Below are 72,089 nucleotides of genomic sequence, written 5' to 3' on the forward strand. Positions count from 1 at the left end.
CCAAATAGCTTCCCAAAAACATGCAATACAGCTACCTTGCAGGCCGCCAATGTACGCCAATGGCAAAAATGCACCTCAGAAACAGGGACTAAATCCCCTTTCCCCTCAACCTACGACCAAACTGCTTTTTGACACAAAATTAGACCTTCCCAGAAGTACTCCCAGACCCGTAAACCCACCCCAAAAATATAGAACACCCCCAAATAGCCCCAAAAAACATGTAATACTTCTACCATGCAGTCCGCCAATGTAAGCCAATAGAAAAAATGCACCTCAGAAACAGGGCCTAATTCCCCTTTCTCCTCAACCTACGACCAAACTGCTTTTTGACCCCAAATTAGTCCTTTCCAGAAGTGCTCCCAGACCCCTGAACCCACTCCCATAAAACTAGAACACCCCCAAATAGCGTCCCAAAAACATGCAATACAGCTACCTTGCAGGCCGCCAATGTAATCCAGTGGCAAAAATGCACCTCAGAAACAGGGACTAATTCCCCTTTCCCCTCAACCTATGACCAAACTGCTTTTTGACACAAAATCAGACCTTCCCAGCAGTGCTCCCAGACCCCTAAACCCACTCCCATAAATCTAGAACACCCCCAAATAGCGTCCCAAAAACATGCAATACAGCTACCTTGCAGGCCACCAATGTAATCCAATGGCAAAAATGCACCTCAGAAACATGGCCTAGCTCCCTTTTCTTCTCAACCTACGACCAAACTGATTTTTGACACAAAATTAGACCTTCCCAGAAGTGCTCCCAGACCCGTAAACCCACCCCAAAAATATAGAACACCCCCAAATAGCCCCAAAAAACACGCAATACAGCTACCTTGCAGGCCGTCAATGTAAGCCAATGGCAAAAATGCACCTCAGAAACAGGGCCTAATTCCCCTTTCCCCTCAACTTACCACCAAACTGCTTTTTGACACAAAATTAGACTTTCCCAGCAGTGCTCCCAGACCCCTAAACCCACTCCCATAAATCTAGAACACCCACAAATAGCGTCCCAAAAACATGCAATACAGCTACCTTGCAGGCCGCCAATTTAATCCAATGGCAAAAATGCACAGCTAAAACAGGGCCTAATTCCCCTTTCACCTCAACCTACGACCACACTGCTTTTTGACACAAAATTAGACCTTCCCAGCAGTGCTCCCAGACCCCTAAACCCACTCCCAAATATCGAAAATACCCCCAAATAGCTTCCCAAAAACATGCAATACAGCTACCTTGCAGGAAGCCAATGTACGCCAATGGCAAAAATGCACCTCAGAAACAGGGCCTAATTCCCCTTTCCACACAACCTACGACCAAACTGCTTTTTGACACAAAATTAGACCTTCCCAGCAGTGCTCCCAGACCCCTAAACCCACTCCCCATAAATCTAGAACACCCCCAAATAGCATCCCAAAAACATGCAATACAGCTACCTTGCAGGCTACCAATGTAATCCAATGGCAAAAATGCACCTCAGAAACATGGCCTAATTCCCTTTTCTTCTCAACCTACGACCAAACTGATTTTTGACACAAAATTAGACCTTCCCAGAAGTGCTCCCAGACCCGTAAACCCACCCCAAAAATATAGAACACCCCCAAATAGCCCAAAAAAACATGTAATACTTCTACCATGCAGGCCGCCAATGTAAGCCAATAGAAAAAATGCACCTCAGAAACAGGGCCTAATTTCCCTTTCTCCTCAACCTACGACCAAACTGCTTTTTGACCCCAAATTAGTCCTTCCCAGAAGTGCTCCCAGACCCCTAAACCCACTCCCATAAATCTAGAACACCCCCAAATAGCGTCCCAAAAACATGCAATACAGCTACCTTGCAGGCCGCCAATGTAATCCAGTGGCAAAAATGCACCTCAGAAACAGGGACTAATTCCCATTTCCCCTCAACCTACGACCAAACTGCTTTTTGACACAAAATCAGACCTTCCCAGCAGTGCTCCCAGACCCCTAAACCCACTCCCATAAATCTAGAACATCCCCAAATAGCGTCCCAAAAACATGCAATACAGCTACCTTGCAGGCCGCCAATATAATCCTGTGGCAAAAATGCACCTCAGAAACAGGGACTAATTCCCCTTTCCCCTCAACCTACGACAAAACTGCTTTCTGACACAAAATTAGACCTTCCCAGCAGTGCTCCCAGACCCCTAACCCCACTCCCAAATATCTAGAAACCCCCCACATAGCTTCCCCAAAACATGCAATACAGCTACCTTGCAGGCCGCCAGTGTAAGCCAATTGCAAAAATGCACCTTAGGAACAGGGCCTAATTCTCCTTTCCCCCAACCTACGACCAGACTGCTTTTTGACACAAAATTAGACATTCCCAGCAGTGCTCCCAGACCCCTAAACCCACTCCCAAAAATCTAGAACAGCCCCAAATTGCTTCCCAAAAACATGCAATACAGCTACCTTGCAGCTAGCCAATGTAAGCCAATGGCAAAAATGCACCTCAGAAACAAGGCCTAATTCCCCTTTCCACTCAACCTACGACCAAACTGCTTTTTGACACAAAATTAGACCTTCCCAGCAGTGCTCCCAGACCCCTAAACCCACTCAAATAAATCTAGAACACCCCCAAACAGCGTCCCAAAAACGTGCAACAGCTACCTTGCAGGCCACCAATGTAATCCAATGGCATAAAAGCACCTCAGAAACAGGGCCTAATTCCCCTTTCCACTCAACCTACGACCAAACTGCTTTTTGACACACAATAAGACCTTCCCAGAAGAGCTCCCATACCACTAAACCCACCCCAAAAATATAGAACACCCCCAAATAGCCCCAAAAACACGCAATACTGCTACCATGCAGGCCGCCAATGTAAGCCAACAGAAAAAATGGACCTCAGAAACAGGGCCTAATTCCCCTTTCTCCTCAACCTACGACCAAACTGCTTTTTGACATAAAATTAGACCTTCCCAGCAGTGCTCCCAGATGCCTAAACAGACACCCAAATATCTAGAACACCCCCAAGTAGCTTCCCATAAACATGCTATACAGCTACCTTGCAGGCCGCCAATGTACGCCAATGGCAAAAATGCACCTCAGAAACAGGGCCTAATTCCCCTTTCCACTCAACCTACGGTCAATCTGTTTTCTGACACAAAATTAGACCTTCCCAGCAGTGCTCCCAGACCCCTAAACCCACTCCCATAAATCTAGAACACCCCCAAATAGCGTCCCAAAAACATGCAATACAGCTACCTTGCAGGCCACTAAATGTAATCCAATGGCAAAAATGCACCTCAGAAACAGGGCCTAATTCCCCTTTCCACTCAACCTACAACCAAACTGCTTTCTGACACAAAATTAGACCTTCCCAGCAGTGCTCCCAGACCCATAAACCCACTCCCAAAAATCTATAACACCCCCAAATATATTGCCAAAAACATGCAATACTGCTACCTTGCAGGCCGTTAATGTAAGCCAATGGCAAAAATGCACCTCAGAAACAGGGCCTAATTCCCCTTTCCCCTCAACCTATGACCAAACTGCTTTTTGACACAAAATTAGACCTTCCCAGCAGTGCTCCCAGACCCCTAAACCCACTCCCAAAAATCTAGAACAACCCCAAATAGCTTCTCAAATCCATGCAATACAGCTACCTTGCAGGCCGCCAATGTAAGCCAATGTCAAAAATGCACCTCAGAAACAGGGCCTAATTCCCCTTTCCACTCAACCTACGGTCAAACTGCTTTTTGACACAAAATTAGACCTTCCCAGCAGTGCTCCCAGACCCATAAACCCATACCAAAAATCTATAACACCCCCAAATATCTTGCCAAAAACATGCAATACTGCTACCTTGCAGGCCGTCAATGTAAGCCAATGGCAAAAATGCACCTCAGAAACTGGGCCTAATTCCCCTTTCCCCTCAACCTACGACCAAACTGCTTTTTGACACAAAATTAGACCTTCCCAGCAGTGCTCCCAGACCCCTAAACCCACTCCCAAAAATCTAGAACAACCCCAAATAGCTTCCCAAAAACATGGAATACAGCTACCTTGCAGGCCGCCAATGTAAGCCAATGTCAAAAATGCACCTCAGAAACAGGGCCTAATTGCCCTTTCCTCTCAACCTACGACCACTGCTTTTTGACACAAAATTAGACCTTCCCAGTAGTGCTCCCAGACCCTAAACCCACTCAAATAAATCTAGAACACCCCCAAATAGCGTCCCAAAAACGTGCAACAGCTACCTTGCAGGCCACCAATGTAATCCAATGGCAAAAATGTACCTTAGAAACAGGGCCTAATTCCCCTTTCCCCTCAACCTACGACCAAACTGCTTTTTGACACAAAATAAGACCTTCCCAGAAGTGCTCCCAGACCACTAAACCCACCCCAAAAATATAGAACACCCCCAAATAGCCCCAAAAACACGCAATACTGCTACCATGCAGGCCGCCAATGTAAGCCAATAGAAAAAATGGACCTCAGAAACAGGGCCTAATTCCCCTTTCTCCTCAACCTACGACCAAACTGCTTTTTGACATAAAATTAGACCTTCCCAGCAGTGCTCCCTGATGCCTAAACTCACTCCCATAAATCTAGAACACCCCCAAATAGCGTCCCAAAAACATGCAATACAGCTACCTTGCAGGCCACTAAATGTAATCCAATGGCAAAAATGCACCTCAGAAACAGGGCCTAATTCCCCTTTCCCCTCAACCTACAACCAATCTGCTTTTTGACACAAAATTAGACCTTCCCAGAAGTGCGCCCAGACCCCTAAACCCACTCCCATAAATCTAGAACACCCCCAAATAGCTTCCCAAAAACATGCAATACAGCTACCTTGCAGGCCGCCAATTTACGCCAATGGCAAAAAGGCACCTCAGAAACAGGCCTAATTCCCCTTTCCCCTCAACCTACGACCAAACTGCTTTTTGACACAAAGTTAGACCTTCCCAGCAGTGCTTCAAGACCCCTAAACCCACTCCCAAAAATCTAGAACACCCCCAAATAGCTTCCCAAAAACATGCAATACAGCTACCTTGCAAGCCGCCAATGTAAGTCAATGTCAAAATGCACCTCAGAAACAGGGCCTAATTCCCCTTTCCACTCAACCTACGGTCAAACTGTTTTTTGACACAAAATTAGACCTTCCCAGCAGTGCTCCCAGACCCCTAAACCCACTCCCATAAATCTAGAACACCCCCAAATAGCGTCCCAAAAACATGCAATACAGCTACCTTGCAGGCCGCCAATGTAAGCCAATGTCAAAAAAGCACCTCAGAAACAGGGCCTAATTCCCTTTTCCCATCAACCTACGACCAAACTGCTTTTTGACACAAAATTAGGCCTTCACAGCAGTGCTCCAAGACCCCTAAACCGACTCCCAAAAATCTAGAACACTCCCAAATAGCTTCCCAAAAACATGCAATACAGCTACCTTGCAGGAAGCCAATGTAAGACAAAGTCACAAATACACCTCAGAAACAGGGCCTAATTCTCCTTTCCCCTCAACCTACGACCAAACTGCTTTTTGACACAAAAGTAGACCTTTCCAGAAGTGCTCCCAGACCCCTATACCCACTCCCATAAATCTAGAACACCCCCAAATAGCGTCCCAAAAACATGCAATACAGCTACCTTGCAGGCAGCCAATATAATCCAGTGGCAAAAATGCACCTCAGAAACAGGGACTAATTCCCTTTTCCCCTCAACCTACGACAAAACTGCTTTCTGACACAAAGTTAGACCTTCCCAGCAGTGCTCCCAGACCCCTAAACCCACTCCCAAAAATCCAGAAAACCCCCAAATAGCTTCCCAAAAACATGCAATACAGCTACCTTGCAGGCCGCCAATGTAAGCCAATTGCAAAAATGCACCTTATAAACAGGGCCTAATTCTCCTTTCCCCCAACCTACGACCAGACTGCTTTTTGCCACAAAATTAGACATTCCCAGCAGTGCTCCCAGACCCCTAAACCCACTCCCAAAAATCTAGAACACCCCCAAATAGCTTCCCAAAAACATACAATACAGCTACCTTGCAGGCCGCCAATGTAATCCAATGGCAAAAATGCACCGCAGAAACAAGGCCTAATTCCCCTTTCCCCTCAACCTACGACCAAACTGCTTTTTGACACAAAATTAGACCTTCCCAGCACTGCTCCCAGACCCCTAAACCCACTCCCAAATATCAAAAACACCCCCAAATAGCTTCTCAAAAAGATGCAATACAGCTACCTTGCAGGCCGCCAATGTAAGCCAATTGCAAAAATGCACCTTAGAAACAGGGCCTAATTCCCCTTTCCCCTCAACCTACGACCAAACTGCTCTTTTGCACAAAATTAGACATTCCCAGCAGTGCTCCCAGACCCCTAAACCCACTCCCATAAATCTAGAACACCCCCAAATAGCTTCCCAAAAACATGCAATACAGCTACCTTGCAGGCCGCCAATGTAATCCAATAACAAAAATTCACCTCAGAAACAGGGACTACTTCCCCTTTCCCCCTAACCTACGACAAACTGCTTTTTGACACAAAATTAGACCTTCCCAGCAGTGCTCCCAGACCCCTAAACCCACTCCCATGAATCTAGAACACCCCCAAATAGCGTCCCAAAAACATGCAATACATCTACCTTGCAGGCCACTAAATGTAATCCAATGGCAAAAATGCACCTCAGAAACAGGGCCTAATTCCCCTTTCCCCTCAACCTACAACCAAACTGCTTTCTGACACAAGATTAGACCTTCCCAGCAGTGCTCCCAGACCCATAAACCCACTCCCAAAAATCTATAACACCCCCAAATATCTTGCCAAAAACATGCAATACAGCTACCTTGCAGGCCGTCAATGTAAGCCAATGGCAAAAATGCACCTCAGAAACAGGGCCTAATTCCCCTTTCCCCTCAACCTACGACCAAACTGCTTTTTGACACAAAATTAGACCTTCCCAGCAGTGCTCCCAGACCCCTAAACCCACTCCCATAAATCTAGAGCACCCACAAATAGCTTCCCAAAAACATGCAATACAGCTACCTTGCAGTCCGCCAATGTAATCCAATGGCAAAAATGCATAGCAGAAACAGGGCCTAATTACCCTTTCCCCTCAACCTACGACCACACTGCTTTTTGACACAAAATTAGACCTACCCAGCAGTGCTCCCAGACCCCTAAACTCACTCCCACAAATCTAGAAAACCCCCAAATAGCTTCCCAAAAACATGCAATACAGCTACCTTGCAGGCTGCCAATGAAAGCCAAAGGCAAAAATGCACCTCAGAAACAGGTCCTAATACCCCTTTCCCCTCAACCTACGACCAAACTGCTTTTTGACACAAAATTAGACCTTCCCAGTAGTGTTCCCAGTCCCTTAAATCCACTCCTAAAAATCTAGAACACCCCCAAATAGCCCCCCAAAAACACGCAATACTGCTACCATGCAGGACACCAATGTAAGCCAATGGCAAAAATGCACCTCAGAAACAGGGCCTAATTCCTCATTCTCCTCAACCTACGACCAAACTGCTTTTTGACACAAAATTAGACCTTCCCAGTAGTGTTCCCAGTCCCTTAAATCCACTCCTAAAAATCTAGAACACCCCCAAATAGCCCCCCAAAAACACGCAATACTGCTACCATGCAGGACAACAATGTAAGCGAATGGCAAAAATACACCTCAGAAACAGGGCCTAATTCCTCATTCTCCTCAACCTACGACCAAACTGCTTTTTGACACAAAATTAGACCTTCCCAGCAGTGCTCCCAGACCCCTAAACCCACTCCCAAAAATCAAGAACCCCCTAAATAGCTTCCCAAAAACATGCAATACAGCTACCTTGCAGGACACCAATGTAAGCCAATGGCAAAAAATGCACCTCAGAAACAGGGCCTAATTCCCCTTTCCCTTCACACTACGACCATACTGCTTTTTGACACAAAATTAGATCTACCCAGCAGTGCTCCCAGACCCCTAAACCCACTCCCACAAATCTAGAACACCCCCAAATAGCTTCCCAAAAACACGCAATACTGCTACCATGCAGGCCGCCAATGTAAGCCAATAGAAAAAATGGACCTCAGAAACAGGGCCTAATTCCCCTTTCCCCTCAAACTACGACCAAACTGCTTTTTGACATAAAATTAGACCTTCCCAGCAGTGCTCCCAGACCCCTAAACCCACTCCCAAAAATCAAGAACCCCCAAAATAGCTTCCCAAAAACATGCAATACAGCTACCTTGCAGGCCGCCAATGTAAGCCAATGGCAAAAAATGCACCTCAGAAACAGGGCCTAATTCCCCTTTCCCCTCACACTACGACCATACTGCTTTTTGACACAAAATTAGATCTACCCAGCAGTGCTCCCAGACCCCTAAACCCACTCCCACAAATCTAGAACACCCCCAAATAGCTTCCCAAAAACATGCAATACAGCTACCTTGCAGGCCGCCAATTAAAGCCAATGGCAAAAATGCACCTCAGAAACAGGGCCTAATTCCCCTTTCCCCTCAACCTACGACCAAACTGCTTTTTGACACAAAATTAGACCTTCCCAGCGGTACTTCCAGACCCCTAAACCCACTCCAACAAAACTAGAACACCCCCAAATAGCTTCCCAAAAACATGCAATACTGCTACCTTGCAGGCCGCCAATGTAATCCAATAACAAAAATTCACCTCAGAAACAGGGACTACTTCCCCTTTCCCCTCAACCTATGACAAAACTGCTTTCTGACACAAAATTAGACCTTCCCAGCAGTGCTCCCAGACCCCTAAACCCACTCCCAAAAATCCAGAAAACCCCCAAATAGCTTCCCAAAAACATGCAATACAGCTACCTTGCAGGCCGCCAATGTAAGCCAATTGCAAAAATGCACCTTATAAACAGGGCCTAATTCTCCTTTCCCCCAACCTACGACCAGACTGCTTTTTGCCACAAAATTAGACATTCCCAGCAGTGCTCCCAGACCCCTAAACCCACTCCCAAAAATCTAGAACACCCCCAAATAGCTTCCCAAAAACATACAATACAGCTACCTTGCAGGCCGCCAATGTAATCCAATGGCAAAAATGCACCGCAGAAACAAGGCCTAAATCCCCTTTCCCCTCAACCTACGACCAAACTGCTTTTTGACACAAAATTAGACCTTCCCAGCACTGCTCCCAGACCCCTAAACCCACTCCCAAATATCAAAAACACCCCCAAATAGCTTCTCAAAAACATGCAATACAGCTACCTTGCAGGCCGCCAATGTAAGCCAATTGCAAAAATGCACCTTAGAAACAGGGCCTAATTCCCCTTTCCCCTCAACCTACGACCAAACTGCTCTTTTGCACAAAATTAGACATTCCCAGCAGTGCTCCCAGACCCCTAAACCCACTCCCAAAAATCAAGAACCCCCAAAATAGCTTCCCAAAAACATGCAATACAGCTACCTTGCAGGCCGCCAATGTAAGCCAATGGCAAAAAATGCACCTCAGAAACAGGGCCTAATTCCCCTTTCCCCTCACACTACGACCATACTGCTTTTTGACACAAAATTAGATCTACCCAGCAGTGCTCCCAGACCCCTAAACCCACTCCCACAAATCTAGAACACCCCCAAATAGCTTCCCAAAAACATGCAATACAGCTACCTTGCAGGCCGCCAATTAAAGCCAATGGCAAAAATGCACCTCAGAAACAGGGCCTAATTCCCCTTTCCCCTCAACCTACGACCAAACTGCTTTTTGACACAAAATTAGACCTTCCCAGCGGTACTTCCAGACCGCTAAACCCACTCCAACAAAACTAGAACACCCCCAAATAGCTTCCCAAAAACATGCAATACTGCTACCTTGCAGGCCGCCAATGTAATCCAATAACAAAAATTCACCTCAGAAACAGGGACTACTTCCCCTTTCCCCTCAACCTATGACAAAACTGCTTTCTGACACAAAATTAGACCTTCCCAGCAGTGCTCCCAGACCCCTAAACCCACTCCCAAAAATCCAGAAAACCCCCAAATAGCTTCCCAAAAACATGCAATACAGCTACCTTGCAGGCCGCCAATGTAAGCCAATTGCAAAAATGCACCTTATAAACAGGGCCTAAATCTCCTTTCCCCCAACCTACGACCAGACTGCTTTTTGCCACAAAATTAGACATTCCCAGCAGTGCTCCCAGACCCCTAAACCCACTCCCAAAAATCTAGAACACCCCCAAATAGCTTCCCAAAAACATACAATACAGCTACCTTGCAGGCCGCCAATGTAATCCAATGGCAAAAATGCACCGCAGAAACAAGGCCTAATTCCCCTTTCCCCTCAACCTACGACCAAACTGCTTTTTGACACAAAATTAGACCTTCCCAGCACTGCTCCCAGACCCCTAAACCCACTCCCAAATATCAAAAACACCCCCAAATAGCTTCTCAAAAACATGCAATACTGGTACCATGCATGACGCCAATGTTAGTCAATGGCAAAATGCACCTCAGAAACAGGGCCTATTTCCCCTTTCTCCTCAACCTACGACCAAACTGCTTTTTGACACAAAATTAGACCTTCCCAGCAGTACTCCCAGACCCCTAAATCCACTCCCAAAAATCTAGAACACCCCCAAATTGCTATCCAGAAACATGCAATACAGCTACCTTGCAGGCCGCCAATGTAAGCCAATGGTAAAAATGCACCTCAGAAATAGGGCCTAATTCCCCTTTCCCTTCACACTACGACCATACTGCTTTTTGACACAAAATTAGATCTACCCAGCAGTGCTCCCAGACCCCTAAACCCACTCCCACAAATCTAGAACACCCCCAAATAGCTTCCCAAAAACACGCAATACTGCTACCATGCAGGCCGCCAATGTAAGCCAATAGAAAAAATGGACCTCAGAAACAGGGCCTAATTCCCCTTTCCCCTCAAACTACGACCAAACTGCTTTTTGACATAAAATTAGACCTTCCCAGCAGTGCTCCCAGACCCCTAAACCCACTCCCAAAAATCAAGAACCCCCAAAATAGCTTCCCAAAAACATGCAATACAGCTACCTTGCAGGCCGCCAATGTAAGCCAATGGCAAAAAATGCACCTCAGAAACAGGGCCTAATTCCCCTTTCCCCTCACACTACGACCATACTGCTTTTTGACACAAAATTAGATCTACCCAGCAGTGCTCCCAGACCCCTAAACCCACTCCCACAAATCTAGAACACCCCCAAATAGCTTCCCAAAAACATGCAATACAGCTACCTTGCAGGCCGCCAATTAAAGCCAATGGCAAAAATGCACCTCAGAAACAGGGCCTAATTCCCCTTTCCCCTCAACCTACGACCAAACTGCTTTTTGACACAAAATTAGACCTTCCCAGCGGTACTTCCAGACCCCTAAACCCACTCCAACAAAACTAGAACACCCCCAAATAGTTTCCCAAAAACATGCAATACTGCTACCTTGCAGGCCGCCAATGTAATCCAATAACAAAAATTCACCTCAGAAACAGGGACTACTTCCCCTTTCCCCTCAACCTATGACAAAACTGCTTTCTGACACAAAATTAGACCTTCCCAGCAGTGCTCCCAGACCCCTAAACCCACTCCCAAAAATCCAGAAAACCCCCAAATAGCTTCCCAAAAACATGCAATACAGCTACCTTGCAGGCCGCCAATGTAAGCCAATTGCAAAAATGCACCTTATAAACAGGGCCTAATTCTCCTTTCCCCCAACCTACGACCAGACTGCTTTTTGCCACAAAATTAGACATTCCCAGCAGTGCTCCCAGACCCCTAAACCCACTCCCAAAAATCTAGAACACCCCCAAATAGCTTCCCAAAAACATACAATACAGCTACCTTGCAGGCCGCCAATGTAATCCAATGGCAAAAATGCACCGCAGAAACAAGGCCTAATTCCCCTTTCCCCTCAACCTACGACCTAACTGCTTTTTGACACAAAATTAGACCTTCCCAGCACTGCTCCCAGACCCCTAAACCCACTCCCAAATATCAAAAACACCCCCAAATAGCTTCTCAAAAACATGCAATACAGCTACCTTGCAGGCCGCCAATGTAAGCCAATTGCAAAAATGCACCTTAGAAACAGGGCCTAATTCCCCTTTCCCCTCAACCTACGACCAAACTGCTCTTTTGCACAAAATTAAACATTCCCAGCAGTGCTCCCAGACCCCTAAACCCACTCCCATAAATCTAGAACACCCCCAAATAGCTTCCCAAAAACATGCAATACAGCTACCTTGCAGGCCGCCAATGTAATCCAATAACAAAAATTCACCTCAGAAACAGGGACTACTTCCCCTTTCCCCTCAACCTATGACAAAACTGCTTTCTGACACAAAATTAGACCTTCCCAACAGTGCTCCCAGACCCCTAAACCCACTCCCAAAAATCTAGAACACCCCCAAATAGCTTCCCAAAAACATGCAATACTGGTACCATGCATGACGCCAATGTTAGTCAATGGCAAAATGCACCTCAGAAACAGGGCCTATTTCCCCTTTCTCCTCAACCTACGACCAAACTGCTTTTTGACACAAAATTAGACCTTCCCAGCAGTACTCCCAGACCCCTAAATCCACTCCCAAAAATCTAGAACACCCCCAAATTGCTTTCCAAAAACATGCAATACAGCTACCTTGCAGGCCGCCAATGTAAGCCAATGGTAAAAATGCACCTCAGAAACAGGGCCTAATTCCCCTTTCCCCCTAACCTACGACAAACTGCTTTTTGACACAAAATTAGACCTTCCCAGCAGTGCTCCCAGACCCCTAAACCCACTCCCATGAATCTAGAACACCCCCAAATAGCGTCCCAAAAACATGCAATACAGCTACCTTGCAGGCCACTAAATGTAATCCAATGGCAAAAATGCACCTCAGAAACAGGGCCTAATTCCCCTTTCCCCTCAACCTACAACCAAACTGCTTTCTGACACAAGATTAGACCTTCCCAGCAGTGCTCCCAGACCCATAAACCCACTCCCAAAAATCTATAACACCCCCAAATATCTTGCCAAAAACATGCAATACAGCTACCTTGCAGGCCGTCAATGTAAGCCAATGGCAAAAACGCACCTCAGAAACAGGGCCTAATTCCCCTTTCCCCTCAACCTACGACCAAACTGCTTTTTGACACAAAATTAGACCTTCCCAGCAGTGCTCCCAGACCCCTAAACCCACTCCCATAAATCTAGAGCACCCACAAATAGCTTCCCAAAAACATGCAATACAGCTACTTTGCAGTCCGCCAATGTAATCCAATGGCAAAAATGCATAGCAGAAACAGGGCCTAATTACCCTTTCCCCTCAACCTACGACCACACTGCTTTTTGACACAAAATTAGACCTACCCAGCAGTGCTCCCAGACCCCTAAACTCACTCCCACAAATCTAGAAAACCCCCAAATAGCTTCCCAAAAACATGCAATACAGCTACCTTGCAGGCTGCCAATGAAAGCCAAAGGCAAAAATGCACCTCAGAAACAGGTCCTAATACCCCTTTCCCCTCGACCTACGACCAAACTGCTTTTTGACTCAAAATTAGACCTTCCCAGTAGTGTTCCCAGTCCCTTAAATCCACTCCTAAAAATCTAGAACACCCCCAAATAGCCCCCCAAAAACACGCAATACTGCTACCATGCAGGACACCAATGTAAGCCAATGGCAAAAATGCACCTCAGAAACAGGGCCTAATTCCTCATTCTCCTCAACCTACGACCAAACTGCTTTTCGACACAAAATTAGACCTTCCCAGTAGTGTTCCCAGTCCCTTAAATCCACTCCTAAAAATCTAGAACACCCCCAAATAGCCCCCCAAAAACACGCAATACTGCTACCATGCAGGACAACAATGTAAGCGAATGGCAAAAATGCACCTCAGAAACAGGGCCTAATTCCTCATTCTCCTCAACCTACGACCAAACTGCTTTTTGACACAAAATTAGACCTTCCCAGCAGTGCTCCCAGACCCCTAAACCCACTCCCAAAAATCAAGAACCCCCTAAATAGCTTCCCAAAAACATGCAATACAGCTACCTTGCAGGACACCAATGTAAGCCAATGGCAAAAAATGCACCTCAGAAACAGGGCCTAATTCCCCTTTCCCTTCACACTATGACCATACTGCTTTTTGACACAAAATTAGATCTACCCAGCAGTGCTCCCAGACCCCTAAACCCACTCCCACAAATCTAGAACACCCCCAAATAGCTTCCCAAAAACACGCAATACTGCTACCATGCAGGCCGCCAATGTAAGCCAATAGAAAAAATGGACCTCAGAAACAGGGCCTAATTCCCCTTTCCCCTCAAACTACGACCAAACTGCTTTTTGACATAAAATTAGACCTTCCCAGCAGTGCTCCCAGACCCCTAAACCCACTCCCAAAAATCAAGAACCCCCAAAATAGCTTCCCAAAAACATGCAATACAGCTACCTTGCAGGCCGCCAATGTAAGCCAATGGCAAAAAATGCACCTCAGAAACAGGGCCTAATTCCCCTTTCCCCTCACACTACGACCATACTGCTTTTTGACACAAAATTAGATCTACCCAGCAGTGCTCCCAGACCCCTAAACCCACTCCCACAAATCTAGAACACCCCCAAATAGCTTCCCAAAAACATGCAATACAGCTACCTTGCAGGCCGCCAATTAAAGCCAATGGCAAAAATGCACCTCAGAAACAGGGCCTAATTCCCCTTTCCCCTCAACCTACGACCAAACTGCTTTTTGACACAAAATTAGACCTTCCCAGCGGTACTTCCAGACCCCTAAACCCACTCCAACAAAACTAGAACACCCCCAAATAGCTTCCCAAAAACATGCAATACTGCTACCTTGCAGGCCGCCAATGTAATCCAATAACAAAAATTCACCTCAGAAACAGGGACTACTTCCCCTTTCCCCTCAACCTATGACAAAACTGCTTTCTGACACAAAATTAGACCTTCCCAGCAGTGCTCCCAGACCCCTAAACCCACTCCCAAAAATCTAGAACACCCCCAAATAGCTTCCCAAAAACATGCAATACTGGTACCATGCATGACGCCAATGTTAGTCAATGGCAAAATGCACCTCAGAAACAGGGCCTATTTCCCCTTTCTCCTCAACCTACGACCAAACTGCTTTTTGACACAAAAAATTAAACCTTCCCAGCAGTACTCCCAGACCCCTAAACCTACTCCCAAAAATCTAGAACACCCCCAAATAGCGTCCCAAAAACATGCAATACAGCTACCTTGCAGGCCACTAAATGTAATCCAATGGCAAAAATGCACCTCAGAAACAGGGCCTAACTCCCCTTTCCCCTCAACCTACAACCAAACTGCTTTCTGACACAAGATTAGACCTTCCCAGCAGTGCTCCCAGACCCATAAACCCACTCCCAAAAATCTATAACACCCCCAAATATCTTGCCAAAAACATGCAATACAGCTACCTTGCAGGCCGTCAATGTAAGCCAATGGCAAAAATGCACCTCAGAAACAGGGCCTAATTCCCCTTTCCCCTCAACCTACGACCAAACTGCTTTTTGACACAAAATTAGACCTTCCCAGCAGTGCTCCCAGACCCCTAAACCCACTCCCATAAATCTAGAGCACCCACAAATAGCTTCCCAAAAACATGCAATACAGCTACCTTGCAGTCCGCCAATGTAATCCAATGGCAAAAATGCATAGCAGAAACAGGGCCTAATTACCCTTTCCCCTCAACCTACGACCACACTGCTTTTTGACACACAATTAGACCTACCCAGCAGTGCTCCCAGACCCCTAAACTCACTCCCACAAATCTAGAAAACCCCCAAATAGCTTCCCAAAAACATGCAATACAGCTACCTTGCAGGCCGCCAATGTAAGCCAATGGTAAAAATGCACCTCAGAAACAGGGCCTAATTCCCCTTTCCCCCTAACCTACGACAAACTGCTTTTTGACACAAAATTAGACCTTCCCAGCAGTGCTCCCAGACCCCTAAACCCACTCCCATGAATCTAGAACACCCCCAAATAGCGTCCCAAAAACATGCAATACAGCTACCTTGCAGGCCACTAAATGTAATCCAATGGCAAAAATGCACCTCAGAAACAGGGCCTAATTCCCCTTTCCCCTCAACCTACAACCAAACTGCTTTCTGACACAAGATTAGACCTTCCCAGCAGTGCTCCCAGACCCATAAACCCACTCCCAAAAATCTATAACACCCCCAAATATCTTGCCAAAAACATGCAATACAGCTACCTTGCAGGCCGTCAATGTAAGCCAATGGCAAAAACGCACCTCAGAAACAGGGCCTAATTCCCCTTTCCCCTCAACCTACGACCAAACTGCTTTTTGACACAAAATTAGACCTTCCCAGCAGTGCTCCCAGACCCCTAAACCCACTCCCATAAATCTAGAGCACCCACAAATAGCTTCCCAAAAACATGCAATACAGCTACTTTGCAGTCCGCCAATGTAATCCAATGGCAAAAATGCATAGCAGAAACAGGGCCTAATTACCCTTTCCCCTCAACCTACGACCACACTGCTTTTTGACACAAAATTAGACCTACCCAGCAGTGCTCCCAGACCCCTAAACTCACTCCCACAAATCTAGAAAACCCCCAAATAGCTTCCCAAAAACATGCAATACAGCTACCTTGCAGGCTGCCAATGAAAGCCAAAGGCAAAAATGCACCTCAGAAACAGGTCCTAATACCCCTTTCCCCTCAACCTACGACCAAACTGCTTTTTGACTCAAAATTAGACCTTCCCAGTAGTGTTCCCAGTCCCTTAAATCCACTCCTAAAAATCTAGAACACCCCCAAATAGCCCCCCAAAAACACGCAATACTGCTACCATGCAGGACACCAATGTAAGCCAATGGCAAAAATGCACCTCAGAAACAGGGCCTAATTCCTCATTCTCCTCAACCTACGACCAAACTGCTTTTCGACACAAAATTAGACCTTCCCAGTAGTGTTCCCAGTCCCTTAAATCCACTCCTAAAAATCTAGAACACCCCCAAATAGCCCCCCAAAAACACGCAATACTGCTACCATGCAGGACAACAATGTAAGCGAATGGCAAAAATGCACCTCAGAAACAGGGCCTAATTCCTCATTCTCCTCAACCTACGACCAAACTGCTTTTTGACACAAAATTAGACCTTCCCAGCAGTGCTCCCAGACCCCTAAACCCACTCCCAAAAATCAAGAACCCCCTAAATAGCTTCCCAAAAACATGCAATACAGCTACCTTGCAGGACACCAATGTAAGCCAATGGCAAAAAATGCACCTCAGAAACAGGGCCTAATTCCCCTTTCCCTTCACACTATGACCATACTGCTTTTTGACACAAAATTAGATCTACCCAGCAGTGCTCCCAGACCCCTAAACCCACTCCCACAAATCTAGAACACCCCCAAATAGCTTCCCAAAAACACGCAATACTGCTACCATGCAGGCCGCCAATGTAAGCCAATAGAAAAAATGGACCTCAGAAACAGGGCCTAATTCCCCTTTCCCCTCAAACTACGACCAAACTGCTTTTTGACATAAAATTAGACCTTCCCAGCAGTGCTCCCAGACCCCTAAACCCACTCCCAAAAATCAAGAACCCCCAAAATAGCTTCCCAAAAACATGCAATACAGCTACCTTGCAGGCCGCCAATGTAAGCCAATGGCAAAAAATGCACCTCAGAAACAGGGCCTAATTCCCCTTTCCCCTCACACTACGACCATACTGCTTTTTGACACAAAATTAGATCTACCCAGCAGTGCTCCCAGACCCCTAAACCCACTCCCACAAATCTAGAACACCCCCAAATAGCTTCCCAAAAACATGCAATACAGCTACCTTGCAGGCCGCCAATTAAAGCCAATGGCAAAAATGCACCTCAGAAACAGGGCCTAATTCCCCTTTCCCCTCAACCTACGACCAAACTGCTTTTTGACACAAAATTAGACCTTCCCAGCGGTACTTCCAGACCCCTAAACCCACTCCAACAAAACTAGAACACCCCCAAATAGCTTCCCAAAAACATGCAATACTGCTACCTTGCAGGCCGCCAATGTAATCCAATAACAAAAATTCACCTCAGAAACAGGGACTACTTCCCCTTTCCCCTCAACCTATGACAAAACTGCTTTCTGACACAAAATTAGACCTTCCCAGCAGTGCTCCCAGACCCCTAAACCCACTCCCAAAAATCTAGAACACCCCCAAATAGCTTCCCAAAAACATGCAATACTGGTACCATGCATGACGCCAATGTTAGTCAATGGCAAAATGCACCTCAGAAACAGGGCCTATTTCCCCTTTCTCCTCAACCTACGACCAAACTGCTTTTTGACACAAAATTAGACCTTCCCAGCAGTACTCCCAGACCCCTAAACCTACTCCCAAAAATCTAGAACACCCCCAAATAGCGTCCCAAAAACATGCAATACAGCTACCTTGCAGGCCACTAAATGTAATCCAATGGCAAAAATGCACCTCAGAAACAGGGCCTAACTCCCCTTTCCCCTCAACCTACAACCAAACTGCTTTCTGACACAAGATTAGACCTTCCCAGCAGTGCTCCCAGACCCATAAACCCACTCCCAAAAATCTATAACACCCCCAAATATCTTGCCAAAAACATGCAATACAGCTACCTTGCAGGCCGTCAATGTAAGCCAATGGCAAAAATGCACCTCAGAAACAGGGCCTAATTCCCCTTTCCCCTCAACCTACGACCAAACTGCTTTTTGACACAAAATTAGACCTTCCCAGCAGTGCTCCCAGACCCCTAAACCCACTCCCATAAATCTAGAGCACCCACAAATAGCTTCCCAAAAACATGCAATACAGCTACCTTGCAGTCCGCCAATGTAATCCAATGGCAAAAATGCATAGCAGAAACAGGGCCTAATTACCCTTTCCCCTCAACCTACGACCACACTGCTTTTTGACACACAATTAGACCTACCCAGCAGTGCTCCCAGACCCCTAAACTCACTCCCACAAATCTAGAAAACCCCCAAATAGCTTCCCAAAAACATGCAATACAGCTACCTTGCAGGCCGCCAATGTAAGCCAATGGTAAAAATGCACCTCAGAAACAGGGCCTAATTCCCCTTTCCCCCTAACCTACGACAAACTGCTTTTTGACACAAAATTAGACCTTCCCAGCAGTGCTCCCAGACCCCTAAACCCACTCCCATGAATCTAGAACACCCCCAAATAGCGTCCCAAAAACATGCAATACAGCTACCTTGCAGGCCACTAAATGTAATCCAATGGCAAAAATGCACCTCAGAAACAGGGCCTAATTCCCCTTTCCCCTCAACCTACAACCAAACTGCTTTCTGACACAAGATTAGACCTTCCCAGCAGTGCTCCCAGACCCATAAACCCACTCCCAAAAATCTATAACACCCCCAAATATCTTGCCAAAAACATGCAATACAGCTACCTTGCAGGCCGTCAATGTAAGCCAATGGCAAAAACGCACCTCAGAAACAGGGCCTAATTCCCCTTTCCCCTCAACCTACGACCAAACTGCTTTTTGACACAAAATTAGACCTTCCCAGCAGTGCTCCCAGACCCCTAAACCCACTCCCATAAATCTAGAGCACCCACAAATAGCTTCCCAAAAACATGCAATACAGCTACTTTGCAGTCCGCCAATGTAATCCAATGGCAAAAATGCATAGCAGAAACAGGGCCTAATTACCCTTTCCCCTCAACCTACGACCACACTGCTTTTTGACACAAAATTAGACCTACCCAGCAGTGCTCCCAGACCCCTAAACTCACTCCCACAAATCTAGAAAACCCCCAAATTGCTTCCCAAAAACATGCAATACAGCTACCTTGCAGGCTGCCAATGAAAGCCAAAGGCAAAAATGCACCTCAGAAACAGGTCCTAATACCCCTTTCCCCTCAACCTACGACCAAACTGCTTTTTGACTCAAAATTAGACCTTCCCAGTAGTGTTCCCAGTCCCTTAAATCCACTCCTAAAAATCTAGAACACCCCCAAATAGCCCCCCAAAAACACGCAATACTGCTACCATGCAGGACACCAATGTAAGCCAATGGCAAAAATGCACCTCAGAAACAGGGCCTAATTCCTCATTCTCCTCAACCTACGACCAAACTGCTTTTCGACACAAAATTAGACCTTCCCAGTAGTGTTCCCAGTCCCTTAAATCCACTCCTAAAAATCTAGAACACCCCCAAATAGCCCCCCAAAAACACGCAATACTGCTACCATGCAGGACAACAATGTAAGCGAATGGCAAAAATGCACCTCAGAAACAGGGCCTAATTCCTCATTCTCCTCAACCTACGACCAAACTGCTTTTTGACACAAAATTAGACCTTCCCAGCAGTGCTCCCAGACCCCTAAACCCACTCCCAAAAATCAAGAACCCCCTAAATAGCTTCCCAAAAACATGCAATACAGCTACCTTGCAGGACACCAATGTAAGCCAATGGCAAAAAATGCACCTCAGAAACAGGGCCTAATTCCCCTTTCCCTTCACACTATGACCATACTGCTTTTTGACACAAAATTAGATCTACCCAGCAGTGCTCCCAGACCCCTAAACCCACTCCCACAAATCTAGAACACCCCCAAATAGCTTCCCAAAAACACGCAATACTGCTACCATGCAGGCCGCCAATGTAAGCCAATAGAAAAAATGGACCTCAGAAACAGGGCCTAATTCCCCTTTCCCCTCAAACTACGACCAAACTGCTTTTTGACATAAAATTAGACCTTCCCAGCAGTGCTCCCAGACCCCTAAACCCACTCCCAAAAATCAAGAACCCCCAAAATAGCTTCCCAAAAACATGCAATACAGCTACCTTGCAGGCCGCCAATGTAAGCCAATGGCAAAAAATGCACCTCAGAAACAGGGCCTAATTCCCCTTTCCCCTCACACTACGACCATACTGCTTTTTGACACAAAATTAGATCTACCCAGCAGTGCTCCCAGACCCCTAAACCCACTCCCACAAATCTAGAACACCCCCAAATAGCTTCCCAAAAACATGCAATACAGCTACCTTGCAGGCCGCCAATTAAAGCCAATGGCAAAAATGCACCTCAGAAACAGGGCCTAATTCCCCTTTCCCCTCAACCTACGACCAAACTGCTTTTTGACACAAAATTAGACCTTCCCAGCGGTACTTCCAGACCCCTAAACCCACTCCAACAAAACTAGAACACCCCCAAATAGCTTCCCAAAAACATGCAATACTGCTACCTTGCAGGCCGCCAATGTAATCCAATAACAAAAATTCACCTCAGAAACAGGGACTACTTCCCCTTTCCCCTCAACCTATGACAAAACTGCTTTCTGACACAAAATTAGACCTTCCCAGCAGTGCTCCCAGACCCCTAAACCCACTCCCAAAAATCTAGAACACCCCCAAATAGCTTCCCAAAAACATGCAATACTGGTACCATGCATGACGCCAATGTTAGTCAATGGCAAAATGCACCTCAGAAACAGGGCCTATTTCCCCTTTCTCCTCAACCTACGACCAAACTGCTTTTTGACACAAAATTAGACCTTCCCAGCAGTACTACCAGACCCCTAAACCTACTCCCAAAAATCTAGAACACCCCCAAATAGCGTCCCAAAAACATGCAATACAGCTACCTTGCAGGCCACTAAATGTAATCCAATGGCAAAAATGCACCTCAGAAACAGGGCCTAACTCCCCTTTCCCCTCAACCTACAACCAAACTGCTTTCTGACACAAGATTAGACCTTCCCAGCAGTGCTCCCAGACCCATAAACCCACTCCCAAAAATCTATAACACCCCCAAATATCTTGCCAAAAACATGCAATACAGCTACCTTGCAGGCCGTCAATGTAAGCCAATGGCAAAAATGCACCTCAGAAACAGGGCCTAATTCCCCTTTCCCCTCAACCTACGACCAAACTGCTTTTTGACACAAAATTAGACCTTCCCAGCAGTGCTCCCAGACCCCTAAACCCACTCCCATAAATCTAGAGCACCCACAAATAGCTTCCCAAAAACATGCAATACAGCTACCTTGCAGTCCGCCAATGTAATCCAATGGCAAAAATGCATAGCAGAAACAGGGCCTAATTACCCTTTCCCCTCAACCTACGACCACACTGCTTTTTGACACACAATTAGACCTACCCAGCAGTGCTCCCAGACCCCTAAACTCACTCCCACAAATCTAGAAAACCCCCAAATAGCTTCCCAAAAACATGCAATACAGCTACCTTGCAGGCTGCCAATGAAAGCCAAAGGCAAAAATGCACCTCAGAAACAGGTCCTAATACCCCTTTCCCCTCAACCCATGACCAAACTGCTTTTTGACACAAAATTAGACCTTCCCAGTAGTGTTCCCAGTCCCTTAAATCCACTCCTAAAAATCTAGAACACCCCCAAATAGCCCCCCAAAAACACGCAATACTGCTACCATGCAGGACACCAATGTAAGCCAATGGCAAAAATGCACCTCAGAAACAGGGCCTAATTCCTCATTCTCCTCAACCTACGACCAAACTGCTTTTTGACACAAAATTAGACCTTCCCAGTAGTGTTCCCAGTCCCTTAAATCTACTCCTAAAAATCTAGAACACCCCCAAATATCTTGCCAAAAACATGCAATACAGCTACCTTGCAGGCCGTCAATGTAAGCCAATGGCAAAAATGCACCTCAGAAACAGGGCCTAATTCCCCTTTCCCCTCAACCTACGACCAAACTGCTTTTTGACACAAAATTAGACCTTCCCAGCAGTGCTCCCAGACCCCTAAACCCACTCCCATAAATCTAGAGCACCCACAAATAGCTTCCCAAAAACATGCAATACAGCTACCTTGCAGTCCGCCAATGTAATCCAATGGCAAAAATGCATAGCAGAAACAGGGCCTATTTACCCTTTCCCCTCAACCTACGACCACACTGCTTTTTGACACAAAATTAGACCTTCCCAGCAGTACTCCCAGACCCCTAAACCTACTCCCAAAAATCTAGAACACCCCCAAATAGCGTCCCAAAAACATGCAATACAGCTACCTTGCAGGCCACTAAATGTAATCCAATGGCAAAAATGCACCTCAGAAACAGGGCCTAATTCCCCTTTCCCCTCAACCTACAACCAAACTGCTTTCTGACACAAGATTAGACCTTCCCAGTTGTGCTCCCAGACCCATAAACCCACTCCCAAAAATCTATAACACCCCCAAATATCTTGCCAAAAACATGCAATACAGCTACCTTGCAGGCCGTCAATGTAAGCCAATGGCAAAAATGCACCACAGAAACAGGGCCTAATTCCCCTTTCCCCTCAACCTACGACCAAACTGCTTTTTGTCACAAAATTAGACCTTCCCAGCAGTGCTCCCAGACCCCTAAACCCACTCCCATAAATCTAGAGCACCCACAAATAGCTTCCCAAAAACATGCAATACAGCTACCTTTCAGTCCGCCAATGTAATCCAATGGCAAAAATGCATAGCAGAAACAGGGCCTAATTACCCTTTCCCCTCAACCTACGACCACACTGCTTTTTGACACAAAATTAGACCTACCCAGCAGTGCTCCCAGACCCCTAAACTCACTCCCACAAATCTAGAAAACCCCCAAATAGCTTCCCAAAAACATGCAATACAGCTACCTTGCAGGCTGCCAATGAAAGCCAAAGGCAAAAATGCACCTCAGAAACAGGTCCTAATACCCCTTTCCCCTCAACCTACGACCAAACTGCTTTTTGACACAAAATTAGACCTTCCCAGTAGTGTTCCCAGTCCCTTAAATCCCCTCCTAAAAATCTAGAACACCCCCAAATAGCCACCCAAAACACGCAATACTGCTACCATGCAGGACACCAATGTAAGCCAATGGCAAAAATGCACCTCAGAAACAGGGCCTAATTCCTCATTCTCCTCAACCTACGACCAAACTGCTTTTTGACACAAAATTAGACCTTCCCAGTAGTGTTCCCAGTCCCTTAAATCTACTCCTAAAAATCTAGAACACCCCCAAATAGCCCCCCAAAAACACGCAATACTGCTACCATGCAGGGCAACAATGTAAGCGAATGGCAAAAATGCACCTCAGAAACAGGGCCTAATTCCTCATTCTCCTCAACCTACGACCAAACTGCTTTTTGACACAAAATTAGACCTTCCCAGCAGTGCTCCCAGACCCCTAAACCCACTCCCAAAAATCAAGAACCCCCTAAATAGCTTCCCAAAAACATGCAATACAGCTACCTTGCAGGCCGCCAATGTAAGCCAATGGCAAAAAATGCACCTCAGAAACAGGGCCTAATTCCCCTTTCCCTTCACACTACGACCATACTGCTTTTTGACACAAAATTAGATCTACCCAGCAGTGCTCCCAGACCCCTAAACCCACTCCCACAAATCTAGAACACCCCCAAATAGCTTCCCAAAAACACGCAATATTGCTACTATGCAGGCCGCCAAAGTAAGCCAATGGCAAAATTGCACCTCAGCAACAGGGCCTAATTCCCCTTTCCCCTCAACCTACGACCAAACTGCTTTTTGACATAAAATTAGACCTTCCCAGCAGTGCTCCCAGACCCCTAAACCCACTCCCAAAAATCAAGAACCCCCAAAATAGCTTCCCAAAAACATGCAATACAGCTACCTTGCAGGCAGCCAATGTAAGCCAATGGCAAAAAATGCACCTCAGAAACAGGGCCTAATTCCCCTTTCCCCTCACACTACGACCATACTGCTTTTTGACACAAAATTAGATCTACCCAGCAGTGCTCCCAGACCCCTAAACCCACTCCCACAAATCTAGAACACCCCCAAATAGCTTCCCAAAAACATGCAATACAGCTACCTTGCAGGCCGCCAATTAAAGCCAATGGCAAAAATGCACCTCAGAAACAGGGCCTAATTCCCCTTTCCCCTCAACCTACGACCACACTGCTTTTTGACATAAAATTCGGCCTACCCAGCTGTGCTCCCAGACCCCTAAACTCACTCCCACAAATCTAGAAAACCCCCAAATAGCTTCCCAAAAACATGCAATACAGCTACCTTGCAGGCTGCCAATGAAAGCCAAAGGCAAAAATGCACCTCAGAAACAGGTCCTAATACCCCTTTCCCCTCAACCTACGACCAAACTGCTTTTTGACACAAAATTAGACCATCCCAGTAGTGTTCCCAGTCCCTTAAATCCACTCCTAAAAATCTAGAACACCCCAAATAGCCCCCCAAAAACATGCAATACTGCTACCATGCAGGACACCAATGTAAGCCAATGGCAAAAATGCACCTCAGAAACAGGGCCTGATTCCCCTTTCCCCTCAACTGAGGACCAAACTGCTTTTTGACACAAAATTCGACCTACTCAGCAGTGCTCGCAGACCCCTAACCTCACTCACCAAAAATTTGGAACACCCCCAAATAGCTTCCCAAATACATGCAATACAGCTACGTTGCAGGCCGCCAATGTAAGCCAATGGCAAAAAATGCACCTCAGAAACAGGGCCTAATTCCCCTTTCCCCTCACACTACGACCATACTGCTTTTTGACACAAAATTAGATCTACCCAGCAGTGCTCCCAGACCCCTAAACCCACTCCCACAAATCTAGAACACCCCAAATAGCTTCCCAAAAACATGCAATACAGCTACCTTGCAGGCCGCCAATTAAAGCTAATGGCAAAAATGCAACTCAGAAACAGGGCCTAATTCCCCTTTCCCCTCAACCTACGACCACACTGCTTTTTGACACAAAATTCGGCCTACCCAGCTGTGCTCCCAGACCCCTAAACTCACTCCCACAAATCTAGAAAACCCCCAAATAGCTTCCCAAAAACATGCAATACAGCTACCTTGCCTGCTGCCAATGAAAGCCAAAGGCAAAAATGCACCTCAGAAACAGGTCCTAATACCCCTTTCCCCTCAACCTACGACCAAACTGTTTTTTGACACAAAATTAGACCATCCCAGTAGTGTTCCCAGTCCCTTAAATCCACTCCTAAAAATCTAGAACACCCCAAATAGCCCCCCAAAAACATGCAATACTGCTACCATGCAGGACACCAATGTAAGCCAATGGCAAAAATGCACCTCAGAAACAGGGCCTGATTCCCCTTTCCCCTCAACTGAGGACCAAACTGCTTTTTGACACAAAATTCGACCTACTCAGCAGTGCTCCCAGACCCCTAACCTCACTCACCAAAAATTTGGAACACCCTCAAATAGCTTCCCAAATACATGCAATACAGCTACGTTGCAGGCCGCCAATGTAAGCCAATGGCAAAAATACACCTCAGAAACAGGGCCTAATTCCTCATTCTCCTCAACCTACGACCAAACTGCTTTTTGACACAAAATTAGACCTTCCCAGCAGTGCTCCCAGACCCCTAAACCCACTCCCAAAATTCAAGAACCCCCTAAATAGCTTCCCAAAAATATGCAATACAGCTACCTTGCAGGCCGCCAATGTAAGCCAAGGGCAAAAAATGCACCTCAGAAACAGGGCCTAATTCCCCTTTCCCCTCACACTACGACCATACTGCTTTTTGACACAAAATTAGATCTACCCAGCAGTGCTCCCAGACCCCTAAACCCACTCCCACAAATCTAGAACACCCCCAAATAGCTTCCCAAAAACAGGCAATATTGCTACTCTGCAGGCCGCCAAAGTAAGCCAAAGGCAAAATTGCACCTCAGCAACAGGGCCTAATTCCCCTTTCCCCTCAACCTACGACCAAACTGCTTTTTGACATAAAATTAGACCTTCCCAGCAGTGCTCCCAGACCCCTAAACCCACTCCCCAAAATCAAGAACCCCCTAAATAGCTTTCCAAAAATATGCAATACAGCTACCTTGCAGGCCGCCAATGTGAGCCAATGGCAAAAAAATGCACCTCAGAAACAGGGCCTAATTCCCCTTTCCCCTCACACTACGACCATACTGCTTTTTGACACAAAATTAGATCTACCCAGCAGTGCTCCCAGACCCCTAAACCCACTCCCACAAATCTAGAACACCCCCAAATAGCGTCCCAAAAACATGCAATACAGCTACCTTGCAGGCCACTAAATGTAATCCAATGGCAAAAATGCACCTCAGAAAAAGGGCCTAATTCCCCTTTCCCCTCAACCTACAACCAATCTGCTTTTTGACACAAAATTAGACCTTCCCAGAAGTGCGCCCAGACCCCTAAACCCACTCCCATAAATCTAGAACACCCCCAAATAGCTTCCCAAAAACATGCAATACAGCTACCTTGCAGGCCGCCAATGTACGCCAATGGCAAAAAGGCACCTCAGAAACAGGGCCTAATTCCCCTTTCCCCTCAACCTACGACCAAACTGCTTTTTGACACAAAATTAGACCTTCCCAGCAGTGCTTCAAGACCCCTAAACCCACTCCCAAAAATCTAGAACACCCCCAAATAGCTTCCCAAAAACATGCAATACAGCTACCTTGCAAGCCGCCAATGTAAGTCAATGTCAAAAATGCACCTCAGAAACAGGGCCTAATTCCCCTTTCCACTCAACCTACGGTCAAACTGTTTTTTGACACAAAATTAGACCTTCCCAGCAGTGCTCCCAGACCCCTAAACCCACTACCATAAATCTAGAACACCCCCAAATAGCGTCCCAAAAACATGCAATACAGCTACCTTGCAGGCCGCCAATGTAATCCAGTGGCAAAAATGCACCTCAGAAACAGGGACTAATTCCCCTTTCCCCTCAACCTACGACCAAATTGCTTTTTGACACAAAATTAGACCTTCCCAGCAGTGCTCCCAGACCCCTAAACCCACTCCCATGAATCTAGAACACCCCCAAATAGCGTCCCAAAAACATGCAATACAGCTACCTTGCAGGCCACTAAATGTAATCCAATGGCAAAAATGCACCTCAGAAACAGGGCCTAATTCCCCTTTCCCCTCAACCTACAACCAAACTGCTTTCTGACACAAGATTAGACCTTCCCAGCAGTGCTCCCAGACCCATAAACCCACTCCCAAAAATCTATAACACCCCCAAATATCTTGCCAAAAACATGCAATACAGCTACCTTGCAGGCCGTCAATGTAAGCCAATGGCAAAAATGCACCTCAGAAACAGGGCCTAATTCCCCTTTCCCCTCAACCTACGACCAAACTGCTTTTTGACACAAAATTAGACCTTCCCAGCAGTGCTCCCAGACCCCTAAACCCACTCCCATAAATCTAGAGCACCCACAAATAGCTTCCCAAAAACATGCAATACAGCTACCTTGTAGTCCGCCAATGTAATCCAATGGCAAAAATGCATAGCAGAAACAGGGCCTAATTACCCTTTCCCCTCAACCTACGACCACACTGCTTTTTGACACAAAATTAGACCTACCCAGCAGTGCTCCCAGACCCCTAAACTCACTCCCACAAATCTAGAAAACCCCCAAATAGCTTCCCAAAAACATGCAATACAGCTACCTTGCAGGCTGCCAATGAAAGCCAAAGGCAAAAATGCACCTCAGAAACAGGTCCTAATACCCCTTTCCCCTCAACCTACGACCAAACTGCTTTTTGACACAAAATTAGACCTTCCCAGTAGTGTTCCCAGTCCCTTAAATCCACTCCTAAAAATCTAGAACACCCCCAAATAGCCCCCCAAAAACACGCAATACTGCTACCATGCAGGACACCAATGTAAGCCAATGGCAAAAATGCACCTCAGAAACAGGGCCTAATTCCTCATTCTCCTCAACCTATGACCAAACTGCTTTTTGACACAAAATTAGACCTTCCCAGTAGTGTTCCCAGTCCCTTAAATCCACTCCTAAAAATCTAGAACACCCCCAAATAGCCCCCCAAAAACACGCAATACTGCTACCATGCAGGACAACAATGTAAGCGAATGGCAAAAATGCACCTCAGAAACAGGGCCTAATTCCTCATTCTCCTCAACCTACGACCAAACTGCTTTTTGACACAAAATTAGACCTTCCCAGCAGTGCTCCCAGACCCCTAAACCCACTCCCAAAAATCAAGAACCCCCTAAATAGCTTCCCAAAAACATGCAATACAGCTACTTTGCAGGCCGCCAATGTAAGCCAATGGCAAAAAATGCACCTCAGAAACAGGGCCTAATTCCCCTTTCCCTTCACACTACGACCATACTGCTTTTTGACACAAAATTAGATCTACCCAGCAGTGCTCCCAGACCCCTAAACCCACTCCCACAAATCTAGAACACCCCCAAATAGCTTCCCAAAAACACGCAATACTGCTACCATGCAGGCCGCCAATGTAAGCCAATAGAAAAAATGGACCTCAGAAACAGGGCCTAATTCCCCTTTCCCCTCAAACTATGACCAAACTGCTTTTTGACATAAAATTAGACCTTCCGAGCAGTGCTCCCAGACCCCTAAACCCACTCCCAAAAATCAAGAACCCCCAAAATAGCTTCCCAAAAACATGCAATACAGCTACCTTGCAGGCCGCCAATGTAAGCCAATGGCAAAAAATGCACCTCCGAAACAGGGCCTAATTCCCCTTTCCCCTCACACTACGACCATACTGCTTTTTGACACAAAATTAGATCTACCCAGCAGTGCTCCCAGACCCCTAAACCCACTCCCACAAATCTAGAACACCCCCAAATAGCTTCCCAAAAACATGCAATACAGCTACCTTGCAGGCCGCCAATTAAAGCCAATGGCAAAAATGCACCTCAGAAACAGGGCCTAATTCCCCTTTCCCCTCAACCTACGACCAAACTGCTTTTTGACACAAAATTAGACCTTCCCAGCGGTACTTCCAGACCCCTAAACCCACTCCAACAAAACTAGAACACCCCCAAATAGCTTCCCAAAAACATGCAATACTGCTACCTTGCAGGCCGCCAATGTAATCCAATAACAAAAATTCACCTCAGAAACAGGGACTACTTCCCCTTTCCCCTCAACCTATGACAAAACTGCTTTCTGACACAAAATTAGACCTTCCCAGCAGTGCTCCCAGACCCCTAAACCCACTCCCAAAAATCTAGAACACCCCCAAATAGCTCCCCAAAAACATGCAATACTGGTACCATGCATGAGGCCATTGATAGTCAATGGCAAAATGCACCTCAGAAACAGGGCCTATTTCCCCTTTCTCCTCAACCTACGACCAAACTGCTTTTTGACACAAAATTAGACCTTCCCAGCAGTACTCCCAGACCCCTAAACCTACTCCCAAAAATCTAGAACACCCCCAAATAGCGTCCCAAAAACATGCAATACAGCTACCTTGCAGGCCACTTAATGTAATCCAATGGCAAAAATGCACCTCAGAAACAGGGCCTAATTCCCCTTTCCCCTCAACCTACAACCAAACTGCTTTCTGACACAAGATTAGACCTTCCCAGCAGTGCTCCCAGACCCATAAACCCACTCCCAAAAATCTATAACACCCCCAAATATCTTGCCAAAAACATGCAATACAGCTACCTTGCAGGCCGTCAATGTAAGCCAATGGCAAAAATGCACCTCAGAAACAGGGCCTAATTCCCCTTTCCCCTCAACCTACGACCAAACTGCTTTTTGACACAAAATTAGACCTTCCCAGCAGTGCTCCCAGACCCCTAAACCCACTCCCATAAATCTAGAGCACCCACAAATAGCTTCCCAAAAACATGCAATACAGCTACCTTGCAGTCCGCCAATGTAATCCAATGGCAAAAATGCATAGCAGAAACAGGGCCTAATTACCCTTTCCCCTCAACCTACGACCACACTGCTTTTTGACATAAAATTAGACCTACCCAGCAGTGCTCCCAGACCCCTAAACTCACTCCCACAAATCTAGAAAACCCCCAAATAGCTTCCCAAAAACATGCAATACAGCTACCTTGCAGGCTGCCAATGAAAGCCAAAGGCAAAAATGCACCTCAGAAACAGGTCCTAATACAACTTTCCCCTCAACCTACGACCAAACTGCTTTTTGACACAAAATTAGACCTTCCCAGTAGTGTTCCCAGTCCCTTCAATCCACTCCTAAAAATCTAGAACACCTCCAAATAGCCCCCCAAAAACACGCAATACTGCTACCATGCAGGACACCAATGTAAGCCAATGGAAAAATGCACCTCAGAAACAGGGCCTAAATCCTCATTCTCCTCAACCTACGACCAAACTGCTTTTTGACACAAAATTAGACCTTCCCAGTAGTGTTCCCAGTCCCTTAAATCTACTCCTAAAAATCTAGAACACCCCCAAATATCTTGCCAAAAACATGCAATACAGCTACCTTGCAGGCCGTCAATGTAAGCCAATGGCAAAAATGCACCTCAGAAACAGGGCCTAATTCCCCTTTCCCCTCAACCTACGACCAAACTGCTTTTTGACACAAAATTAGACATTCCCAGCAGTGCTCCCAGACCCCTAAACCCACTCCCATAAATCTAGAGCACCCACAAATAGCTTCCCAAAAACATGCAAAACAGCTACCTTGCAGTCCGCCAATGTAATCCAATGGCAAAAATGCATAGCAGAAACAGGGCCTAATTACCCTTTCCCCTCAACCTACGACCACACTGCTTTTTGGCACAAAATTAGACCTTCCCAGCAGTACTCCCAGACCCCTAAACCTACTCCCAAAAATCTAGAACACCCCCAAATAGCGTCCCAAAAACATGCAATACAGCTACCTTGCAGGCCACTAAATGTAATCCAATGGCAAAAATGCACCTCAGAAACAGGGCCTAATTCCCCTTTCCCCTCAACCTACAACCAAACTGCTTTCTAATTCAAGATTAGACCTTCCCAGCAGTGCTCCCAGACCCATAAACCCACTCCCAAAAATCTATAACACGCCCAAATATCTTGCCAAAAACATGCAATACAGCTACCTTGCAGGCCGTCAATGTAAGCCAATGGCAAAAATGCACCTCAGAAACAGTGCCTAATTCCCCTTTCCCCTCAACCTACGACCAAACTGCTTTTTGACACAAAATTAGACCTTCCCAGCAGTGCTCCCAGACCCCTAAACCCACTCCCATAAATCTAGAGCACCCACAAATAGCTTCCCAAAAACATGCAATACAGCTACCTTGCAGTCCGCCAATGTAATCCAATGGCAAAAATGCATAGCAGAAACAGGGCCTAATTACCCTTTCCCCTCAACCTACGACCACACTGCTTTTTGACACAAAATTAGACCTACCCAGCAGTGCTCCCAGACCCCTAAACTCACTCCCACAAATCTAGAAAACCCCCAAATAGCTTCCCAAAAACATGCAATACAGCTACCTTGCAGGCTGCCAATGAAAGCCAAAGGCAAAAATGCACCTCAGAAACAGGTCCTAATACCCCTTTCCCCTCAACCTACGACCAAACTGCTTTTTGACACAAAATTAGACCTTCCCAGTAGTGTTCCCAGTCCCTTAAATCCACTCCTAAAAATCTAGAACACCCCCAAATAGCCCCCCAAAAACACGCAATACTGCTACCATGCAGGACACCAATGTAAGCCAATGGCAAAAATGCACCTCAGAAACAGGGCCTAATTCCTCATTCTCCTCAACCTACGACCAAACTGCTTTTTGACACAAAATTAGACCTTCCCAGTAGTGTTCCCAGTCCCTTAAATCTACTCCTAAAAATCTAGAACACCCCCAAATAGCCCCCCAAAAACACGCAATACTGCTACCATGCAGGGCAACAATGTAAGTGAATGGCAAAAATGCACCTCAGAAACAGGGCCTAATTCCTCATTCTCCTCAACCTACGACCAAACTGCTTTTTGACACAAAATTAGACCTTCCCAGCAGTGCTCCCAGACCCCTAAACCCACTCCCAAAAATCAAGAACCCCCTAAATAGCTTCCCAAAAACATGCAATACAGCTACCTTGCAGGCCGCCAATGTAAGCCAATGGCAAAAAATGCACCTCAGAAACAGGGCCTAATTCCCCTTTCCCTTCACACTACGACCATACTGCTTTTTGACACAAAATTAGATCTACCCAGCAGTGCTCCCAGACCCCTAAACCCACTCCCACAAATCTAGAACACCCCCAAATAGCTTCCCAAAAACACGCAATATTGCTACTATGCAGGCCGCCAAAGTAAGCCAATGGCAAAATTGCACCTCAGCAACAGGGCCTAATTCCCCTTTCCCCTCAACCTACGACCAAACTGCTTTTTGACATAAAATTAGACCTTCCCAGCAGTGCTCCCAGACCCCTAAACCCACTCCCAAAAATCAAGAACCCCCAAAATAGCTTCCCAAAAACATGCAATACAGCTACCTTGCAGGCCGCCAATGTAAGCCAATGGCAAAAAATGCACCTCAGAAACAGGGCCTAATTCCCCTTTCCCCTCACACTACGACCATACTGCTTTTTGACACAAAATTAGATCTACCCAGCAGTGCTCCCAGACCCCTAAACCCACTCCCACAAATCTAGAACACCCCCAAATAGCTTCCCAAAAACATGCAATACAGCTACCTTGCAGGCCGCCAATTAAAGCCAATGGCAAAAATGCACCTCAGAAACAGGGCCTATTTCCCCTTTCCCCTCAACCTACGACCACACTGCTTTTTGACACAAAATTCGGCCTACCCAGCTGTGCTCCCAGACCCCTAAACTCACTCCCACAAATCTAGAAAACCCCCAAATAGCTTCCCAAAAACATGCAATACAGCTACCTTGCAGGCTGCCAATGAAAGCCAAAGGCAAAAATGCACCTCAGAAACAGGTCCTAATACCCCTTTCCCCTCAACCTACGACCAAACTGCTTTTTGACACAAAATTAGACCATCCCAGTAGTGTTCCCAGTCCCTTAAATCCACTCCTAAAAATCTAGAACACCCCAAATAGCCCCCCAAAAACATGCAATACTGCTACCATGCAGGACACCAATGTAAGCCAATGGCAAAAATGCACCTCAGAAACAGGGCCTGATTCCCCTTTCCCCTCAACTGAGGACCAAACTGCTTTTTGACACAAAATTCGACCTACTCAGCAGTGCTCCCAGACCCCTAACCTCACTCACCAAAAATTTGGAACACCCCCAAATAGCTTCCCAAATACATGCAATACAGCTACGTTGCAGGCCGCCAATGTAAGCCAATGGCAAAAATACACCTCAGAAACAGGGCCTAATTCCTCATTCTCCTCAACCTACGACCAAACTGCTTTTTGACACAAAATTAGACCTTCCCAGCAGTGCTCCCAGACCCCTAAACCCACTCCCAAAATTCAAGAACCCCCTAAATAGCTTCCCAAAAATATGCAATACAGCTACCTTGCAGGCCGCCAATGTAAGCCAAGGGCAAAAAATGCACCTCAGAAACAGGGCCTAATTCCCCTTTCCCCTCACACTACGACCATACTGCTTTTTGACACAAAATTAGATCTACCCAGCAGTGCTCCCAGACCCCTAAACCCACTCCCACAAATCTAGAACACCCCCAAATAGCTTCCCAAAAACAGGCAATATTGCTACTATGCAGGCCGCCAAAGTAAGCCAAAGGCAAAATTGCACCTCAGCAACAGGGCCTAATTCCCCTTTCCCCTCAACCTACGACCAAACTGCTTTTTGACATAAAATTAGACCTTCCCAGCAGTGCTCCCAGACCCCTAAACCCACTCCCAAAAATCAAGAACCCCCTAAATAGCTTCCCAAAAACATGCAATACAGCTACCTTGCAGGCCGCCAATGTGAGCCAATGGCAAAAAAATGCACCTCAGAAACAGGGCCTAATTCCCCTTTCCCCTCACACTACGACCATACTGCTTTTTGACACAAAATTAGATCTACCCAGCAGTGCTCCCAGACCCCTAAACCCACTCCCACAAATCTAGAACACCCCCAAATAGCTTCCCAAAAACATGCAATACAGCTACCTTGCAGGCCGCCAATGAAAGCCAATGGCAAAAATGCACCTCAGAAACAGGGCCTAATTCCCCTTTCCCCTCAACCTACGACCAAACTGCTTTTTGACACAAAATTAGACCTTCCCAGCGGTACTTCCAGACCCCTAAACCCACTCCAACAAAACTAGAACACCCCCAAATAGCCCCCAAAAACATGCAATACAGCTACCTTGCAGGCCGCCAAATTAAGCCAATTGCAAAAAATGCACCTAAGAAACAGGGCCTAATTCCCCTTTCCCCTCAACCTACGACCAAACTGCTTTTTGACACAAAATTAGACCTTCCCAGCGGTACTTCCAGACCCCTAAACCCACTCCAACAAAACTAGAACACCCCCAAATAGCCCCCAAAAACATGCAATACAGCTACCTTGCAGGACACCAATGTAAGCCAATGGCAAAAATGCACCTCAGAAACAGGGCCTGATTCCCCTTTCCCCTCAACTGAGGACCAAACTGCTTTTTGACACAAAATTCGACCTACTCAGCAGTGCTCCCAGACCCCTAACCTCACTCCCCAAAAATTTGGAACACCCCCAAATAGCTTCCCAAAAACATGCAATACAGCTACGTTGCAGGCCGCCAATGTAAGCCAATGGCAAAAATGCACCTCAGAAACAGGGCCTTATTCCCCTTTCCCCTCAACCCACGACCAAACTGCTTTTTGACACAAAATTAGACCTTCCCAGCAGTGCTCTCAGACTCCTAAACCCACCCCAAATATCTAGAACACCCCCAAATAGCCCCCAAAAAACACGCAATACTGCTACCATGCAGATTACCAATGTAAGTCAATGGCAAAAATGCACCTCAGAAACAGGGCCTTATTCCTCTTTCCCCTCAACCTACGACCAAACTGCTTTTTGACACAAAATTAGACCTTCCCAGCAGTTCTCTCAGACCCCTAAACCCACTCCCAATTATCGAAAACACCCCCAAATAGCTTCCCAAAAACATGCAATACAGCTACCTTGCAGACCGCCAATGTACGCCAATGGCAAAAAAGCAACTCAGAAACAGGGCCTAATTCCCCTTTCCCCTCATCCTACGACCAAACTGCTTTTTAACACAAGATTAGACCTTCCCAACAGTGCTCCCAGACCCCTAAACCCACTCCCATAAATCTAGAACACTCCAAAATAGCTTCCCAAAAACATGCAATACAGCTACCTTGCAGACCGCCAATGTAATCCAATGGCAAAAATGCAGAGCAGAAACAGGGCCTAATTCCCCTTTCCTCTCAACCTACAACCAAACTGCTTTTAGACACAAAATTAGACCTTCCCAGAAGTGCTCCCAGACCGCTAAACCCACTCACAAATATCGAAAACACCCCCAAATAGCTTCCCAAAAACATGCAATACAGCTACCTTGCAGGAAGCCAATGTACGCCAATGGCAAAAAAGCAACTCAGAAACAGGGCCTAATTCCCCTTTTCCCTCATCCTACGACCAAACTGCTTTTTAACACAAGATTAGACCTTCCCACCAGTGCTCCCAGACCCCTAAACCCACTCCCATAAATCTAGAACACCCCCAAATATCCCCCAAAAAACACGCAATATTGCTACCATGCAGGTCGCCAATGTAAGCCAATGGCAAAAATGCACCTCTGAAATAGGGCCTAATTCCTCTTTCCCCTCAACCTACAACCAAACTGCTTTCTGACACAAGATTAGACCTTCCCAGCAGTACTCCCAGACCCATAAACCCACTCCCAAAAATCTATAACACCCCCAAATATCTTGCCAAAAACATGCAATACAGCTACCTTGCAGGCCGTCAATGTAAGCCAATGGCAAAAATGCACCTCAGAAACAGGGCCTAATTCCCCTTTCCCCTCAACCTACGACCAAACTGCTTTTTGACACAAAATTAGACCTTCCCAGCAGTGCTCCCAGACCCCTAAACACACTCCCATAAATCTAGAGCACCCACAAATAGCTTCCCAAAAACATGCAATACAGCTACCTTGCAGTCCGCCAATGTAATCCAATGGCAAAAATGCATAGCAGAAACAGGGCCTAATTACCCTTTCCCCTCAACCTACGACCACACTGCTTTTTGACACAAAATTAGACCTACCCAGCAGTGCTCCCAGACCCCTAACCTCACTCCCACAAATCAAGAAAACCCCCAAATAGCTTCCCAAAAACATGCAATACAGCTACCTTGCAGACCGCCAATGTACGCCAATGGCAAAAAAGCACCTCAGAAACAGGGCCTAATTCCCCTTTCCCCTCATCCTACGACCAAACTGCTTTTTAACACAAGATTAGACCTTACCAACAGTGCTCCCAGACCCCTAAACCCACTCCCATAAATCTAGAACACTCGAAAATAGCTTCCCAAAAACATGCAATACAGCTACCTTGCAGACCGCCAATGTAATCCAATGGCAAAAATGCAGAGCAGAAACAGGGCCTAATTCCCCTTTCCCCTCAACCTACAACCAAACTGCTTTTAGACACAAAATTAGACCTTCCCAGAAGTGCTCCCAGACCGCTAAACCCACTCCCAAATATCGAAAACACCCCCAAATAGCTTCCCAAAAACATGCAATACAGCTACCTTGCAGGAAGCCAATGTATGCCAATGGCAAAAAAGCAACTCAGAAACAGGGCCTAATTCCCCTTTTCCCTCATCCTACGACCAAACTGCTTTTTAACACAAGATTAGACCTTCCCACCAGTGCTCCCAGACCCCTAAACCCACTCCCATAAATCTAGAACAGCCCCAAATATCCCCCAAAAAACACGCAATATTGCTACCATGCAGGTCGCCAATGTAAGCCAATGGCAAAAATGCACCTCAGAAATAGGGCCTAATTCCTCTTTCCCCTCAACCTACAACCAAACTGCTTTCTGACACAAGATTAGACCTTCCCAGCAGTGCTCCCAGACCCATAAACCCACTCCCAAAAATCTATAACACCCCCAAATATCTTGCCAAAAACATGCAATACAGCTACCTTGCAGGCCGTCAATGTAAGCCAATGGCAAAAATGCACCTCAGAAACAGGGCCTAATTCCCCTTTCCCCTCAACCTACGACCAAACTGCTTTTTGACACAAAATTAGACCTTCCCAGCAGTGCTCCCAGACCCCTAAACCCACTCCCATAAATCTAGAGCACCCACAAATAGCTTCCCAAAAACATGCAATACAGCTACCTTGCAGTCCGCCAATGTAATCCAATGGCAAAAATGCATTGCAGAAACAGGGCCTAATTACCCTTTCCCCTCAACCTACGACCACACTGCTTTTTGACACAAAATTAGACCTACCCAGCAGTGCTCCCAGACCCCTAAACTCACTCCCACAAATCTAGAAAACCCCCAAATAGCTTCCCAAAAACATGCAATACAGCTACCTTGCAGGCTGCCAATGAAAGCCAAAGGCAAAAATGCACCTCAGAAACAGGTCCTAATACCCCTTTCCCCTCAACCTACGACCAAACTGCTTTTTAACACAAAATTAGACCTTCCCAGTAGTGTTCCCAGTCCCTTAAATCCACTCCTAAAAATCTAGAACACCCCCAAATAGCCCCCCAAAAACACGCAATACTGCTACCATGCAGGACACCAATGTAAGCCAATGGCAAAAATGCACCTCAGAAACAGGGCCTAATTCCTCATTCTCCTCAACCTACGACCAAACTGCTTTTTGACACAAAATTAGACCTTCCCAGTAGTGTTCCCAGTCCCTTATATCCACTCCTAAAAATCTAGAACACCCCCAAATAGCCCCCCAAAACACGCAATACTGCTACCATGCAGGACAACAATGTAAGCGAATGGCAAAAATGCACCTCAGAAACAGGGCCCAATTCCTCATTCTCCTCAACCTACGACCAAACTGCTTTTTGACACAAAATTAGACCTTCCCAGCTGTGCTCCCAAACCCCTAAACCCACTCCCAAAAATCAAGAACCCCCTAAATAGCTTCCCAAAAACATGCAATACAGCTACCTTGCAGGCCGCCAATGTAAGCCAATGGCAAAAAATGCACCTCAGAAACAGGGCCTAATTCCCCTTTCCCTTCACACTACGACCATACTGCTTTTTGAAACAAAATTAGATCTACCCAGCAGTGCTCCCAGACCCCTAAACCCACTCCCACAAATCTAGAACACCCCCAAATAGCTTCCCAAAAACACGCAATATTGCTACTATGCAGGCCGCCAAAGTAAGCCAATGGCAAAATTGCACCTCAGCAACAGGGCCTAATTCCCCTTTCCCCTCAACCTACGACCAAACTGCTTTTTGACATAAAATTAGACCTTCCCAGCAGTGCTCCCAGACCCCTAAACCCACTCCCAAAAATCAAGAACCCCCAAAATAGCTTCCCAAAAACATGCAATACAGCTACCTTGCAGGCCGCCAATGTAAGCCAATGGCAAAAAATGCACCTCAGAAACAGGGCCTAATTCCCCTTTCCCCTCACACTACGACCATACTGCTTTTTGACACAAAATTAGATCTACCCAGCAGTGCTCCCAGACCCCTAAACCCACTCCCACAAATCTAGAACACCCCCAAATAGCTTCCCAAAAACATGCAATACAGCTACCTTGCAGGCCGCCAATTAAAGCCAATGGCAAAAATGCACCTCAGAAACAGGGCCTAATTCCCCTTTCCCCTCAACCTACGACCACACTGCTTTTTGACACAAAATTCGTCCTACTAAGCTGTGCTCCCAGACCCCTAAACTCACTCCCACAAATCTAGAAAACCCCCAAATAGCTTCCCAAAAACATGCAATACAGCTACCTTGCAGGCTGCCAATGAAAGCCAAAGGCAAAAATGCACCTCAGAAACAGGTCCTAATACCCCTTTCCCCTCAACCTACGACCAAACTGCTTTTTGACACAAAATTAGACCATCCCAGTAGTGTTCCCAGTCCCTTAAATCCACTCCTAAAAATCTAGAACACCCCAAATAGCCCCCCAAAAACATGCAATACTGCTACCATGCAGGACACCAATGTAAGCCAATGGCAAAAATGCACCTCAGAAACAGGGCCTGATTCCCCTTTCCCCTCAACTGAGGACCAAACTGCTTTTTGACACAAAATTCGACCTACTCAGCAGTGCTCCCAGACCCCTAACCTCACTCCCCAAAAATTTGGAACACCCCCAAATAGCTTCCCAAATACATGCAATACAGCTACGTTGCAGGCCGCCAATGTAAGCCAATGGCAAAAATACACCTCAGAAACAGGGCCTAATTCCTCATTCTCCTCAACCTACGACCAAACTGCTTTTTGACACAAAATTAGACCTTCCCAGCAGTGCTCCCAGACCCCTAAACCCACTCCCAAAATTCAAGAACCCCCTAAATAGCTTCCCAAAAATATGCAATACAGCTACCTTGCAGGCCGCCAATGTAAGCCAAGGGCAAAAAATGCACCTCAGAAACAGGGCCTAATTCCCCTTTCCCCTCACACTACGACCATACTGCTTTTTGACACAAAATTAGATCTACCCAGCAGTGCTCCCAGACCCCTAAACCCACTCCCACAAATCTAGAACACCCCCAAATATCTTCCCAAAAACAGGCAATATTGCTACTATGCAGGCCGCCAATGAAAGCCAATGGCAAAAATGCACCTCAGAAACAGGGCCTAATTCCCCTTTCCCCTCAACCTACGACCAAACTGCTTTTTGACACAAAATTAGACCTTCCCAGCGGTACTTCCAGACCCCTAAACCCACTCCAACAAAACTAGAACAGCCCCAAATAGCCCCCAAAAACATGCAATACAGCTACCTTGCAGGCCGCCAATTTAAGCCAATTGCAAAAAATGCACCTAAGAAACAGGGCCTAATTCCCCTTTCCACTCAACCTACGACCACACTGCTTTTTGACACAAAATTAGACTTACCCAGCAGTGCTCCCAGACCCCTAAACTCACTCCCACAAATCTAGAAAACCCCCAAATAGCTTCCCAAAAACATGCAATACAGCTACCTTGCAGGCTGCCAATGAAAGCCAAAGGCAAAAATGCACCTCAGAAACAGGTCCTAATACCCCTTTCCCCTCAACCAACGACCAATCTGCTTTTTGACACAAAATTAGACCTTCCCAGTAGTGTTCCCAGTCCCTTAAATCCACTCCTAAAAATCTAGAACACCCCCAAATAGCCCCCAAAAACACACAATACTGCTACCATGCAGATTACCAATGTAAGTCAATGGCAAAAATGCACCTCAGAAACAGGGCCTTATTCCTCTTTCCCCTCAACCTACGACCAAACTGCTTTTTGACACAAAATTAGACCTTCCCAGCAGTTCTCTCAGACCCCTAAACCCACTCCCAATTATCGAAAACACCCCCAAATAGCTTCCCAAAAACATGCAATACAGCTACCTTGCAGACCGCCAATGTACGCCAATGGCAAAAAAGCAACTCAGAAACAGGGCCTAATTCCCCTTTCCCCTCATCCTACGACCAAACTGCTTTTTAAGACAAGATTAGACCTTCCCAACAGTGCTCCCAGACCCCTAAACCGACTCCCATAAATCTAGAACACTCCAAAATAGCTTCCCAAAAACATGCAATACAGCTACCTTGCAGGCCGCCAATGTAATCCAATCACAAAAATGCAGAGCAGAAACAGGGCCTAATTCCCCTTTCCCCTCAACCTACAACCAAACTGCCTTTTGACACAAAATTAGACCTTCCCAGAAGTGCTCCCAGACCCCTAAACCCACACCAAAATTCTAGAACACCCCCAAATAGAACCCAAAAACACGCAATACTGCTACTATGCAGGCTGCCAAAGTAAGCCAATGGCAGAAATGCACCTCAGCAACAGGGCCTAATTCCCCTTTCCCATCAACCTACGACCAAACTGCTTTTTGACATAAAATTAGACCTTCCCAGAAGTTCTCCCAGACCCCTAAACCCACTCCCAAAAATCTAGAACACCCGCAAATAGCTTCCCAAAAACATGCAATACAGCTACCTTTCAGGCCGCCAATGTGAGCCAATGGCAAAAATACACCTCAGAAACAGGGCCTAATTCCTCATTCTCCTCAACCTACGACCAAACTGCTTTTTGACACAAAATTAGACCTTCCCAGAAGTGCTCTCAGACCCGTAAACCCACACCAAAAATCTAGAACACCCCCAAATAGAACCCAAAAAACACGCAATACTGCTACTATGCAGGCTGCCAAAGTAAGCCAATGGCAAAATTGCACCTCAGCAACAGGGCCTAATTCCCCTTTCCCCTCAACCTACGACCAAACTGCTTTTTGACATAAAATTAGACCTTCCCAGCAGAGCTCCCAGACCCCTAAACCCACTCCCAAAAATCAAGAACCCCCTAAATAGCTTCCCAAAAACATGCAATACAGCTACCTTGCAGGCCGCCAATGTAAGCCAATGGCAAAAAATGCACCTCAGAAACAGGGCCTAATTCCCCTTTCCCCTAACACTATGACCATACTGCTTTTTGACACAAAATTAGATCTACCTAGCAGTGCTCCTAGACCCCTAAACCCACTCCCACAAATCTAGAACACCCCCAAATAGCTTTCCAAAAACACGCAATACTGCTACTATGCAGGCCGCCAAAGTAAGTCAATGGCAAAATTGCACCTCAACAACAGGGCCTAATTCCCCTTTCCCCTCAACCTACGACCAAACTGCTTATTGACATAAAATTAGACCTTCCCAGCAGTGCTCCCAGACCCCTAAACCCACTCCCAAAAATCAAGAACCCCCTAAATAGGTTCCCAAAAACATGCAATACAGCTACCTTGCAGGCCGCCAATGTAAGCCAATGGCAAAAAATGCACCGCAGAAACAGGGCCTAATTCCCCTTTCCCCTCACACTACGAACATTCTGCTTTTTGACACAAAATTAGATCTACCCAGCAGTGCTCCCAGACCCCTAAACCCACTCCCACAAATCTAGAACACCCTCAAATAGCTTCCCAAAAACATGCAATACAGCTATCTTGCAGGCTGCCAAAGAAAGCCAAAGGCAAACATGCACCTCAGAAACAGGTCCTAATACTGTAGTGTAGTTCCTATCATCCCAATAGGCTCTGCGCATTGGAATAATATCTTCAATAGTATAGACGTAGGACAGAGGTTATCTAGGTCTTCTACTGTCGATATTAGACTTAAAGTTTAGTGTTTGCCAGCTAGCTCAGAGTTCACTAGAAACTTTCTCGAATAGACAAGGAGGAGTTTAACTTCCCTGGATAGACAAGAAGGGATTTAGTTTCTGACAACCATAGAACATGACAACTTTGCTCTCCCCTAATCAAGAGTGTATCTCTAGAGTCGTGTGAAAACAAAAGACAACTTATTTTACTCAGTCAGTTCAGTGCATTCTTAGTTTCACCAGATTGTAGAGAAAAGGAAGAGACGGGCATGTTCAATAAAAAGATGTTATTTATTGATCAGTCTCTTTTCTCATACAAGAGAAATGAATCGCTATTATCGCAATACTTAGAGTTAAGTAAAGTGCATACAGTAATAACAGAATTATAAAATAATACTGTAAAAGCATTGATATGGTTTCTTAGCCATATGATACTTAAAATGGATAAAATAGATACATACATATATACATTGACTAATCGTACTCAACTGGTGCTTCTAACTACGCCTACCCCAATATACCTGACCTAAGCCTAATATGTGGCGGGAGTAGATAAGTAGCAGTTTAAGTTAAGTTTGTTTTGCCAAGGGTCTGCTTCAAGAATTCTCTACAAAGGATGATTCAGTTCAGTACCTGGGAGTTTAGAAGGCTGGAGGGCTGGTATCTCTATCTCAGGTCTTGATATTCCAGCTGCCTGCGAGGGCTGCTTGGAAGCGCCGGAGCTGGATTTCTCGGCAGGAGAAAAGGCAGCGTCTCTCTCTCAGCGCGTCAGAAAGGAGGGGCAGCGTCTGTGGGCTTCGCTGTCAGCTGGGCTCCTCGGCAAGTCTCGCTGCTCCAATCTTTTCACCACCTCGTGTGTTTGCTTAAGGCAATGTCGGTATTATTTATACCTGAAAGGTGCTGGGATTGACGTAAGGATGGACATAAATACGTCAATAAGGATGTCATACGAACTTGATCGTTCGCACATTCTTTACTGAAGTTCTCGGCTAAATCAAAACAATGGCTGTGGGGATTTCCCAGGTCGTGGTAGGTTTGATTTGTTTTGAGAACACTGTATGCCTATTAGGGGGCTGGAGGAATGGTGCTTGCCTAATGAGATGGCATGCGCTATGACCTAATCAGATAACGGGCTTCTGTGCCGTTGTGTGGCTAATCAGATAACGGATTTCTGTGCAGTTGAATGGCTGCTAGTTAATTATTAACCAGACAAGGGTCAAAAACAGGGGGATCGATACAGTACCCAGCTTGCTGTCCACTTCTCCACTGTGCTTGTACTCGCGCTATTTAGCATTTTAAACAGGACCCGTTTTGTCTTTTGGTTCATTACTTTTAAATTGCACAGTTTTCCCTTGCTTTTAGAATCCCCCCGCTGCATTGCCGCATTTAATTGTGTCACTCACCGCTGCTTAGCGGGCCAGACCCTCGCGCCGAGTAATCGGTGGGCGCCATCTTGGGTGGGGACAAGGATAGGTGGAAACGATCTGCGCTCTAGCAGTCAGGTGGACTGGCTAGAGGCAGTTCGGGGGCTCATAGTACTTAAGGGACGAAGGTAGGAGCACTCCCTCTTGCTGTCCACTTCTCCACTGCGCTTGTACTCGTGCTATTTAGCATTTTAAACAGGACCCGTTTTGTCTTTTGGTTCATTACTTTTAACTTGCACAGTTTTCCCTTGCTTTTAGAATCCCCCCGCTGCATTGCCGCATTTAATTGTGTCACTCACCGCTGCTTAGCGGGCCGGACCCTCGCGCCGAGTAATCGGTGGGCGCTATCTTGGGTGGGGACAAGGATAGGTGGAAACGATCTGCGCTCTAGCAGTCAGGTGGATTGGCTAGAGGCAGTTCGGGGGCTCATAGTACTTAAGGGACGAAGGTAGGAGCACTCCCTCTTGCTGTCCACTTCTCCACTGCGCTTGTACTCGCGCTATTTAGCATTTTAAACAGGACCCGTTTTGTCTTTTGGTTCATTACTTTTAACTTGCACAGTTTTCCCTTGCTTTTAGAATCCCCCCGCTGCATTGCCGCATTTAATTGTGTCACTCACCGCTGCTTAGCGGGCCGGACCCTCGCGCCGAGTAATCGGTGGGCGCCATCTTGGGTGGGGACAAGGATAGGTGGAAACGATCTGCGCTCTAGCAGTCAGGTGGACTGGCTAGAGCCCTATATTTACTAGTACCTATGGCGCGCAGCGTGTGCGCGCAGCGTGATCGCCGCAGCCTCGCCGGAGTCACGCCAGAGTCCAGCCCGTCTGCGCCCGTCCGCGCTGAGGCCGGGCTGGACATCTGGACTCCTGGGCAGGAAATAGTGGGCTACCGCCTATTGAAATATTCCCTACAGGATGTTTTACGCCTCCGACCTCCAGCTGCAACGTGCTTTCATAGAAGCACTCCTGAAGATTTTCTTCTGCCCATGGGATGCGGGTGCTTTCAGGTAGGCCTGGGGGGTTGCAACCCAGCCTCTCCCGCTCCTCTTCGGGAGCTCCGCCCATCGGTGGGACCTAGTGAGCTGAGCGTAAACTGCCTTCTTATTAATGCACGCTCACTTATTAAAAACAATATTGCTTTTAAGGAGCTTGTATTGGAGATGAACCCTGCTTGGGTTTTTATCACGGAAACGTGGGCTAAAGACACATCGGGCCCAGATCTTATCGAAGCAGTACCTGACGGGTATTGCTTAACACGGCAGGATAGAATAGGCCGGGTCGGTGGTGGGCTGGCTATCCGGTATAGAGACAGGTTTCAATGTCATATCATGCCTGTCTCTGACCCTAAGGATGTTTTTCAAGTGTTATATTTCTCACTGTATGACTCTTCAATCTCTCCCTTCAACGGGATTCTGGTCTATCGTCCTCCCGGTCCTAGAACAGACTTCAGCCTGAAATTGCTTCAGCTCTTGGAACCTTACTTTGGCCGTGAGAATCTAACTATCTTGGGCGATTTTAATTTTCATTTAGAGTTGCTGGAGGCTCATGACACCTTTGCCCTGCTGGAAGCCTTGTCAGCATGTGGATTCACCCAACTGGTGAAAGGACCCACCCACCGAGCGGGGCATACGCTCGATGGGATCTTCTCTAATGATCAGAGACTGTCAGTAACGGATCCTTTTCTTTTGTCCTGGTCAGACCATCTGGCCGTCCCTTTTAACTTGGCTTTCCCGAGCCAGGATATCTTTAGGAAAGTTCCGAGTACTACTGAAGTACGTAGGAATCTTAAAAACATCAGGGAAAACTCTTTTGACCCGTGGATTCCCAGTCTGTCCTTAATTCGGGAGATGGATCTTCCACTGGCGGTGCCGCAATATGAAAAGATTCTCACTGAGGCCTTGGATGAACTGGCCCCTGCTCGGTCCTGCTATTCAGCCAGGAAAAGACCCTCAGCCCCCTGGTTCTCTGAACAGCTTAGACTCCTTAGACAGGAAGTAAGGAGACAGAAGCGTCTATGGCATGCTAGTTGGGACCAAAGAGACAGGGAAGCCCATAAAACCCTGTTAAAAAGATATAAACTGGAAGTGATCAGGACCAAACAAGATTATTTTACGGCCCTCACAGCTTCACTTTCATCTCCCAAAGAGCTCTTCAGGATTGTGGACTCTCTTACATCTCTTCAGGTCCCCGATCCTGTAATTTCATCTCAGGAGCTCTGCAATGACATAGCTCTCTTCTTTCAGTCTAAAATATCGGACATCTATACTGCTTTGGAGTCACAGAGATTACCAACTGCTGAGCCACCGGCTACTGTGGTCTTGGACGCTTCCCCGGTAGAGCTTCCTTTGGCCGGATGCATTGATTCCTTTCCTCCTCTTTCTCTACAAGATCTAGAGACGTTGCTTAACAAAACTAAGTCTGGGTCTCCGCTTGACGCCTGCCCTCTAAAGATCATGAAGCAGTGTAGAGGATCTCTCTTACCCCCTTTGGTTGACATCATGAATAGGGTGATGAGGGAGGGTACTTTTCCCCAGCAGTGGAAAAATGCTGTGGTAAAACCACTGCTTAAGAAACCCTCCCTTGATCCTGGGGTTTTAAAGAACTTTCGCCCCATCTCACTGCTCCCGGCTCCCGCGAAGATGTTAGAGGCTCATCTCAGTAAACATCTTGCAGCCTTTGTGGAGAGCTCGGGCTGCTTGGATCCTTCCCAGCATGGGTTTAGGAGGGAACATAGCACCGAGTCTGCCCTCACCCTGGTGCTCGATTCCATCCGCACGAGTGTGGATGGGGGTCAGACCTCCCTCCTGATCCTTTTGGACCTCACGGCTGCCTTCGATACCCTTTCTCCCCGTGTATTAACATCTCGATTGGGTGAGATTGAGGTCCAGGGGGCAGCCCTGGGGCTCCTCTCCTCTTTTCTCGATCATAGAGAGCAGAGGGTAATGCTGGGAAAATTCCTATCTCCATCCCTGTCTGTGCAATGTGGGGTCCCTCAGGGGTCGGCGCTCAGTCCCACCCTTTTTAACATCTATGTGACCGCCCTTGCCAGACTAATTAGATATTTTGGGATGGAGGTAGTTTCCTATGCGGACGATACCCAGATCCTCGTCTCTCTCTCCCAGTCAACCAAGCTGACAGCCTGCAATTTTAGATCTTGTATGGAGGCTGCCAGCCAGTGGATGATTCACAATTCACTGAAATTAATAGGTGAGAAGACCGAGGTGATGGTGTTTGGAGGAAAGGAAGAGATCTGGTCTATGGAGTGGTGGCCGGACTCATTGGGTGCCTGCCCTAATCCCACTTCTTTGGCTAAAAATCTCGGGGTCATGATTGATCCCATCCTTGGTATGTGTCAACAGGTTAATAGGACTGTATCAAAGTTGTGGGGCATCATCCACATACTAAGGAAAATTAGGCACTACCTTTCCTTGCAGGCAAGAAGGCAACTTGCTGTTGCCCTCCTGGGCTCCTGCTTGGACTATTGCAATGCGCTGTATGCAGGATTGAACAAAAGCCAGCTGCAGCGCTTGCAGGTAGTCCAGAATGCGGCAGCCAGATTTGTCCTTGATTTACCTCGTCGTTCCTCGGCCACTCTGGCCAGGAAGCAGCTTCATTGGCTTCCGATTGAAGAGCGGATAGTCTTTAAATCCATGTGCATGGTTTACAAGGCTTTGGCGAAAAGTAGCCCTACAGGTATTGGATCTATCCTGTCTCATTACAATCCTGGCAGGAACCTCCGCTCCTCAAATCGACTTCTTCTTTGTGTCCCGCGTATTCGGAAAGCCAGATGGGGTGGGAAGGCTTTTTCCCATCTGGCTCCAAAATGGTGGAATGCTCTTCCGCTAGAATTAAGGTCCCTCCCCTCCCTACAGACTTTCAGATCTGCCCTTAAAACACGTCTCTATGTACAAGCGTATCTGTAGTTGTGCCCTGCATTTTTGATCTCCTTTGGTAGGCGCCTTGATACCTTCGGGTTTAGTCTGCGCGGTATAAGTTGCATAATAAATAAATAAAATAAAAAAATAAATACCCATAATAAATACACCACACCCACTCCACGTAGTCTATGTCCATATTTACAAGTCTAGGCATAGTAAACATACTAGTAGTGCATGTGTATACCGAACCACCCCAAAATACAATCATTTGCATAATGAAATTTGGAAATGCGAAATACACGAAAAGATGAGTATAGTTACTATATGCACTTCAAGCAGTATAATAAATGCTAAATCTAAACGCATATTTTGAAATAAGCATGAATGAAATGCGGAAATTACACATGAAATGGCTCTTAATACAGAAGAAAAAGTCGAGACCATCTCATCACAAATTCATAATACTCGTGGACATGCTAGAGGGTAGCTAATGTGTCTTGAGTAGCTAAATATAGAAATGTTGTTCTCTAAGAATAGTCTTACTTTAAGCAGAAGATGAGTGTCCCAAAAAATTCGTAAATATTTTGGAATGGAAGGGGAAAAAATGTCTCGCTCTCTGTAAAAACTGGTGAGAAAATTTCTTTTGCTGTATTTTCAAGGTTGAAGGCCAAATACAGGGTTGTAGGGAACGCCGTGTGCTAGTTTGCTCAAAGTCATTCTTTCTGCTCTGGTGAAAACATCATATTGTTGAGACTTTCGAAAAAACTGTCAACTGCTTCTTGTGAAAGTTCCATTAACTCGGGTAAATTTTGTAACATGCATTCATGAGCATGATTGCCTTCATTGATGTTTCGATCAGCATAGCTGACAGAAGGTTGTACCTGATCGATGCTGCTTTCATCTTGTACTTCACAACTCTTCAATCGTAGTGGTGAAGTCTCCACGAATGCCGTCATCAGGATTGGTAGCCGCTGGGGACAGCACAATGCATGAGCCGTTACCGGACCCAACAAAGTCTCTGCGTCCATTGGCACATCCGATTGTAGTGTCAGACAGGTGTCCAACACGCATTCTTCGCCGCATAGCAAGCACCTTAATACAGGCATAACACAACTTTTCCACATCGGTCTGAATGAAAGAAACCAAGTCATGTTCAAATCTCGTAGCCGTGCTAGTCCAAGGACTTTAGTTATGCGGTCCCGGTAGCCAATAGCTCGGATTGTTTCTTCCATTATCGCTGGTGTGTTGTCTGTGACGTGGTTTGCCATAGCGAAGTAACAGGATCAAAAATAGGATGCCTGCCACTAGTCCCAAAAGGAGAGGAAGTCCGCCAAAGATGGAATGGACAAAATCAGGAAAAATACCCAGGATGGCTTTGAATGGGGTTAAAGCTCCTGAAAACACTGTCTTAAATACACTTGCGATTCCGCTTGTATCAGAAATATTTAAGATTTTGCTCAGTATTTCTGCGAAATGTATGGGGGAATTGGTTGATAACAGTGAATGAATCTCAGCCGTTGTCCTTGCAACTTGGAGATCATATGTTTCTTTTGATGACGATAACATGGTTGGCGTCTGTAGGAGCACTGTCTTCATTCTGCTTAAAGTATCAATTCGAATAGAAGAAATTTTCAAACTGGGCCACAACCTTGCCTCCCTGTCTCGGGCATCGTTCGGGTACAATACTCGTTCACAGCACATGACCTTCGTAGTCACGGTTATGAGATAAGGTTTTCCGGGCAGCAGACTGCAACATCTGCGATCTACAATTAGAATGTAACTCCCGTTCGAGAGTCTCCTAAAGAATGGTTCTATCTGTGTTGCAGGTGTGCCTAGCTGGTGACATGAAAGGTTATTTGAGTTCCCTTCACATGCTCCATGCAAACTAATACCCTGACACAAAAGTGTACCGCTTAGTGACCTTTCACAATTATTGCCACTAAGGAACACACTTCGTCCTTTATTACTAACACAGGCGTGTGTATAGGGCAAGTTCCATGTTGACTTAATGTATCCTTTACCCAACCTTTCATACTGGCCTGCCTGTATATATTTTTGGCAGTATTGAAACTGGAAAGTTGTTATCTGAATATGTATTATCCCATGTATTATCCATTCAATGACAGGTCGTTCTGACATTGTCAATGGTAATCTCTCAAGTTTTTCAATGCTCAGAATTGTATAGTCAGCACCCTTCTGTGTCAAACTGATTTGTTTATCAGTAAGATTAAAGATATTAAATAGTGACGTTGTGTTGATTAAACGCCAAGGCACGCAGATTTTGTAACGTCCAACCAAGCTGTACAATAGAACGCAATTGGGACTGACCGTGTTGTAACATTAGTAAGTCTTGCGATATTATATCGATTGCTGAAGATACAATACTGTCCAGTGAATATATTCTGGAGGACAGAGTCATTAACCCATTGTCCACAACAGGAAGTGATTTTTCCAAATTAATACGGTCAATTTCCCGTATTTTTTCTGCTGTCTCAATTTGAGTTACTTTCCAAACTTCATTGTAAGCTGCATATATAGAGGCCGCTATGAAACGTTTTTGACGCTGTTTGCGTGGTCCCATAATGAAATCACGCAAGTCAGCACCTTCTTGAAGTAAAGTTAGGTGTTGCTTAATTTCTGCCAGTGTGGATGTTTGTAGCCATTGAAGGCAGAGCTTGCCCACACTGTAAGTAGTTAATATCCCTGGATGTTGTCTTTGGGAATATCTAGGGTCTGGCCTGGTCAATTTGAACCCCTGTATTTTGTTCAGGAATCTGTCTTGACAGCTATTTGTGTCTGTGGGCCAGATCAACCATTGTTTCCAATCAGGATGTGTTCTGTTTTAGTTTAAAATATGGTTCACGTCTATCTCAGCATCTATAGAGTTATTACTATTCGTTGTTGGCTTTGGAATAGACGGTTTGCTTAAGTCTTTGATTTTGGCTAAACCAAGACAGGTAGTTTGTTGAATAGTGTCATTCAAAAATATAATTTGTTCTGGGATCATGCAGGCTCTGAACAATGATTCTATACCTTGTACTTGCCAATCTTTTGTACCCCAAACGGTTTTTGTTTCAATGTTACTGTTCCAGAAATCAAAACCAAATGTATTCATTTGCTCAAAAAATGAGTCTGAATATATCAATTTTGTGTTGGTAAGCATGGTCTTCATACCTGTCTTATTTGACAATTTGAAATAAAATGTTTCTGCATTACTTGTGTTAAACCCTGAAAAGTATGAATATCTATCAAAAAATGTTTTGGAACTACCCTTTGGTGGAGTAGCACAATGTTCCCATTGGTTATAATTTAAAACATTTCTAGGTTGTGCAGATTTATGGAGATAATGGTTACAATCCAATCCAATCCAAAAAATCTTTATTTCGACCTTTTAGGCCATAAAAGATGCATAAAAATATACACACATTTAAAATCCAAACAATTAGAATGCATACAGGGAACGAGTAGCAGCAATTCATAATATTTAAAATCAGTAATATAGATAGATAAAAAAAAAGAAAAAAACAAGCAACAACATTTCCTGTCGTTAAAAAAATGGAATAAGCGGTGTGATAAAAAACGTTAACAGCAGGAGCCAAAAGGTTAACATGTCACAGTGGTGTAGGCATTCATCCTATGATGATTTTGCCTTAATCAAATTGGACCTAATGCGCCACATAGCCAAGAGAAATTTTGCAACTGCGAAAACAATGTGGGGGGAGGAATCAGTTTTCAATATTCTGTAAGATGTAACACAGTTCCTTATTGCCATATTCCTACAAAGGGGCACCAGCCAGTATTTCCTGGGTGACTTGTAGGTAGTGTGGTAAATAAATAATTAATTACCGGTTCTATTTTTCGGGATACTCATATAAACAGATAGCTCAATAAATAAGAGTCTACGAGACCGGCTGCTTCAGGATGGCGCACACAATGGAACTTCCACTGGTACCCTAACAGAAGGGAAACATGTCTCATAAGCTCAGATGAGAATGGCTGGCCGTTATCAGAATACACGACCCTAGGGAGTCCCTAGCGGGGAAAGAATTCACGAACCAACTGCCTGGCAGTGGTCGCGGCTGTGTAATCTGGAACTGGATATGCTTCTGTCCACCTGGACAAAGCGCATACAACTACGAGGACATACTTGAAACCTCGACATCGCTCCATCTGAATATAATCCATCTGGAGGACTTCAAAAGGGTGGTCAGGGGGTTGGAATCCACCTTGTTCCACCGGGACACTTTTACCTGGATTGAACTGGCAACATATCATACAGGTACGGACTTTCTGCTTGGCTGCAGCTCGTAAGTGCTTGTTGAACCAAAGGTTCTGAATACTGTCTAACATAGCTTTTTCTCCTAGATGTGCTGGACTATGTGCGGTATTAATAATGACTTGAACCATAGAGTCGGGGAGAAACTGTGGTAAATAAATAAATAATACCCTATTTTTGACTAGGCATATATCATAACAGATAGCTCAATAAATAAGAGTCAAGATTCGAGGTAGTAGGAGTTTGCAGGTTTAATACAGCATAAGGACAGGAACAGGACGACCTGCACGGGAACAGGATGACAGGGCCCGGCAGGACAACTGGGGCCCAGCAGCTGCTGGGGCTGGGTCTGGGATGAGCGCGCTAACTTTTGATAACAATACACGAGCATATATACATAGCGCAAACACATAGCATTACATTGCAGTAGGCGTAGCAGTGGGTGGAGCAGAAGGCGTGACGCGTAGCAGTCGCGAAAGATAACAGTAAAAGTAGGTGTAACTAGGCGTATACATAGACATGTGGTGCAGACGTAACAGAATATGTCATGAATGGGGCGGAAACATTGGAGGGGGCTACCTAAGGAGCCGGGACCTCTAACCTGGTGGTGCGCGCAAACTGGCAATGACGTGTTACTAGGAGAAGCTGGGGGCTATGAACTCTGTGCTAGGAGCAGAGACTAAAGTCTGGAGGGTCGGAGCGACATGCACCTAAACCTTATCTAGTATCTGATGTTTAGAGAACATGTTGATATAAACTAGAAGTCAGGAGGGGAAAGGCTAACTTGACTTTAAGACTGGACCATGTATTATTCTACATGTAGTGCGTGATGAAGAATATTAAACGACCAGTAAATGCAGTATTTCTCTAACATGGAGCCGAATAGGCTAGACAATGACGGAAACTATTGATGCAGTTCAGTAGCTTAGGAATGCAGAGAAGGAGGACTGAACTGATAACTGGAACTATAACATACTTTTGGCAGACTCAGAGGCAGAGCCAAGCTGCACCGGGCACTGCGAGGCAGGAAGTAAGTGAAAGGTCGAGGATACAGGTGGGGGCTGTATCGCTCCTTAGTGAGGCTTCAGGAGACAGGAGCTGAATCTGATGTCCAGGCCCTTTTGAGGCCTAGAAACGGGGACTTTATAATGGAATAATGTGCACACTGGGAAACGTGGCAACGTAGCTTTACATAGGCCTGGTATTCGTAGTATTCACGAGAACTGGAAACTGGCATACTAGAGGTGGACACAACTGTAATTGCGTCTTGAATCGGACATGGGGAGTACATATGCATATTGGTCATGCACACATAACATATGATGGATGAGGCGTAGGGACACAGAACATGACAAAATTTACTTTTCCACATTCCCTCCTTGTCACTACGTTTCCATCAGGAAACATCAATATTCATGATACCATCTATCATTTCATACAGTATCATTTGCTCGTCTCGAATTATCTTGGAACGGGATTTAGAACGGGGCTTGGGACTAGGAATACAAGAGGTAGCACAAATGCCGCAAATCGCAGGGCCACATTGTATACAGAGGCAGCAGCTGAATATGATCGCTACTGCAATACTTAGAAAGGACAGGACTTTCCATCCCCATGCGGAAATTATATTCCAGAACCAACCGGACCATGTCCAGGTGCCTGGATCTTGGTGTAACAGATGGGCAATTTTATGGAGTCTGGTTATAGCTGAATAAACAGACGGCGCGTTATTTGGAATGAAAATGCAGCAACTAGATCCGAGGACTCTACAGGCCCCGCCCCTATCGGCCAGTATGACGTCAAGGACGAGACGATTCTGGAGCACAACAATTCTCATAAAGGATTGCTCTTCGGTTAAGTTACCTAGAGCGGAGGCAGTCTCATCTACTACTGCTTCAAGAGTTCTTGTTAACCTACGAATTAGCTTACTGTTTACAACTGTACCTAAATAAGGGAAAACACCTTTATCAATATCAATGAATTGTTCTGCAGCGGTTTCAGTATAATCGACAATCGGGAGGTTTCTCTTGTGTCTAGTATGTACTAGGAAGGAATTCCTATGGTAGTCAGGTGGGGCTAGGAAAACAGGTGGCAGTAGGAAGGCAATGTAACAGGTTCCCTCCCAATTGAGGGGCAGACGAACATATGCAGTTTGACCACAAACAAAATAAGAATGACGTGAAGCTTTGAAAATAGATTTCCCACTGTCACTATACTTGACAATAGTAGTACAATCACTATGTCCTACGTGTACAGAACCATGATTACGGACACATAATTCGCCTTTGACTGGTAGTACTGAAATAGCAGGTGAGTCTGGAGTAGTATCAGACTGAACATTCAGGACCATAAAATTCGACGAATAATTACCTAAATTATATACTTCATTTTCTAGATCTAAACCTGTTCTGTGGGGGAAACCTTGCTTGTCTGGGAAACATGTGCTGTTAAGAAAAGACATATCTGTTGAGGATGACGTTAACGTGGACCATGCTCCACACGAACCATTATGTGAAAAAGACCGGCTGCTTCAGGATGGCGTACACAATGAAACTTCCACTGGTACCCTAACAACAGGGAAACGTGCTTCATCAACTCGGATGAGAATGGCTGGCCGTTATCAGAATATACGACTCTAGGGAGTCCATATCGAGGGAAGAATTCACGAACCAACTGCTTAGCAGTGGTCGCGGCTGTGTAATCTGAGACTGGATATGCTTCTGTCCACCTGGACAAAGCGCATACAACTACAAGAACATACTTGAAACCTCGACATCGCTCCTTCTGAATATAATCCATCTGGAGGACTGCAAAAGGGTGGTCAGGAGGCTGGAAACCACCTTGTTCCACCGGGACACTTTTACCTGGATTAAACTGACAACATATCATACAGGTACGGACTTTCTGCTTGGCTGCAGCTCGTAAATGCTTGTTGAACCAAATGTTCTGGATACTGTCTAACATGGCTTTTTCTCCTAAATGTGCTGGACTATGTGCGGTATTAATAATGACTTGAACCATAGAGTCGGGGAGAAACCATGTGGTTCTACCCTTTGTTAACCATCCTTGATCTGTCTGGACCCCTCCTTGTTCAGACCATTTCTTGATTTCATCGGGAGTAGCATGTAACTGGATATCTATGACATCTTGAGTAGGGTCCTTAACTGTCATACATGTAATCGGATCTGGAGTATGTGTCTTGTTAACTGGAATGTCTGGAGTCTGGGCTGTAAGCTTGGCTGTGCGATCTGCTAGATCATTACCTTGAGAAATAATGTCAGTAACTTTCGTATGTGCTTTGCACTTCATGATAGCAATAGATGTCGGTAAATGTATGGCATCTAACAGAGCTTGAATAAGGAGACCATGCTGAATCTTGGTTCCATGAGAAGTCATGAAACCTCTCTCCTGCCAGAGCACTCCAAAGTCGTGTACGACTCCAAATGCGTAACGTGAATCTGTGTAAACATTAACTTTCAGGTTCTTGGCGTGTATACAGGCTTGTGTCAGAGCAACTAGCTCTGCTGCTTGAGCGGACAGGGTATCAATACGGTGTGTTTCAATAACTTCAGTGTCAGTAGTCACTGCATACGCGGCGACTAGTTCTCCTGTACTAGTTCTCATACATGAACCATCCACATAAAGTGTCAGGTCAGGATCTAGTAACGGAATGTCTGTCAGGTCCTGTCTTGGCTTTGTCGTAATGTTGACTACTTCCACACAGTCGTGTGTGGCAGAATCTGAACTAACTGATGGTAACAGTGTAGCAGGATTCAGGATGTTGCAGCGTCTAATTTCTATGTGTGGCTGAAACAGTGTCAATTCATAACCTGTTAAACGTGCAATTGTCAAGTGCTGTGTTTGTGTTCGGTTTAAAAGAACTTCCACGGAGTGTGGGACTTGTACTGTCAGGGAATGTCCTAAAACTATGGAATCACTTTGTCTGATAGCGAGTGCTGTGGCTGCAACTGACTTGAGGCACGCAGGCAATGCCTGGGCGACTGGATCTAATGTGCTTGAAAAATAAGCACAGGGCTTGTGTTGTCCTGCTTGATCTTGTGTAAGAACAGATAATGCTGTACCTTCACGTTCAGTAACGAAAAGTGTAAAAGGCTTACTGTAGTTCGGTGTAGCTAGAACTGGAGCTTGGCATAGGGCTTTCTTTAACTCGTTGAAACTAAGTGTATGTTCAGATGTCCAAGGGAGAACAGTCGATACGGCTGCCTCCTGTGTCGTTAACTGTATCAGTGGCTTGGCTAAAAATGCATACTGGGGAATCCATTGTCTACAATAAGAAGTAAGGCCGATAAAAGCACGTACCTCCTTCTGGGTTCTGGGCTGGGGAAGACTCACTATCAACTGGATACGGTCTGGTGTCAACTGCCTACCCCTCTTGGACAGCAAGTGTCCTAAGTAGACCACTTGCTGGACACAGAATTGAAGCTTCGAAGGGGACACCTTGTGCCCCATCTCGGCTAGGAAATACAGAACCGTGAGTGACGCTCGCTCGCAGTCACGTTCAGAACGGGCTGTGATCAGTAGATCATCGACATACTGGAGCAGGGCAGTGTCAGTTGGCATGTGGATGTTGTCTAGTTGTCTCTTAAGTGCTTGACTGTAAATACTAGGACTTTCAGTGAAACCTTGAGGAGCTCGTGTGAACATATAGCTCCTTCCATTTAAACAAAATCCGAAAAGAAACTGACTGTCTGGATGGATGGGAACACTAAAAAATGCATTCTTGAGGTCGATGACAGTAAAGAACATGGCTTCGGAATCAATGGCTGTCAATAGGGAAGAGATGTCTGGGACAACTGGGTACTGCGGAATAATACATTTATTAAGCTCTCGTAAGTCAATCACTAATCGATATACTGGGGGTGCATTTGGATCAGTACGTTTCATGACTGGAATGATCGGAGAATTACATACATTGGAGTCAGTTTCTACAACTACTCCTTGAGCCATGAGCTCGTCTATAATTTTGGATAAGGCTGCTACAGCCTCAGGTGGCAATCTGTACTGTCTGATTCGTGGTAACACTACACCTGGTTTGAGAGTCACACGATAGGGTGTGATTTGCATATAACCTACATCAGTTGGACCTTGCGCCCATAAATGCTGCGGAACATTAGACAGTCTTGAATCAAAATCTCGTAATACATAGTGACCCTTAAAGTCACGTAGGAACAGACGTATTCCCTCTGGGGAACAGCATATGACTGCACCCAACTCTTTCAGTGTTTTAATGCCTAATAGGTTTTCTGGACATGACTTAGTAAGTAACAGATCAGTAGTACGGGACAATGGACCTACTTCTAGGGTAACTGGCTTTGATATCTCGTTAACGATAGGTTTTCCTGAAAATCCAAGGGAAACATTTCTTGAGCCTGAGAGCGGAGCCCCTGGAACCTCGGCATGACTAATTGTGGTCCTACTTGCCCCTGTATCAATCAAAAACTTTCTGTCTTTCCCTAATACTTGACTGTGAACATAGGGACCTTCTTGATCTACAGGTATCTCGATGAGAGGCAAGCCTACCTCCCTCTCTAGGCTGTTTCATGAATATGGCTGGTACTCTGGATACTCAGACTGTGCATACTGGTACATCTGCGATGTAACATGCTGTGTTGCAGCAATAGGCTGCGGTGCTGTAACTGTCTGTGGTGCATTCTGTGACTGAGGAGTCTGTGAAACTTGTTCTTGTCTAGGCGGACGTGGTCTTTCTTTAGTCTTACCAGTAGCTATGTTATGTTTCAGAACTGCACACTCATTTATAAAATGACCTGGCTGTTTACAATAATTGCAGTTCCCTTTAACGGGAGCTGCAGGATGACTGGCTTGATTCGGACCCCTCTTCTGACTGTCTTGAGGAACAGATTGTGCAACTAGTACTTTCATTTTCGTGTCTTTCATACGTTTTCTTTCGTGTTCTTGCTCTTCCCTGATTCTATTCTGGTGATACTGGAGCATCTGGAGCATCTGGGACGGAGTATTAGCTTGCCAGGTGCTTTCGACTTTCAGAACTCGGTTTTTAATTGATGGACTTGAATTCTCGACTAATTTAGTAACGAAAAGGTGAGGGTATGACTCACTACTTGTCTTGAGACCACTGTTGATACTAAAACATTTTTCAAACCTAGAATAAAAATCACTAATATCTTCATCTTGCTTCTGTTTACAGGCTGAGATTGCATCCCAGTCTTCTTTTCTAGTTGTCAATAATCTGGGTAAAACTTGAATCAATAATTCCGGTAATTCTTTACATTTATCTCCAAGACCGGTACCTGGTACTCGTGCCTTGTCTTCAGCTTCTAGAACTGCCCAATCGATCTTTTTCTCTCCCACCTCCCATTCTTTTTCCTTTAGCTTTTCATACACCCCTGCGGGTAGCAGAACTTTTAACATTTTAATGATATCTGGGTAAGTATATTCTCCCATACGGAGCATGTCTTTTAATTCTCTATGGAACCCTGCTGGATCTTTGTCATGACAGGGAATTAATTTCTTCATCTCGAGAAGTTCCATCTTTGTTATTGGGGTGTAAACAAACACTCGCTGCATTTCGCCACCCGTTCCTTTAACTGGGTGGACTTCTCGTAACGGATTCTGTCTGTCTATGTAGAATGATTTACTTTCTGGGGGTGAGACATGAACAAAATGCGGGTTCAAGAATGTTCTATATTTGTGACGCTGTTCTAGAATGATACTAATTAAATCGGTACCTAGACCTCTCCATCTATACTGGAGTAACTCGTTCAGGATATCATGTAACGGGCCTGGATCAGAATGTTGACCCTCATACAGAGTAATGAGGTGCTGAATCATATACATACCCGCCAGTCGTTGCTCGGCTGGGGGCATTTTCAGAAACATTTGTGCCACTATTTCGTCTGGAAAAGTGGTAGAATCAGTAATCCATCGGACTGCTGATCGGGCTAGTTCCTGCTCATGCATAGTACTTAACTCACTATAACCGATTCGTGATTTCAGAATGTGATCGGTAGCTTGGAATACTTGTTCTAGAGAACCTTGTTCTGGTGCTGGATGATGAAAAATAGACTTGTGTTCTAGGCGTAAATGGCGGTCTGGAAATCTAGATTTTCCTACATACGCTATTCTGGCGGGATTCTCGTCGTCTTCCTCTTCAGGATCAGAGATACTTTCTTTCTCGCTTACTTGTGCTGCTTTACGCTGTTCGTGTATCTTTATTATCTCTCTACGGATTTTCTTGTACATACTTTCCATGGCACCAATGGTATTGTGCTTTCCTTCGGCTATATTATCACTCCACTTTGTCAGGAGTTTCATTTCGGCTGGATCTTTAGACGGGTAATCTTGTTCTCTTATTAGACAATTAATTAAAAACTTTAATATCATGCGCTGAATCTCGGCTTTCCTTTGAGACATGGCATCACTAATGCTTTCTGGATCATCCCCTGTACGGATGAAACGATATATTCTGTCTAGATCTTCTTTCATATTCGGCAAGGTGACTAGATACTCGGTCACTCTCCTTACGCGTACGGAATATAAAACCATATTAAACTCGCCTGGAACTGGGTCATAGACACATTCGCCAAGGGCTTGCCTGATTTCTGTAACAGACTTATTACTTTTAGGAGTACGCTGTGATGCTTGAGCATGTAATTCGAGGGCTGATAAACGCTTGTGTGGCGGCGGGGTTTGAGGAAGACCTCCTCCTGCGGCCCCTAGACTGGAATCATCAACTGATGCTTTTCGTCCTGGCAGGGTCGGTAATTGTAACGTGGGCTGGACTTGTATGGCGGGCTGACCCGGGGGGGCTGTTAAGGGCACCCCGGTGTCTGGAGGAGCAGGAATTACCTGATTTACAGGGACTGGCGGAGCGTGAACAGGATTTGCATATTCGGGGACTGTGTCGTCCAGATAGGACGAAATAAAAATATCAGCTGCGGTCGGTTTGTGACGTAGCTTGGTCGGGACTAACGGTGGCGGGAAATTACTGGATGCCTCCGGGGTCGCTTTTGGCAAGCCCTCAGCAAGAAGAGGATACATACCCTTAATGAGGGCATGCCTCTGTCTGTCTGACTGTTCGGCTTTGACTCGTTCACCTATCTCGATTAATTCTTTTTCTTGGGCTCGTTCTTGGGATTCTCTACTTAGTTCTGACTTTCTGATTTCTTTTTCGGTTCTTTTATGAGCTTCTTTGCGCCATAACTCGATGGCATCTTTCTGTGACTGTCTGGCTTTCTTTTTCCATAATGCTTCTTCTACTCGCATGATGCACTCGGCATCCCATGTACCCGATACGGGCCATCTATACTTTTCTTCTAACTGTTTGGTATAATCTACCCATAAATCTAGATATAATATGGCGCTTATGCCATGCTTTTGATACATAAAATGACCTGGACTGTCCCTGGGCGGGACAGGAACTGCTTCCTCTAACAAACCCTTTCTAGTTTTTAACTGACGTAATCTCGAAAAGAGAGACATTGTAAACTTGAATCGGAACACAATACAATAAACGAGGAACAATAACAATTGGGAGAACAATTCAGGCATACCACGACATTGGACTATACATTGAACAACATCATAACATTACAGTTTGGACAGAATATTACCTGGAATACTGAGAACAGAAACACAAGAATTTCTCGAGAACAGAACAGACTAGAGTTACTGGATGCACTGCTGTAACAGTACGGAACATACCGGTCCCATAAAGGGACGCATCAAGACCCGTATCCACCTAGGTGAACACTTCGTTTGTGGGTCTGGGTACCACCAACCCACGGACCAGGAGTCAATTTAGACTGACCCTGTCTAGATACTACCCCAGTAATGGTACTCACCGGGCAGCAAGAACGGAAGCTTCGGACTGGACTGGACTGCTACGACGACGGACGACGAACTTCGGACTTCAGTTACGGGTGGGCCTCCGGATACCTCGGACCTTGGACTCTTGGCTTGGGCTCCGGTCGGGACTCGCCGCGTTCCTCCACCGTCTCGTTTGGATGCTGGACCGCCTCCTCCGTCTCCTCCGTGGGCCTGAGGGATACTTGAAGCAGAAATATCTGCCGGTGCACGGTATGGTTCCGTCACGACTGCAGAGGGTCAGGGGGTCGGCGTGGCTTCACCGACGCGTGGGGAAAGGGCAAGTCCCTGTTCGGGCGCCATTATGTGGTAAATAAATAAATAATACCCTATTTTTGACTAGGCATATATCATAACAGATAGCTCAATAAATAAGAGTCAAGATTCGAGGTAGTAGGAGTTTGCAGGTTTAATACAGCATAAGGACAGGAACAGGACGACCTGCACGGGAACAGGATGACAGGGCCCGGCAGGACAACTGGGGCCCAGCAGCTGCTGGGGCTGGGTCTGGGATGAGCGCGCTAACTTTTGATAACAATACACGAGCATATATACATAGCGCAAACACATAGCATTACATTGCAGTAGGCGTAGCAGTGGGTGGAGCAGAAGGCGTGACGCGTAGCAGTCGCGAAAGATAACAGTAAAAGTAGGTGTAACTAGGCGTATACATAGACATGTGGTGCAGACGTAACAGAATATGTCATGAATGGGGCGGAAACATTGGAGGGGGCTACCTAAGGAGCCGGGACCTCTAACCTGGTGGTGCGCGCAAACTGGCAATGACGTGTTACTAGGAGAAGCTGGGGGCTATGAACTCTGTGCTAGGAGCAGAGACTAAAGTCTGGAGGGTCGGAGCGACATGCACCTAAACCTTATCTAGTATCTGATGTTTAGAGAACATGTTGATATAAACTAGAAGTCAGGAGGGGAAAGGCTAACTTGACTTTAAGACTGGACCATGCATTATTCTACATGTAGTGCGTGATGAAGAATATTAAACGACCAGTAAATGCAGTATTTCTCTAACATGGAGCCGAATAGGCTAGACAATGACGGAAACTATTGATGCAGTTCAGTAGCTTAGGAATGCAGAGAAGGAGGACTGAACTGATAACTGGAACTATAACATACTTTTGGCAGACTCAGAGGCAGAGCTAAGCTGCACCGGGCACTGCGAGGCAGGAAGTAAGTGAAAGGTCGAGGATACAGGTGGGGGCTGTATCGCTCCTTAGCGAGGCTTCAGGAGACAGGAGCTGAATCTGATGTCCAGGCCCTTTTGAGGCCTAGAAACGGGGACTTTATAATGGAATAATGTGCACACTGGGAAACGTGGCAACGTAGCTTTACATAGGCCTGGTATTCGTAGTATTCACGAGAACTGGAAACTGGCATACTAGAGGTGGACACAACTGTAATTGCGTCTTGAATCGGACATGGGGAGTACATATGCATATTGGTCATGCACACATAACATATGATGGATGAGGCGTAGGGACACAGAACATGACAAAATTTACTTTTCCACAAAACCATGTGGCTTTTCCCTTCGTCACCCATCCCTGATCTGTCTGGACCCCTCCTTGTTCGGACCATTTCTTGATTTCCTCGGGAGTAGCATGTAACTGTATGTCTATGATATCTTGTGTAGGGTCCTTAACTGTCATACAAGTAGTCTGATCTAGAGTGAGTGTCTGTGTTGTGTTAACTGGAATGTCTGGTGTCTGAGCTGTAAGCTTGGCTGTTCGATCTGCTAGATCGTTACCTTGGGAAATGATATCAGTAACTTCCGTATGTGCCTTGCACTTCATGATAGCGATAGCTGTCGGTAAATGTATTGCATCTAACAGAGCTTGAATGAGGAGACCATGCTGAATCTTGGTTCCATGAGAAGTCATGAAACCTCTCTCCTGCCAGAGTACTCCGAAGTCGTGTACAACTCCGAATGCGTAACGTGAATCTGTATATATGTTTACTTTCAGGTTCTTGGCACGTATGCAGGCTTGGGTCAGAGCAACTAGCTCTGCTGCTTGAGCAGACAGGGTGTCAATACGATGTGTTTCTATAACTTCAGTTTCAGTAGTCACTGCATACGCGGCTACTAGTTCTCCTGTACTTGTTCTTATACATGAACCATCCACATAAAGTGTCAGGTCGGGATTAGGTAATGCAATGTCTGTCAGGTCTTGTCTTGGCTTTGTCATAGTGTTAACAACTTCCACACAGTCATGTGTGGCAGGATTTGAAGTGACTGACGGTAACAGTGTAGCAGGATTTAGAATGTTACAGCGTCTGATTTCTATGTGTGGCTGGAACAGTGTCAGTTCATAACCTGTTAAACGTGCAATTGTCAAGTGCTGAGTCTGTGTTCGGTTTAAAAGAACTTCCACGGAGTGTGGAACTTGTACTGTCAGGGAGTGTCCTAATACTATGGAATCACTTTGTCTGATAGCTAGAGCTGTGGCTGCAACTGACTTGAGGCACGCAGGCAGAGCCTGGGCTACTGGATCTAATGTGCTCGAAAAATAAGCACAGGGCTTGTACTGTCCTGCTTGATCTTGTGTGAGAACAGATAATGCAGTACCATCACGTTCTGTGACAAAAAGTGTAAAAGGCTTACTGTAGTTCGGTGTAGCTAGAACAGGTGCTTGGCATAAGGCTTTCTTTAATTCATTAAAAACAAGTGTATGTTCCTGGGTCCAAGGGAGGACAGTCGATACGGCTGCCTCCTGTGTCGTTAACTGTATCAGTGGCTTGGCTAGAAATGCATACTGAGGAATCCATTGTCTGCAATAAGAAGTGAGGCCAATAAAAGCTCGTACCTCCTTCTGTGTCTTGGGCTGTGGAAGACTCGCTATTAACTGGATACGGTCTGGTGTCAACTGCCTACCCCACTTGGACAGTAAGTGGCCTAAGTAGATCACTTGCTGGACACCGAATTGTAATTTGGAAGGGGACACCTTGTGCCCCTGCTCGGCTAGGAAATACAGAACTGTAAGTGACACATGCTCGCAGTCACGTTCAGAACGGGCTGTGATCAGTAGATCATCGACATACTGGAGCAGGGCAGTGTCAGTTGGCATGTGAATGTTGTCTAGTTGTCTTTTAAGTGCTTGACTGTAAATACTAGGACTTTCTGTGAAACCTTGAGGAGCTCGTGTGAATTTATAGCTCCTTCCATTTAAACAAAAACCGAAAAGGTACTGGCTGTCTGGATGAATGGGAACACTGAAAAATGCATTCTTGAGGTCGATTACAGTGAAAAATGTAGCTTCAGAATCAATGGCTGTCAATAGGGAAGAAATATCTGGGACTACTGGATACTGGGGTATGATACATTTATTAAGCTCTCGAAGGTCAATCACTAATCGATATACTGGAGGTGCATTTGGATCAGTACGTTTCAGGACCGGAATGATAGGAGAATTACATACATTGGAGTCAGTTTCTACAACCACTCCTTGAGCAATAAGCTCGTCAATAATTTTGGATAAGGCTGCTACAGCCTCAGGGGGCAATCTGTACTGTCTGATTCGTGGCAAAACTATACCTTGTTTGAGAGTCACACGATGGGGTGTGATTTGCATACATCCTACATCAGTTGGACCTTGCGCCCATAAATGCTGAGGGACATTCAGTAATCTTGGATCAAAATCACGTAATACATAGTGACCTTTAAAGTCTCTTAAAAACAATCGGATTCCTTCTGGGGAGCAGCAAATTACTGCACCTAATTCTTTCAGAGTTTTAATACCTAACAAATTTTCTGGACATGATTTCGTAAGTAACAAATCAGTAGTTCGGGACAATGGACCAACTTCTAGGGAAACTGGTTTTGAAATTTCATTAACAATTGGCTTTCCTGAAAATCCAAGGGAAACATTTTTAGAGCCTGAGAGCGGAGCCCCTGGAACCTCGTCATGACTGATAGTAGTCCTACTTGCCCCTGTATCAATCAAAAACTTTTTGTCTTTCCCCAATACTTGACTGTGTACATAGGGACCCTCTTGATCTACAGGTATCTCGATGAGAGGCAAGCCTACCTCCCTCTCTAGGCTGTTTCATGAATACTGTTGATACTCTGGATACTCGGACTGTGCGTACTGGTACATCTGCTGTGTAACATGCTGTGTTGCAGCAATAGGCTGCGGTGCTGGAACTGTCTGTTGTGCATTCTGTGGTGACTGAGAAGTCTGTGAAACTTGTTCTTGTCTAGGTGGACGTGGTCTTTCTTTAGTCTTACCAGTAGCTATGTTGTGTTTCAGAACTGCACACTCGTTTATAAAATGACCTGGCTGTTTACAATAATTGCAAGTCCCTTTAACGGGAGCTGCAGGATGACTGGCTTGATTCGGACCCCTCTTCTGACTGTCTTGTGGAACAGATTGTGCAACTAATACTTTCATTTTCGTGTCTTTCATACGTCTCCTTTCGTGTTCTTGCTCTTCCCTGATTCTATTCTGGTGATACTGGAGCATCTGTAACATTTGGGACGGAGTATTAGCTTGCCAACTACTTTCGACTTTCAATACTCGATTTTTAACTTGTGGACTTGAATTCTCGACTAGTTTAGTAACAAAAAGATGAGGGTACGACTCGCTACTTGTCTTCAAACCACTGTTAATAATAAAACATTTTTCAAATCTAGAATAAAAATCACTAGTATCTTCATCCTGTTTCTGTTTACATGCTGAGATTGCATCCCAATCTTCCTTTTTCGTGGCTAGTAACCTTGGCAAAACTTGTATCAATAACTCGGGCAATTCTTTACATTTGTCCCCAAGACCGGTACCTGGTACTCGTATTTTATCTTCAGCTTCTAGAGCTGTCCAATCAATCTTTTTCTCTCCCACCTCCCATTCTTTTTCCTTGAGTTTTTCATATACCCCTGCGGGCAACAGGACTTTTAGCATTTTAATGATATCTGGATACGTGTACTCTCCCATACGGAGCATGTCTTTTAATTCTCGATGGAACCCTGCTGGGTCTTTGTCGTGACAGGGAATTAACTTCTTCATCTCTAAGAGTTCCATCTTGGTGATAGGGGTGTAAACAAATACTTGTTGCATTTCACCACCCGCTGTCCTAACTGGATGTACTTCTCGTAACGGATGCTGTCTATCTATGTAAAATGATTTACTTTCTGGAGGTGAGACGTGAACAAAATGCGGATTCAGAAACGTTCGGTATTTGTGGCGCTGTTCTAGAATGACACTAATTAAATAGGTACCTAAACCTCTCCATCTATACAGGAGTAACTCGTTCAGAACATCATGTAACGGACCTGGATCAGAATGCTGACCCTCATACAGTGTAATGAGGTGCTGGATCATATACATACCCACCAGTCGCTGCTCGGCTGGGGGCAGTTTCAGAAACATTTGTGCCACTATTTCATCTGGAAAAGTGGTAGAATCAGTAGTCCATCGGACTGCTGATCGGGCTAATTCTTGTTCATGCATTGTACTCAGTTCACTATAACCGATTCGTGATTTCAGAATGTGATCGGTGGCTTGGAATACTTGCTCAAGATTCTCTTGTTCTAGTGCTGGAAGATGAAAAACTTTCTTGTGTTCTAGACGTGAATGTGTTAAATTAAAGGTTTGGGTCGGGGACAATCGATATTTGCCCGGCGGTATTGCCTCTGTGACCCTCGAATTATTTAATAAATGAAGGGGCAGGCGCTGGAGACTGGAAAGCAGGAAACAAGGTTTTTATTCTCTCCGGAGGAGAACACAGCAAAACGGACAGCAGGTATCGTTCTGAGGTGCTCTAACTTATGTTTGAGGCCTGGCCCCTTATATACAGTGTTTGCGGTTTTTATTACAGTTTACACACTCATGATAAAGCTTTGATGTACGGAAAGACATTCCCGGAAACCCCCCCTCCGGGCCCGTTCCCACACATATTTACAGTAGAGGTCCCCATCCTGGTCACAACAGGTGATGAGTATCGCGCAGCTGGATATTCCGTCAATTCATGGAATGCGGGGTTTCGATCGGATCTCATGGGGTGGGGGCTTTGATCAACCAGGGGATCCCTTGATGGGGGAAGCTTTCTTTTGTACGGGGAGGGGCAAGGAACAGTATCGGCAGAGCTGGGTGTCGGCCTGGGAACGAGGAAGACAAACGGGCACACGGGGAAAAAGGGGGTTTGCATCTAAGGGCCGGGGATCATGAAAGGGAAGAAGGGAGGTGTCGTGCTGGGAACAGGATGAGGGCCTGGGGCAGAGCAGCGCTGAAGAGGGGTTTATGATTCAAGGCAGGTGCAAGCAGGGGGGTTGGTCAGCGTGCGGGCTTGGTGAGGGTGAAGGGCTATGTCAGGGGCCAGCGGCATGCAAGAGGGTTCGTTCTGATCAGGGCATCTTAAATGGCGGGTGCGCACGACAAAAGTGTGGCATCAGGGGAAGAGGCAAGATGGCGCAGATAATGTTCACCAAACCGTACTAGTTTTCAACAAATGTCGGTCTGGAAGTCTAGATTTACCTACATACGCTATTCTGGCGGTATTCTCGTCTTCTACTTCTTCAGTATCAGTGTTGTCTTCTTTCTCGGACACTTGTGCTGCTTTGCGTTTCTCGTGTAACCTTATTATTTCCTTACGAATTTTCTTGTACATACTCTCTATACTACTGAGTGTCTTGTGTCTTCCCTCGGCTATATGATCACTCCACTTTGTCAGAACTCTCATTTCGGTCGGATCTTTATCTGGATAATCTTGTTCCCTTATTAAACAATTGATTAGAAACTTTAATAGCATGAGCTGAGTTTCAGCTTTCCTTAGAGACATGATTTCGCCAATACTTTCTGGGTCTTCTCCTGTACGGATGAAACGATATATTCTGTCTAGATCTTCTTTCATATTTGGTAGGGTGTCCAAATACTCGGTCACCCGTCTTACACACAATGAATATATGACCATATCATCATCGCCTGGGACTGGATCATAACGGCATTCGGTAAGAGCTCGCTTGATATCTGCAACGGACTGGGGTCTGGGCGTACGCTGTAACGCACGTTCATGTAACTCGACTAACGTTACACGTTTGTGTGGCGGCGGGGTACCAGGAGGACCTCCCCCGCGGCCCCTAAACTGGAATCGTCGACTGATATCGTACGGGCTGGCAGAGTGACTGATGTAGCGGGTACTTGTACTACGGGCTGGACCGGGGGTACCGTAACAGGTGCTGTAACAGGTGCCCCGGTGGCTGGAGGAACAGGAATTACATTATTTACAGGAGCTGGCGGAACAGGATTTGCATATTCTGGGACTGTGTCGTCCAAATAGGACGAGAGAAAATATCAGCTGCGGTCGGTTTGTGACGTAGCTTAATCAGAACTAATGGCGGCGGAAAATTACATGGTGCTTCCGGGGTTGCTTTCGGCAAGCCCTCGGCAAGAAGAGGATACATACCCTTAATGAGGGCATTTCTCTGTCTGTCTGACTGTTCGGCTTTAACTCGTTCACCTATTTCGATTAATTCCCTTTCTTGGGCTCTTTCTGAGGATTCCCTACTTAATTCTGTCTTTCTGATTTCTTTTTCGGTTCTTTTATGAGATTCTTTGCGCCATAACTCGATGGCATCTTTCTGGGACTGTCTTGATTTCTTTTTCCATAACGCTTCTTCTACTCGCATGATACACTCGGCATCCCATGTACCTGACATGGGCCATCTATATTTCTCTTCTAATTCCTTGGTGTACTCCACCCATAAGTCTAGATATAATATGGCACTTATGCCATGCTTATGATACATAAAATGACCTGGACTGTCCCTAGGCGGGACAGGAACTGCTTCCTCTAGCAGACCTTTTCTAGTTCTTAACTGACGTAATTTTGAGAACAAAGGCATAATTTTGGCTGGAGTCTGGACACAATACAATACACGGTAAACACAATAATAACTGAAAAAACAAATCATTCATACCACGACATTGAAAACACATAAAATAACATTTATAATAACAGTTCGGACAGAATACATGAATTTCCTCGAGAACAGAACTTACTGGAACAGAAACTTACTAGAATGACTATATGCACTGCTAAAACAGTACGAAACTTACCGGTCCCATAAAGAGACACGTCAGGACCCGCGCCCACCTAGGTGAACACTTCGTGTTGGATCTGTGTACCCAAACCCACGGACCAGAGACAAATGAATTGACCCTGTCTAGATACTACCCCAGCAACGGTACTCACCGGGCAGCAAGAACGGAAGGCCTCGGACTGGACTGGACTGCTACGACGACGGACGGACGAACTTCGGACTTCAGTTACAGGTGGGCCTCCGGATACCTCGGACCTTGGACTCTCGGCTTGGGCTCTGGTCGGGACTCGCCGCGTTCCTCCACCGCCTCGTCTGGACGCTGGACCGCAACCTCCGTCTCCTCCGTGGGCCTGAGGGATACTTGAAGCAGAAATATCTGCACGTGCACGGTATGGTTCCGTCACGGCTGCAGAGGATCAGGGGGCCTGCGTGGCTTCTCCGGCGCGTGGGGAAAGGGCAAGTCCCTATTCGGGCGCCATTATGTGGTAAATAAATAATTAATTACCGGTTCTATTTTTCGGGATACTCATATAAACAGATAGCTCAATAAATAAGAGTCAAGATTCGAGGTAGCTAGAGTTTACAGGCTTTAATCAGGCATAAAGGACAGGAACAGGACAGCCTGTACGGGAATAGGATGGCAGGGCCCGGCAGCTGCCGGGGGCAGGATCTGGGAATTGGCTAGCAAACTTTAATATCCGTGCACAATATATATAGTTAAACAAAATACATTTCATTCAATACAGTAGGCGTAGCAGTAGGCGTGGTTTCGTAGCAGTCGCGAAAGATAAGGGCAAAATGATGTAACAAGAAGGCGTGTACAGGGCGTATACATAGACATGTGATGTGAACGCAACAGAATATGTCATAAAAGGGGCGGAAACATGGAGGGGGCTACCTGAGCAGCTGGGACCTCTAACCTAGTGGTGCGCGCAAGCTGGCAATGACGTGTTACCAGGGAAAACTGGGGGCTATGACTTCTGCGCTAGAAGAGGAGACTAAAGTCTGGAGTGTCAGAGCGACATGTACCCAGGCATATCTAGTATCTGGTGTTTAGAGTACATGTTGATAGAATCCAAAAGTTATCAGGGCAAAGGCTAACAGACTTTAAGACTGGTGCATACATAATTCTACATGTAGTGCGTGTGCGAGGAATATTCTATGAATATTAATACAGTATTTCTCTTACATGGAGACATAAAGGCTAGACCATGACGGAAACTATTGATGCGATTCAGTAGCTTAGGAATGCAGAGAAGGAGGGTTGGACTGATAACTAGAAACATAACATATTCTTGGCAGACTGGGAGGCAGAGCCAGGCCGAGCCGGGCACTGCGAGGCATGAAGTAAGTGAAGGGTCAGGGATACAGGTGGGGGCTGTATCGCTCCTCGTAGAGGGTTCAGGAGACAGGAGCTGAATCTGAGTCCGGGCCCTTTTGAGGCCTAGAAACGGGGACAATTCAATGAATTAACGTGCACACTGTAAAACGTGGCAACGTAGCTTTACATAGGCCCAATATTCGTTGTATTCACGAGGACTGAAAACTGGCATACTAGAGATGGACACAACTGTAATTGCGTCTTTAATCAATCAGAGGGGGATACATGCATATCGGTCATGCACATACAACATAACATGGGGAACACGTAGGCACATACAACATGGCAAAATTTACTTTTCCACAGTAGGGCAAAAAAACAGAACATGGATTTCCTCCTCTTCGCAGGAATTACAGCCAGGGCATAATTTTGTCCCCTCCATTAGACCATTTATTAGTAAAAGATTTGATAGGTAGGGTGCCAAACCGCCACTGTATAAAAAGCTTCCTTGCCGTAATCGGATAGATAAAATCCATAAAAGTCTCAAACTTATAAGAATTTTGGGATTCAGTAAAACAATGGGTTAAAGTGCCAATGCTGGGTGCAGTCATGTGGGAAACAAGATTTTGTTCCTTGTAAACTTCCACAAGTCTTTTCCGTGGGGACCCTATTACAGCCTATTTCCGGGACCTCCCACAGCTCATTAAAACCAAGCTGAAGCAGTTCTTTTTTAACAAAGGCTAGCCAAGGAATCTTATCATTGTGATTTAGATTCATAACATGCACAAGATCTTGCCTATAGTGGCTGAGCTCCCCTGTTGACCATAGTCTATGCCAGAATCTTAAAGGTTTGGATTCAAGGTCCTCCCTGATGGACGGCAAACCCAAATCTAGACGTAAGGGAAACAGAGGAGTTGCAATTGGGAGGGCCAGGAGACGCCTCATGAAGTTGATTTCGACACGTACCAACTCACTAGCAGCTTGATGTCCCCATAATTCACTACCGTAGAGTGCAGCTGATTTCGCTTGTGTTTTGTACATCTCAACTGCAGGGGCTATGGGTTTATAGGTTGAGGTGTTCGTAGCCTTTAAAATAGCCCCAGAAAGTTGAGAAAGCCTTATTCGCGCACTCAAAATCTGTGGACCCAAGGATAGGTTCTCTTGGAGGGTCACACCCAGATACTGAAATGTTTTAACCCCCTCTAAAACCGTGGAGTTTAGGGATGGGTTAGGTCTAGTTGTGGGAGAGGGGTTAAAGATCATAAATGTGGTCTTCCCTGTGTTAATCTCAAGGCCATACTGCCTGCAGAAAAGACCA

The sequence above is a fragment of the Lissotriton helveticus genome, chromosome 8, assembly GCF_964261635.1.
Source record: "Lissotriton helveticus chromosome 8, aLisHel1.1, whole genome shotgun sequence".
Taxonomy (NCBI): domain Eukaryota; kingdom Metazoa; phylum Chordata; class Amphibia; order Caudata; family Salamandridae; genus Lissotriton; species Lissotriton helveticus.